Genomic DNA, 72,089 nt, shown 5'->3' on the forward strand with positions numbered 1-72,089 from the left:
ATGATTCAAAAAGTTCAAGTATGAAGGTAGGTTTATTCAGTACATTTCAATCATGATGGTTGGATTGCTCAATTATATTGTCGTCATATCACTGTAGAAGGTACACGATAAAGCATGAAACTCCAATGCATTTCGGGATGCACGCCCTTTGTCAAGGAGAGCTAAGAAAAAAGAAGAAACGAGCCCGGGTCAGGGACAGGGGGATGAGAAAAACAAAAGCGATGTGGGCGTTTAACTGTATTTTTAAAAGTGCCGATCAATGTCGTGAGGTGGTCATGTGCCGGTCTAACGTGGAAAGTGCTAATTTATTAAGAAAAAGGTGCCAATCCGTTAAGGAGAAGGAACAGCGGTTTAAAACGTGCAAGGTGCCAATCCATAGGGGTGACTGCGGGAATAACGTAAACGTGATTCCCGAGCGGGAATCTGTGTGTGATGATGAAACTTACTTCATGATTCAAGCCATGGCGATCAGGGCAGTAACGCGACGGTGAGGATTTGAGACTTCAATGCGTGAGGATGAAAGTTTTAACAGGAAGTGAGGGGTAAAGAAATAAAGAAAGGACTAAATGCAAAAGAACGAGCGCCATGATAAAACGGGTAAACAGAGAAAACGTAAACAGAGGGAGAAGGACTGGACTAGTCCGAGTATAACGTAAATAACAATGCATGAGAATAAATACGTCTGAATAAAGATAAGAGGAGATGAGTGAAGGAGAATAGAGGAGAATAGAGAAGAATAAAGAAGAATAAAGAGCAATGCGGGTTACAAGTAAACATATCACAATTAAAGGTAACAGCTGTATTCAACACGATCGTTTAATCCATGAGGCTTAAGGGTCTGCAAGCGATAAATCCATTCCAGTTCCTTTTTCAGTAAGAGCTTGCGATTATCAATGCCTTCGGTACGGGTGACACTTTCCAGCACTATGAATTGCAATTGTGCAATGGTGTGATGAGACTCATAAAAGTGTATTGCTATGTTAGATTTTTTTTGTTTGGTGCGAATGTTAGATTTGTGTTCGTTGATACGAACTTTGATTTTTCTTTCGGTTTTACGGACGTACAATTTGCCGCAGGGGCATTTCAAAGCATAAATGAGGTTCGTAGAGTCACATGTGGCATTTACTTGTAGTTTGATGGAATTTCCTTTCATAGGATGTTTGATCTGATTGCCTCTGATGATGCAATGGCAGTTGTTGCAGTTTAGGCATGGTTGGGTTCCTTTGTAATTTTGATGAATGGTGGTTTGTGTAGAAAGAATTTCTTTGATGTTCTTGCCACGGGTATGGGCAAACAAGGGCGGACTGTCAAAGATATTCCGAAAGTCTGGTTCCACTTGTAGAATGGGCCAGTGATTGAGAATGATTTTTTTGAACTTGCTGCTGGCTGTAGAAAATTTGGAAACGAGCACCATGCGTTCATTCGGTGGTTTTGTGTATTTAGAAAGACTTTGTTGTCTTGTGATGTTGGCGACACGTGTTTCTGCCTCGTTGAGGATATGCTTTGGGTAACCTCTGTCAAGGAAACGTTGGTGCATCTCCTTGATGCGGTTGTTGTAGATGTGTTCGTCGGATACTATCCGTTTGACGCGTAACATTTGCGAGAAGGGTAAATGCTTTTTGAGGGATCCCTGATGGAAACTGTTGTAATGCAATGTATTATTGCGATCAGTAGGTTTGCGGTGTAAGTCGGTGGTGATTTTCTTTTCATGAATTTTAATAAGGACATCAAGGAATGCGATTTCTGTGTCGCTTGTCTGCCATGTGAGACAGATACGTTCATATTTGGTGTTGAGGTCCGTTAGAGCTCTGTTGAGTGATTCTTGTGAGTCAGACGAAAGGATGAAGAGATCGTCTATGTATCGCACATACATTTTAATTTTGTCATAGAAGGTGGTATTTGCATAAATGTGTGTTTTTTCGAAGTTCTCCATGTAAATATTAGCATAAGTGGGGGCCGCACAGTTTCCCATCGCCATTCCGGATAGCTGAAGGTACCACTTATCGTCCTCTTGGAAATAGCTAAGGTACAACGTATAGATCATGAGTTCCATAATGAATGTTTGCATCAGAGGATCAATGTTGCTCTCAAGTAGGGCTTGTTCAACAGCTTCAATGCCTCCCTGGTGGGGTATGGAGGTATATAGTGAGCTGACGTCTGCTGTACATAAAATCAATGACTCGTTGTTGTTGATCTCAACTAGAGCAAGTTTGTTGAGAAATTCCGTTGTGTCTTTTATATAGTCGATAAAGCACACCAATCGGGAACAATTGAAGATCGCACCAGAAAGTACTTACTCAAAGAACACCCAAGAAGTCCTAAAATTCTTATGAGCCCAAAAATACACAAGAACCTATTCGATCCACCCTTTCGACCGATCGTTTCCACGAAAGGACCAATACACGAACCCACGGGCAAATACATAGACAAGTATCTACAACCCTTGGTCACTAAATCTACCAGCTATATATGTTTTCTTATCATTTTCATTTGTCTTAGATTTGTCTCTGGCCTGAATTTGTGATAAGGTTTAACAATTGAGGAAATATGCTTACAAATCACTTCTTTTAAATAACGCATTTGTTCTTATACCACCATATAGTAATATGTCTTGCTAAACAGTGGTGGATATTTTAGCATTGCCCTTGTAGATGTCCACACCACAGATATGTTCACATCATGTACACAACATAATGTCATAAGTACAGAGGAACATTACATTTGAGGTTGTATATGTACAAAAGAGTATACAATGGAAAGGGTACAATACCAATGTATTAACTATCATGAAGTCACGGGTTGGTCCCATATCTTGATATTTCTTAAAAAAATGCGAATAGGTTTTGTAGTTTTGTACTGTAAGATACCAACATGACTTATATGTTTATATCATGAAAGGGACGTAACACTGTAATAAATCAGAAGAATGTTATATGTAAAGTTCCATATTTGTACAAAGTTTCATACAATGGAAGGGAGAAATTACCATGTATTAATTGGTATAATGTCCCTTAAATCACATCCCCCGGGATACACTGTTTCTTCAATAATCCTTTCTCATTCCCATGCTATACTTCCTCTCTAGTAACAGAACCAGTGCGTTTGTTCTATGTGGTGTGTGGAATCCCCACACTAATACGGGCTTTTACAATTTACAGTTCGGAAATGTTAAAGTTATTTAATCACAGGACATGTTTCACCTTGTTACGCGACACCCTTTACATAACCAAGTTCAAATTTTATAAATTAAAAGCAGACACGCAATTTGTCACGTGGCCGATAACACACGGCAGAGTGACGCTGTCCACAAGGAGCGTACTGTTGCCATGGCTCCCACATTAACGAAACACTACAGTTGTCGATCTACGCTCTAGTTTGTCTTGCATCGAGATAGCGCGAACCAGCATTGGGTACAAAAGCGCTCCCGGGTCTCGGGTCACATGTCCGTTACCAGGAACACAGTGGCCCGTGGGTGAAACACTGATGCTCTCATCCCTTCTGCCACAATTACCCTTCAGTTTATAATGGTATTTTAATGGAATTCTCTCCTGGCGATATTTGACTGTAAACTGACGTTGGTATCTGCTTTTCAGATTACCGACGCATGAGGAGTGATCCGTTCCTCTTGTACTTTTCTCCCCCACGGCATCCGCCTAGACCGAACTGCCATACTCTGGTAAGTTGGGATTGTTTCTTGCATTGTTTGTGGTGGTTATACGCGCTACAGCATAATAGGGGATATTTGGTTGAAGCCAGCTTCCTTTTTAGGTTTTGCCTGGCGAAAGCTGCGCTTTCTGCGCAGCTTTTTCGCGCAGGCGAAAACCTGATGAGAACAGTAGTGTGCTTTCGTTCGGCCCTCGTCATTCATTGGCTGGCTCCGTAAATGGAGCCTTGCCATTGGACGAGGGGCCTGTCCGTCAATGCCGGACCAGACACGGGGGCGTTCCCGACATTCTTTGGCTTTTGCCGACGTCACGCGACGCCGGGAACGCCCCCGAGTCTGGTCCGGCATTGCCGGCACTTCTGCGTCTCTCCTGCCCCGTGACTGGCCGGCCGGCCAATCCTAGCGCGGCCGGCCGGAAGTGCCCGCCCCCCGCAGCCCGGGGGAAGAAGGAGAGGAAGACGGCAAGCAGTATGGCGGCGCCCGCGGGGCTCCCGTGGCCTGGAGGGAACCCCGGGAGATGCGGAGGACGTTGCCGGTCTCCCATGCCGAAGAGGGAGACCGGAGAAGTGCCAGAGAGATTGTCGACGTTGCCGGTCTCCCATGCCGAAGAGGGAGATCGGAGAAGTGCCGCTGTCGCAAGGTGCAGGTGAGTCGATTTATTTGTTTTTTTTTTCCCTCCTCTCTTCCCCTGCCTTCCTGCCCCAACCTCTCTCCCCCTGTCTCCTACCTTCACGCGTCGTCGCTACGGGCCGCCGCTTAAGCGAGGTAAGCATACCTGGCCTGTGCACGGTATTCACGCACGAACGAGGTTCAATATTACTGTATTTAACAGTTCAGACAGCAGCCGGGTGGAATTTCCTTTCTTGCCCCAGGACCCATGAGGCACTAACTACAATAACATAACACACTGGGAACCCCGCTCAGTCAGGGGACTGTGGAAACTGCGCACTCCCTGCCTGCCCCTCCCTTTGAGGAGGAAGACAGACAGTTGTGTAAACAAATCTCAGTACTGGGGGGGGGGGGGGCATTGCGGCGACGAGATTAGTAGCTTGCTTTGCACTGTATGTAACGCATGTGGGAACTCAGAGCCTTAAAAGACAGCTCAAAATTCAAGGTCAACATCACAGAAATGAGGTATTGTCTGAAACATAGACTCAGACGAACGTCGACTGCTCGTTCACACACACACTCACAAACTCGCCACTCGTCCGTCCGCACTTTATACTCTGAGTGATGACAACTCGTACACGTCAGTTTTTAGGTTTAACGCGCTAGACCCTATTCACTGGGGAGATTGTGGAATTTTCCATTTGAATGCGCTATGGAGCATTTATTAGTCATTTTGTTTGGATGTGCGTATTTGTGGTATCTACGTGGGCTGTATACATGCGCCTCGCTGCTCAGGTTTAATGTGATGAAAGTGGTATATTGGGAACTGTACCCACGCGGTGTGACTCCTGATACAAAAGGGCACCGATTTTAAAGACGCCCATGTTCATATTAACGCGCTCGGACTTGCATATCTGTTGTAATGGCAAAATGTGCCCACTCTGTAGTACTTCATTTAGACTGGCACAGGCTTCTTTTACACACCCCGCAGTATTCAGACTAAACTCGGCGAGGACTCAGTAAGACCGGGCCTTTCCATGGAATGCGCGATGATCCCCTACCGGGGTGGGGGGTCTGTGTCGATACCCTCTCTTGAATGTCAAAGCCCTTCCCCAGGGGGTCTGGGCTTTGTTTGCATCCAGATGGCGTCGATTCCTCCCAGCAGGGGCAGTGGGCGGTCATTAGCAGCTCACTGTGGTGGGGGTCGCTGGGGAGACAGGTGGGGGTGCTCCCGTGTGGACGAGGGCGTGGCTAAGGTTGTGGTGGATGTACATGGCATTGTTACGCAAGTGCGTTTACACAGCGCTTCTAATCTGGCGAGGCGCGAACAATAAGGGCGTCGAAGTTGCAGGGTCAGATTAGGGCTGGGACTGAAAATAGGCCAGGGCACCGAAATAAAAGTGGCCCCATTAACCAATCACACAGCTAAAAAAAAGTAACCCATGTTTGTAAAGTAGGGCAGTTTTGAACTTTTAACGACGCGTTATGTTTTGCAAACTATGTAAAAATGCATGGTTTTGAACTTGCCACAGTAAAAACTGTCCCAGCAGGCTATAAATCCTGCCCACTAACAGCCCAAAAAACTGCCCTCAAACTGACCAGCCGGTTAGACACTGCCTGATTGGCCTGTAGGCCAGGCAGACTGTGTAGGGTGGGCATGCAGAATGCGTTCTCCGGATTGTAGGGTTGAAGAGTTGTGATTCCACGCCAGTGTTCCTCGGACTAACAGTTTCCAGTCCGCCTGGCTTTGTATTGGCAGTGAAGCGGGCCTTGAGGAAAGGGTCTCCCCGGGGCCGTGTGGGATTGTTTCTGGGGGGGAGTGTCAGTGTTTGCTTCTGTCCCTCCCTCTCTCTCCCTCGCTGCCTCCCTCTCTCCCCCTCGCTGCCTTCCTCTCTCCCCCGTCCCTCTCTCTCTCCCTCCCTCGTCTCTCTCTCCCTCCCTCCCTCTCTCCATCTCTCCCTCTACCTCCCCCCTTCCGTCCCTCCCTCCCTCTCTCCCTCCCTCTCTCCCTGCCTCTCTCCCTCCCTCTCTCCCTGCCTCTCTCCCCCCTGCCTCCCTTCCTCTCTTCCTCCCTCACACTCTCCGTACCCCCCTCTCTGTACCCCCTCTCTCCCTCTCGCTCTCCCTCTCTCCCTCCCTCTCTCTCTCTCCCCCTCTCCCCCTCTCTCCATCTCTCCCTCTCTCCCTCCGCCCCTCCCTCTCTCCCAGGCCCCCCTCCCTTCCTCTCTTCTTCCCTCACACTCTCCGTACCCCCTCTCTCCCTACCTCTCTTCCTCACTCTTTTGCTCTCATTCGCTTTCACCCTCTGTGTCTCGGAGACTCCCTCATGCTATCGGTCCATAAGCCTGAAGACTACTTAAGGAAGCCTGGGACCCACAATTCCCTGGAGCTCGTGGGGGATCAGTACCACTGAACCCCCTGAGATGTGAAACCGAACCCACTGCACCCTCTTATGTGTGAGCTGCTGCTATGTTACGATATTCTAAATACACCTCACTGTCTCCGAATATTACATATAAACACACATTTTGAATTTGGACGAGTGCCCCTGTGCACTGTCAGTGATCTGGCGAAAGAGGGCACGAACTACCTGAAACTGGATCATAAATCCAAGACGTTCCAAACAGGGTCCCCAAAAATACGTTTGGCCCAGAGCCCCCAAAATCCTTAAAATGTCCCTGATGACAGCGCTGTAGTGATGGACTTCCATTCCTGGAACGTGCCAAACCTGGACCATAGGGCATCCCGACTGACCATACATCCTCCTCCCGGTGACGGGATCAAGTTCCTTCATAGCTCATCCTGCAAAGTGGTTCACTTCAAGGCGTTCAGGTGCGTTCATTGTGTCTGGTGGTTTTGAAAAGCGCCAGATTAGGAATATTGGGGTTTTAAGCGTTGTACAATACAGCGCCCCTACACTCAAATCACACAAGGTCAGGTAGGTGAAAGGAGAGATGAGACTTCATGCCCATTCAATCCACAGGGTTTATTCTAATACTGGCAGCGGGAGGAGCTTGTGTACCAATTACATAGATGCCGCCAAAAGGGAACAAGCATTTACAATGCAATGGTCTCGGCATTCTTAAAGTTAGAGCTATTGGCATTGCTCATGACATTATTTTTATTTATGCTTTTGTTTTTAAAACATAAATAAATGGCATTGTCATTTACAATGCCTATAGCAGGTCATAAGCCTCCTTTTGTTGGAGTCTCCTGGCTGTCAGCAGTCAGGAGCCTCACACCTGATGCAAATGGAGCGGAGGGCTCTGTGCGTGTGTTTGGGGAGCTCTTTGCGTGTGTGTGGGGGGCTCTTGTGTGTGGGGGGCTCTTGTGTGTGGGGGGCTCTTGTGTGTGGGGGGCTCTTGTGTGTGTGGGGGGCTCTTGCGTGTGTGTGGGGGGCTCTTGCGTGTGTGTGGGGGGCTCTTGCGTGTGGGGGAATCTTGCGTGTGCGTGGGGGGCTCTTGTGTCTGTGGGGGGCTCTTGCGTGTGTGGGGGCTCCTTACTTGCCGCACCACCTGGCCTTCTCCAGTCATTCCTGTGTGGGGGGGGCTCGCAGTGTGTGTGGGGGGGGGCTCGCAGTGTGTGGGGGGGGCTCGCAGTGTGGGGGGGCTCGCAGTGTGGGGGGGCTCGCAGTGTGTGGGGGGGGCTCGCAGTGTGTGGGGGGGGCTTGCAGTGTGTGGAGGAGGCTCACAGTGTGTGGGGGAGGCTTACAGTGTGTCTGGGGGGCTCGCAGTGTGTGGGGGGGCTCGCAGTGTGTGGGGGGCTCTGTGTGGGTGTGTGTGGGGGGGCTCTGTGTGGCTGTGTGTGTGGGGGGCTCTGTGTGGGTGTGTGTGTGGAGGGCTCTGTGTGGGTGTTTGTGTGTGGCATTTGCGAGAGATTAAGCTATTGGCATTGTAAATGACAATGCCATTTATTTATGTTAAAAAAAACATAAATAAAAATAATGTCAAGAGCAATGCCAATAGCTCTAACTTTAACAAAGGCAAAACCATTGCATTGTAAATGCTTGTTAGGTCTCCTGGCGTTTAACAGCGCGTCGTTTAACAGCGCGTCAGCGCTGTGTCCGCCAGGAGATCTTTTGTCAGCGACTCTCAGTCCCAGGAGACAGTCCTGGCCACGCGCATCCTTCCAGGCGATTTGTAACTGGCACGCGCGCTGTGGCCAGGCGCTGTCTCCTGGGAAGCGCAAGCACCCCACACGCATGCGCATACACACACACAAGCGCCCATGCACGCACGCACATACATACATACAGAGACACCCCCCCTGACACATACACACACGCGCGCACACACACACACGTGCACCGAGGCGCCCCCCCTCCCTCCCTCCCCCCCCCGCCGTCACCGTCGCACGCATACATACACACACGAGCATACACGCACACACACACACAAGTGCACCAAGCCCCCCCCAGCCTTTTTTTGAACTTACCTGGCCAATGTCGGGGACTCTGCTCAGCACGCGGCGCCCAACCTCCTGCTGGCGCGGCCCCGGGGCTCCACACCGCTCACAGGAGCCCCGGGCCGCGAGACGCAACGACTCCGCCTGCCTCCTCTTCCGCTCTGAACGTGGCTCCGCCCCCGTCACAGGCGACCGTGCCTGACTTCCGGGGCGGCCGCGGCGGCATTCCGGGGGCATACTCGATTCTATATTTAAAGTGCCTCCTACTGTGTAATGTGACAGGCGGCCTGAAATTATGTTTTGCGAGACGTTTTTATTGCAGAGAAACATTTGAAAATGGGAATATAAGCGCCCCTCAGTCCACACACTGATTTTCTAGAGGTTGACAACAGCCTCCTTTTGAGCGCATGGTGAATATCCACAGGAAAACAACATCCCCCCCATACCGCCCACTACAATCATCAATTGGGAATTGGAAGCACCCCCTTTAAGCACCCTATAAGAACTCACTGACTATGATAAAGCCCCAAGAAGCTCACCCTTACGGCCCACACTCAATAGCAACAGAGAAATATTTACGCCCTGATCATTAACCGAGAGACATTTCCCCTTCCTGCACAGACAATGTCAAACTGCACATCTCGTCGTGTTTCCGGTTCCTTTGAAAACATGTTAGGTTGATGAAAGTTTAAGTGAAAGGGGCACTTTAAGTCGTTCTGCAGAAGGATCAGGGGCTGCCTGGCTGTCCTGTCTGGTGCTGCGGAGACAGGGAAGGGGTGTGCTGAAAGCTGAAAGCAATGCAGCCCCAGTGCCAGACTCCCTTGCCTTTTCCCAGTTTGATGCAGAAGTATTTAACAAGGAAATAGAACAGTCTCTCACAAAAGTATGCAGAAAACGGTGAGACCTATTAAATGAGTGCAGAGTGAGTGCAGAGTTGTAATGCAGAGTAGTGAGTAGTGAGTGCAGAGTGGTAATGCAGAGTAGTGAGTGCAGAGTAGTGAGTGCTGAGTGCAGAGTAGTGAGTGCAGAGTAGTGAGTGCAGAGTAGTGAGTGCAGAGCAGTGAGTGCAGAGTGCAGAGTAGTGAGTGCAGAGTGCAGAGTAGTGAGTGCAGAGTAGTGAGTGCAGAGTAGTGAGTGCAGAGTGCTGAGTGCAGTGTAGTAAGTGCAGAGTAGTGAGTGCAGAGTAGTGAGTGCAGAGTAGTGAGTGCAGAGTGCAGAGTAGTGAGTGCAGAGTGCAGTGTAGTGAGTGCAGAGTAGTGAGTGCAGAGCAGTGAGTGCAGAGTGCAGAGTAGTGAGTGCAGAGTAGTGAGTGCAGAGTGCAGAGTAGTGAGTGCAGAGTAGTGAGTGCAGAGTAGTGAGTGCAGAGTGCTGAGTGCAGTGTAGTAAGTGCAGAGTAGTGAGTGCAGAGTAGTGAGTGCAGAGTAGTGAGTGCAGAGTGCAGAGTAGTGAGTGCAGAGTGCAGTGTAGTGAGTGCAGAGTAGTGAGTGCAGAGTAGTGAGTGCAGAGTAGTGAGTGCAGAGTAGTGAGTGCAGAGTAGTGAGTGCAAAGTAGTGAGTGCAAAGTAGTGAGTAGTGAGTGCAGAGTAGTGAGTGCAGAGTAGTGAGTGCAGAGTAGTGAGTGCAGAGTAGTGAGTGCAGAGTAGTGAGTAGTGAGTGCAGAGTAGTGAGTAGTGAGTGCAGAGTAGTGAGTGCAGAGTAGTGAGTAGTGAGTGTGCAGAGTAGTGAGTGCAGAGTAGTGAGTAGTGAGTGCAGAGTAGTGAGTGCAGAGTAGTGAGTGCAGAGTAGTGAGTGCAGAGTAGTGAGTGCAGAGTAGTGAGTGTGCAGAGTAGTGAGTGCAGAGTAGTGAGTGTGCAGAGTAGTGAGTGCAGAGTAGTGAGTGCAGAGTAGTGAGTGCAGAGTAGTGAGTGCCCAACCCACTCGCGGTAGCTTGCCTCGCTTTATGTCTCTCTCCACACGCCTAGCGGCCGCCACTTCTCACCTCCTTTGCAGAGTAGGCCTCAGCTAGCTTCGTGCTCCATCTACCAGTTCGGGCCGAATTTGCAATCGGCACCCTGGGCAGTTCTTTCAGGGCTTGCGGGTAGGTCTCTGTGCCCCACGGGGGGGTGGGGGGGAGAAACACCAACCTCAGCGAGCAGCTCCGACTTCACCCGATGGGCACACCAGGCCGCAGGTTGCCTCGTGGCACGGCCTACACCTCCTCGGGCTCGCGTGATGTTCCCAGGCGGAATGTCAATAACTCAAACTTTAATGCTCCGAGATCTATTGCACTGCAAATGCTTGTTTTTGTACTCGTGCGTGGTGAGGTGCCCTAGGGGGAGGAGGAGGCCGTTGTTTTGGGTTTGCGGACAGTCGCAGAATCGAAAGCAGACTTTCAGTGAGTGTTTTTTTCATTTATTTTTTAAATCGAATGTTATGACTATGCTTTTGTCCCTGCCTGTTCAGCTTCAATACAATAGCGATTGCGAAAGCTATCAATTTCAGTGCTACTTTTTCTTGCAGCATTTACCATCTTTATACAACAATTCAGAGTTTGATAACAAATTAATGTAACACATTGTAATATACAATGCCAATAGCTCAAACTTTAAAGCTGGGAGACCTATTGCATTGTAAATGCTTGTTTTTTTATAGTGTCGGCTTGGCCACAGGCTTTTCCGGTACATCCTACCGATTCCTTTGGTTTTTTTTTTACCAACAACGAAGCACATTTGAAGCGTTTCACTTTACTGGATACTGATCCTCTGGTGAGAGTTCCTTCCTCCCTTTCACGTTTAATGTCTCCATTAGTCAACACACATAGTATCAAGTATTAACAACAATACATGTGCCTTTGGCACATCTAGGAAGAGACTTAAGGAAATCCCCTTTTCCTTTCTCTTCTACTTTTCTCTCAGACTCCCTTGGTTATTTTGAAGCCTACCAGATTGTCTTGGGCCCGGCCGGGTCAGAATTAGCACCGGCTGTACTGTGAGCACCTTTATACAATTTATGTCTAAGCCTTCATGTCTTCTGTCCCACCTTGTATCTTATTCCTCGGTACGTACACTGTCCCTCGCAGCCTGTTGTTTCTCTCTTTCTTTCTTTTTCTGAATATTACTCTCACACCCCTTCTCTCTGAGTTTGACACAGGCCCATTTTCATAAACTCTCAACTTACCTTTCCCATGAACCTCCTCCTTTTTTCCTGTTCCTTTCCCCGCCCCTCTTTTTCACTCCTTTCGCTGTGTCTCTTTTCTCTCCCTTCTCCAGACAATCCATCGATCCATTACTCTTGAATGCAGGTTAGAGAGTTTCCCTTTTCCTCAAAACACAGTTTTCTATACTTTTTTGCACATCAACACGGGCACAAGCATGTTAAGTTAAACAGGCACATTATCACAGGGAGGATATTCTAACAACCTCCAGTCTGGTCTAAGTTGTGTCTCCATGGCATGGTGTGTATTTTTCACCATTTTTTTACCTTCCGTACTCATACAAGACTAGTTTACCTGCACTTGTGTTTCGAGGCATGTTTTGGGTTCCCACTTTCTAGTCACCTCTAATATATGATAAGGGTTACATCATATTGTTGGACAGACATTCTTCTACATCGTGATATATACATGTCTTTTCGTTTCCCTTACATTCTTTCAAGCCCTGAGGAAGTCACGGAAAGATTGTTCCGAATGCGATGAAACACGTCGGCTGGTTTTTCTCAAAAATTAAAAGACTGAACGAAATCAAACCCACCAAGATATCATCTCTATTTTTGTTGGCTTACATAATGTGCTGTATATGTCTACACTAACAGACTGTTATATCCAATTTATGTGTGACTAGGTTTATGTTCTAATACTCATTAATTGGTCTGTACTGATCAAACAGACAACCAACCATGTAATAAGTTGGGTTCCAACTTATTGGCACCTCCTGGATAGGTGCTTTGATTGGCATTCTATGCTCTCATTGAATGATTCTCAGCTGCTTCTGGGCTTTAAAAGAATGGCTGAAATGTGTGCAAATTTCTTCTGCAAGTGGTCAGTAAGTTGCTGACTCTGGCTTCTTTTTTCAGAAAGTCTTGAACAATGATTTTAATGCAGTGCGCCATACACAGAACCCTGAAATAGGCACCATCCTCCATGGCCTTAACTATATTACTGTAAAACAACAGTTGATGGACAGAATGTAGAACAATGTTATACATTCACCCCAGTACAGAGATCTTGGCCTAAATCCATCGTTTTTTTGCACTCCACACCAGCCCAGTTCAGACATGGCCATATGCAAATCAGCCTTGACCCTGTGCCTCATGGGAACAGTACAGCCCGAACTGCCAAGCCATGTCTTTCCTGGACCGGAATCAAGCATCCTAGGACCGGTTTCTGGCTATCAGCCGTCTTCAGCCAGGATAGCTTGACTCCACTGGTGTGGAGAGCATGGGACTCACGTCTGAGCATACCCATCCCACTCGGGGTGACAAAATACAAAACAACAGTTGATGGACAGAATGCAGAACAATGTCATACATTCACCCCAGTACAGCTATCTGGGCCTAAATCCATCGTTTTTTTGCACTCCACACCACTCCAGTTCAGACATGGCCATATGCAAATCAGCCTTGACCCTGTGCCTCATGGGAACAGTCCAGCCCGAACTGCCAAGCCATGTCTTTCCTTGACCGGAATCAAGCATCCTAGGACCGGTTTCTGGCTATCAGCCGTCATCAGCCAGGATAGCTTGACTCCAGTGGTGTGGAGAGCATGGGACTCACGTCTGAGCATACACATCCCACTCGGGGTGACAAAATGCAAAACATCAATTGATGGACAGAATGTAGAACAATGTCATACATTCACCTCAGTACAGAGATCTGGGCCTAAATCCATCGTTTTTTTGCACTCCACACCACCCCAGTTCAGACATGGCCATATGCAAATCAGTCTTGACCCTGTGCCTCATGGGAACAGTCCAGCCAGAACTGCCAAGCCATGTCTTTCCTGGACCGGAATCAAGCATCCTAGGACCAGTTTCTGGCTATCAGCCGTCTTCAGCTAGGATAGCTTGACTCCAGTGGTGTGGAGAGCATCAGACTCACGTCTGAGCATACCCAGCCCACTCGGGGTGACAAAATGCAAAACAACAGTTGATGGACAGAATGTAGAACAATGTCATACATTCACCCCAGTACAGAGATCTACGCCTAAATTCATCATTTTTTTACACTCCACACCACCCCAGTTCAGACATGGCCATATGCAAATCAGCCTTGACTCTGTACCTCATGGGAACAGTACAGCCCGAACTGGAAAGCCATGTCTTTCCTAGACCAGAATTAAGCAACCTAGGACCGGTTTCTGGCTATCAGCCGTCTTCAGCCAGGATAGCTTGACTCCAGTGGTGTGGAGAGCATGGGACTCAAGTCTGAGCATACCCATCCCACTCGGGGTGGCAAAATGCAAAACAACAGTTGATGGACAGAATACAGAACAATGTCATACATTCACCCCAGTACAGAGGTCTGGGCCTAAATCCATCTTTTTTTTGCACTCCACACCACCCCAGTTCAGACATGGCTATATGTAAATCAGCCTTGACCCTGTGCCTCATGGGAACAGTCCAGCCCGAACTGCCAAGCCATGTCTTTCCTGGACCGGAATCAGGCATCCTAGGACCGATTTCTGGCTATCACCCGTCTTCAGCCAGGATAGCTTGACTCCAGTGGTGTGGAGAGCATGGGACTCACGTCTGAGCATACACATCCCACTCAGGGTGACAACATGCAAAACAACAGTTGATGGCAGAATGTAGAACAATGTCATACATTCATCCCAGTACAGAGATCTGGGCCTAAATCCATCGTTGTTTTGCACTCCACACCACCCCAGTTCAGACATGTCCATATGCAAATCAACCTTGACCCTGTGCCTCATGGGAACAGTCCAGGACGAACTGCCAAGCCATGTCTTTCCCGGACCGGAATCAAGCATCCTAGGACCGGTTTCTGGCTATCAGCCGTCTTCAGCCAGGATAGCTTGACTCCAGTGGTGTGGAGAGCATGGGACTCACGTCTGAGCATACCCATCCCACTCGGGGTGACAAAATGCAAAACAACACTTGATGGACAGAATGTAGAACAATGTCATACATTCACCCAGTACAGAGATGAGGTGGTGTGGAGTGCAAAAAAACTATGGATTTAGGCCCAGATCTCTGTACTGGGGTGAATGTATGACATTGTTCTGCATTCTGTCCAGATTGGCTTCAAAGCAGACCAGAATGGTCTGAGGGACTCACCCTTTGGAGGGGAGTCAGGACACGTCTAGAGCAACCATGGAAGCCCAAGAAACAAAAGAGTTTCCTTCATCGGGACCCACCAGTCGAAAGACCAGGGATCGCAAAGGGGCCTCAAGCAGAAATGCTAGAAATGGGCTCACAGAACACTCGTGGAGTGTAGGCCCACAATCTTCGGTGCTGATGGTACTCAGGGCTTGGACTACAAGTAGCCCAATGCATAACTTCAGGAAAGCTTAAGTAGGAGGGGCACCAGGCGTTCCGGTTCCACGTCACTCATGAGGGCTCGGGTCTCAGCTTTGCTGTGATCTCGTATTGGCCACGGAGAAGTCTGGAAGTCTGGGTCCTGTGTCACAAATCCTTCAGGATCCAGCGGAAGCCTTGGAAATGCAGACCAGCAAGATGCCTCTTTGGTGCCTGTTTGAACAAGGGAGTCACTCCTTGATCCCAAGGGAGATTCTTCCATCTTCTAGTCGAAATAGAATTTCGAAGTTCAAGGATATATGTTGCAGAGTTTCCTCCAAAGTAATCTAAAGTCTTAAGGACTGGGTTCCTATACTTATACTAAGTTTAGGGGTTGGACGTACTCTAGGGTTCCACCTTTGAGAGGACCCAGAAGGGGGGTTACACCCCTTTCTCTTTGTTCAGTTTCACACCAGAGCAGGTTTGAACTGGGGTATGCACAGCGACACAAAGTGTGCCCCCAGTACTGTCTGAAAAGCATTCGCTGAATGCACCCACCCAGCCCCAATACACTAAAGCCTGTCTGGGGAGGTGGTTACACCTCCCTGTGACAGGAAACCTATTGTCCACTCCAGGCCTCTCCTGACAGAATTTCGTCCAGCAGCAGGAGGTCAGACTCGTGTCTGCAGCATCCATTTTGTGATGTTTTCCCCCTCTAGAAGGGTGGAATTCTAACCCCGCCGGGACTGGCGGGAGAGTAGGATTCCAAAGTGATGACACCAAACACGACAGGCTTCCATGCAGCCATTCCAAAGTTAGCATTTACCACAAGATTTTAATGCACTTAAGAGTATATGGTCTGACTGCATCACAGAAGAGCCTCAGAGAATAGATTTTGAAAGCTGCAGAGGGGCTCAGCTCATGCTTGGGCACCCTCTCACACAAAACCAAGCACTCTGCCTTCAGGATTGATTAGGCCTGTGATAGAAGTGACTTATAGGTTTATATGTGTCATTGATTAAAGGTAGATATAGGTAACCTATATCTTAGTAAGTGGTGCAAGTTCCACCTTACCGAGGCTGCAGTAGCAGACCTGTGGTGCCATTTTGGAAGGCTTCCCAGGAGTGTCATAATCCATGCTTCAGCCCCTGGTAGGCCTCTGGGATACCTATGCCCTTGGTACCTAAGGTACCATATACTAGGGACTCACAAGGGTAACCCAGTAACCAATCTGTAGTGTACCTAAAGTACATGCAATCAATTTAGAGAGGAAGCAGCTAGGCTGGGGTCCTGAATAGCAGGGCTCCAGCCAGACTAAAGTCTAAAAACAGTAAAACAAGTAGATCCTACTCTCCTACAGTCCACATGTCTGTTGTCAGGTGGATATTGTGAACAGCACTCGGAACGCGGGGTTGGCAAAAATCTGCAAACTCTACGAGCGGAGCGGATTTTTCCGCCCAGGCTTATAAACGCTTTCATTTGGTCGAATTGAGATCTGTGTTTCAATTGTAGTTTGATATTGTTCAATTTCAATAGTTACAAGTTGCATTCCATTACTTCACGGCGTGGAGTCTTCAAAAGTTATTAATCTTTCCATCTGAACTTCCTGTATGGTACCGAGAGGAGATTGGTGGTAACCCAGGAGCCCACTTGACCTACTGTTGAGTAGCTGCCACATAGTGTGGTTTGATCAGATCAATTGAGATGAATCTCTTGTCTTTGCAGCCGGCAAGAGGTGGAAGAAGTACTGTTCTTGTTCCTTCGACAGCCAGGACAGGTACAGGCGCTCTGTAAGATGACCCAAATTCTTTTTTGTCCACAATCTTTTCCCTGACCAGGTCCCCAATCTTCGGGACCCAGGCAGGTTTTGCCGGAACAGCTTTTACTTCTCCAGTTGAGGTGCGTTTAACTTGGACGTTGCTTTGTAATGCCTGGAATCCATTTGAGTTCCTATAAAACAGCCAAACGATCATTGATGTCAAATGTTTTTTCATCCACCACTGTGCTGCCACAATCGAGGTCTGGAACCCACGTTCTTATCCCGAACAGGACTTCATATGGAGTACTGCCCCCAGGGATTTTCTTGCCATGTTGTTAAGTGCCCACTGGACCCCATATAGGTGATTGAACTAACTGCCACCTGAACCTAATACTCTTCCTGTTAAGGATTGCTTTAAATCCCGGTTCTTCCTCTCCACAATTGAATTTCCCTCTGGATGATACGGGGAGGAGTTATAATGCTACACCCAAACTTACCATGGCTTCTTAGTAAGCCCGTGATCTAAACACAGGGATACGGTCAGAATATAATGTGCCGATTGCAAATGGCCTGTGAGGACTCGAACATATTTTATAACAGTTCGGACGTCAGCTGAGCGCTGAGGCGAAACCCACAGGAATCTAGAGCATGAATACACTGCTGCAAAGATGTACTTGTAAACCCAGTCAGAATGTAAGGGGCCGCAGTGGTCTAAATAGACACATGCAAGAGGTCTGTCTGATATCGGTAGTGCTGTTTGAGGTGGGCTTGCTACGGTAGAACCCTTCATCTGCTGACAGATTACACACTTAAGGACAAAGCCCATGGTCTGTTTAGGTAAACCTGGCTACCAGTAATGCTGCTTTAGTAGTGAAACAGTTGCAGCGATACCTGCATGTGCTAAACCCAGACCCTCATGTGCAGGTAGAATTAATCTTAATCTGCAATCCATATTTGGTATTACTTTATCCCCCAGTCCTGGAATTGAGCATTCAGAAAGTTTTGTGCATCTAACTTGTAGGAGTACTTGAGTGGAAAACCTTTTGGCAAGGCTGAGCTGTTGTGCATGGCGTTCACAGCTATCATAATTTGTAGGTCTATCCTCATGCTAGAACAAGTGATTATAGAAATGGCAGCAGTTCGCACTGTCACCTTGGTGGCTTCATCAGCCAACGAATTCCCTTCAACATGTACGCCAACACACTGATGACTCAATGTGTGAATTTCATGAGCCTGTGGCAAGCATTTTGCAGCTTTGCCACCTGTTCCTAAAGCAGCTTGTGCTTTATTGTGCAACCTTTGGAATCTCTAAAGGTATTCTGGCTCCAAAAGTGAAGATCTTCAATGTATGACTGGACACAATAAAATTAATCGTAGACAATGAGTGTGGGGAATTCCTGATCCATATTTTGTAGTGCCAGTATCAGGACTTTTAGTTCTGCCAGCTGTGCTGTGCAATTTCTTACAGACCGCGTCTGTGTATTGCTAGGACGGAACTTGCCATCCCGCATATGTCCCTTCACACCTGTTGCACTGTATTGCTGTTTACTTCGTATGGCAGACTAGTCAGTATAAATGATGTATTCATACTGATCTATAGGCATTATTTCATTCAGGAGAAGAAATTCTTGTTTGTACTGCAGGAATGCTTGTGTTTTACTGTAGAATCAAATTTGTAGTCTACATCTGTTGCACTGAGAGAATTAGCCCCTTGTATCCATCTTGGATGCCGTGCTTTTGCCTTTGGAATGCTTGCTTTGGTTACAGCCTCTAAGATTGGTATTGGGGTTACAACAATTATGCGTTTCTTCTGTGCTAGTTCTCTTTCTCTCACTACAGCAGTTTGTACTGCTGTCCATATTTTTCTGTGGATGCAAAACACATTTCAGCATTTGTGTACAAATGTGATTTGTATGCTATGGGTACCATTTTGCCTTCATTGAAGGTGAGGTAAGTGTACCCTGATTGACCTGCGACTACATGTATCACTAAAGTAGTGGTATTTACATGTGTGTGTTTGGAAGCTATCATGTCAGCTTGTACACAACAGAGAATTTGTGTGTGTTCCTGTGTCCAATGTTGGACTGAAAAATCAGGTCTGATTAGCTTGTAGAAAGGTTTAACCCTTTCTGTGTAATCCAAAATGTATGTTCTGCCAAAATTTAGGAACCCGAAAATGGATTGTAATCTTTTCAGTTTTTGGAGGTTGGAACAGCGCACATTTTTCTAAAAGATTAGCTGCCATGCTTTTCCCGTCATTTGATAGCTCACATCCCAAAAATAGGACATTGAGATGGGCAATTTTTGATTTTTGTAAAGTTAAATTTGTAACCTACATTTGTAAACCCCAGAAAGATGCTGTTCATCCTGTTCAAGTGTTACAATAACTCATCGTCCGTCAGATAAATATCATCTACCTATTACAATGCCTCCTCATCACAATTTTGAAGTAACTCCATTACTCTTGCTGAGAACAACCATGTGTTATTCTTATACCCTTGGGGCAGTCTACACAATTAGAATTAATTTCCTAGAGCTGAGAATGCTGTCAACTACCTGCTTCCAGGCTCTATATTTTGGCAGAAGAATACATTTGAGATATCTAGCCTTGTTTTGTATTTTTTACACACAATGTTATTCATTAATGCAGCACTGTGTGCATTTTGCACTGCAAATGTTCATATTTATGTTTTCAAATACCTGTAGACTTAAACTAGACAGTATGAATCGTTAGGTTTCATTACAAGAAACAAAGGATTATTCATGACTGAGGTGCAGTTTTCAATCACACCTTGGCATTCAAGTTGATCTAAGATCTCCCTGACATGTTCCTTTGCTTCATGTTTTATTGAGTACTGCCTCTGTGGAGTAGGAGTAGATTTTAATGGGCTTTCATGGCGATGTGACTCAACACCCCTCCCCTACATGATTGTGGTAAAGTACAGAAGCTAGCGCTAATGCCCACTCCTGCGCATATGAATATTTAAGTGACTCTGGAATGAGGTTGGTGAAAGCACGTAAAATTACATCTTCCCCCTTAGGGCACTCCATAATGAACTCAGCTGGCCAATCTCTTTCAGCCAAAAGGATGTCATATCCATATGTCAGGTTCTACCAAAAGAGATCTTTCAATGTCCTGGGTATGTCCCCCTCCATTTGGAGCGTTATTTCCTATAAACGATGTGGGACACTTTCCCTTGTATCAGGTGTCTCCACTGTGATATGTTCATTCAACGCTGCTGACACCAGAGATTCCATTAGGTTCTGGCGAGCTATTGTTACTTCTGCTGCGCTGTGTAGAATCGTCAGAGCCCATTCCCAGTTCAGAAGCAGAGTCCTCAGTAGCCTCAGCATCTCTTATTTTAAGGTCAGCTACCTTCCTCTTTTTAAATTGAGGTTAGTTTTGAATTTATCTTTTTGTTTCATAATGTAGTCTGAAGTGCGATGTGTCTCTTTTTCTGCTTGACTCGTTCTTCTGATCTGTGTTCTGACTGTTCTTCCCTCTCTGAGTCTTTTGATGAACTCTGAAAGGAATGAGAGGAACATGTATCAGTATCCTGATACCTGACAGATTTTTTAATATTATCATCAGTAGCGGCCTGCATGGATCGCGGGTGAGGGGGTGGTCGCGAGGGGTCGTGGGGGGATACACAGGGGTGTCGTGAGAGGGGGGTGTTGTGGGGTGATCACGGGTAAAGAAAAAAAAGATTAAAATTAAACATACCTTACAGTCGTCCGGGTTCCGCATCTTCGCTGCTCCTGCTCTCCTGCCTCCAGCAGGAACAAGAAACAGACAGCCAGGCTCCCTCCCCTCAGCCAATCACAAGTCTACAGTGCAGTGTTGTGATTAGTCGGGACACCTCCCAGTCAGGGGCTAATGGGGTGGCCATGTTCTCCATGCAGGTTGCAATGCAGCCTGCATTGAGAAGGCCAACCAAACAGTCTTTGCGCACTCAAGAGTGGGCAAACTACGCCTCCCTGCCCTGCTCAAAGAGCAGTTCAGCCACGCCCACCTGCCCGCTCGCAATGTAAAGCAAACATAAAATGATAACTTAAAGTTATTACCATTTTATGATTTGGCTTTCTCGCACTGCGAGAGAGAAGTGGGCGACGCTCCTCCACCCTGTGATTGTGATGTATTCTGTTTATTATTTTTTGATTGTTTGTTATCCCATTTCTTTTTAGAAGAATCGGGTGTTTGCTTTGAGTTATCCTTTTCAGAATTATCATTTTTTGGGGGTTTTCCTGGTTTAGCTCCCAAGTTATCTCTAACCAGCAAAGCATAGGTTTCTTCGATTAATCTTAGGTAGTTCTCGCTCCTGTTTTGGAGGAGTGACTTCCCTCAGGCGTTGGCGTATAGCCACCACTTCTGCCTCCCCATTATTGTTATCTAACATCATTGCTGATACCGGGGCAACATTGCCTATCAGTTTCATCCCCAAGTCCATGGCAGGTTCCACCCGTACTCATTCTGTATTTGTTTCAATACATCTGGTTTAAGTGCTATTGAGGAGGTACCATGACCTCTGGCATAAACCGCAGAGAAAACTGTACACCAAGTGGTACAATCCTCTGTAGGGGAGCTATTCCCATTGGCAAGCAAATTGTTGGTATTCTGTGTTTTTCCTGTGAGCCCGTACGGGGAAATACTGATTCAAGCTGTGCTATTTTCTGTGCTGTCCAGAACGACATTTGCTATAGTTTGTGAATATTCTTCCCATAATCTCGTTCAGCGTTTGCGGGCTGATATTTGTCATAGTTAATTGAGGTTGACCAGCTTGAGTAACCCTTGCAGGTTGAATTGTAAGTGTTCGCATTGCGAACTGTATAAGATTTCTGTAAAGTTTTACTATGTCTCTGTAAAGTGTACATAATTCTGCTGCTTGTAAACACAAAGGTGTCCCCCAATTACTTTGAGGCCTAAGAGGAGGGGAAAAGGTAATAAATACAATGAAAGCAACCTCTTAACTGGCCTATCTAGTTTCTAAAGTGGTAATAACTCTGACTGAACATTTCCCCATAGCACAAAATCTCAACACAAAAATAACTTTCTTTCTAGTTTTGTTTATTTATCAAAAATTTTTTTTTTATATATATATATAAGTGTGTTTCTTTATTTTCATATATTTTTTTATCTTTTATATTCACAAAAATATCTACAGATGAGACAAAATCACATTGTCATTACAATTAGAAAGAAGACATGCTCTAGCTTCTCTCAGTATTGATTCAAATTATATTATCCCCCAAATTTGCACCATCATCCTTCCATTCTCACCTTTCATTCTACTCATATATACCAACAATCATACCACACAAAGAAATCACAATAAAAACACATCTGTAGGGAAGTCCTACTCGCTACTCCTATTTGTTACAGTTGTCAACAATCACAGTTTTGACAGTCAATAGTCCATCAAATGTGTTTATAGTTGATTCTTCTTTTGACTTGATTCTTGGGTAGGGCTCCCAGAAGTGTGATCATTGGTCTACGCACGTTTCGGTGAGAACAACAAGTTTGTATCACCTTCTTCAGTACCAAGAGAGAAATATACTTTTCATCTGTGTAGTGATCTGCGGGTCTATCTGTAATTATACAATATTTTACATGGATAAGGGGAATGTGCTATACTACAACGTTTATATAAACACAATCATTTTACTTACAGAGCATTTTTATAATATGCAACAAACTATGTGTTATAATATTAGCAACAACTCATCGCTCCTGAAACATGTAATTTTGCTGCTTCCAATGTATCAATCTCTGGCTGTGGTGTGTAAGCAGCTAAGACTGGCCAGGTAGCTCCTTCTCTGCTGAGCAGACCGAGTCTCACATTTTCTGTGGTGTGGGGGAGGACGACTTTAAACAAATTAATTTGTTCTTGGTAAGTTAACATGACTTCTACGTCTACGTATGGAAAGTATTCTTCAGGTGTTTCATCTTCAATGTAAGTATGAAACAAATGTGTCCATGTATCTGCAGAATTTGGTCCAAGAATGCTTCTGTTCTGAATGCCTCGAGTGTAAGGAAAAGAGTTAAGGTTTTGCACAGTATTTGGAACTATAATCCTTCAAGCTTGAAAAACCTACAGCCAATATATAGGGTTTACCTACTCAGCTGCAGCGGATTTTCCTTCCAACATCATACGACTCTGGTTAAATGTAAGTAGGGGTCTCTGAGAAAGCAGGACTGAACTACTCGGATTTGACTGTTAAATAAGAACCAAACCAACGTTGGTGGCGCCATGTCATGTAGTTCCAAAAAATACATAGGATCTGCGCATTTGTAGGTAACATAAACTAAGGGATTGGCGTCTATACTAATTGACACCCCTGAAGGATATGTCAGCTTATCGACGAGCTAGCTTACAGTGCCACTATAAGCCCCCAAACCTTACTAAGGAACGAATAGTTTCTGGCAAACTTTGAACATGAAAACCCTTGACCCTTCAGGTATCATGGAAACAGTAAATTGCTTTTCACTCAGTCAATCGTGCTCACTTAGTCTCAGAAAGATAAACAGAATAAACAATAGGGACGTTTTCAATAAGTATTTATTTAACCAGCATCATTCTAGTATAAAACATGTTTGCTGCGACAATCATTAAACAGAAGAGAATATACAATATTACAAGCACCAACAGAGTAAATAGAAGGTAGACTTCTACCATGGTGCTAAAACAGTGAATGTATGCAGGCATATGAACATGACAGTAATCAAATGTACTCCTATGATGTGGACCCTACCTAAGTATACCTAGCATGTGTGTGGGTGTAAAGCTAAGAATCCCCTAGGAAAGAGTCAAGCCCATTACTTGATGGGAGAGAATAAAGGACCACGTCTTGGTCACAAGTTGGACAACCCGCAAGGGATGTCATACCGCTGCGTGTTGAAGCTTCAACGTGCAGGGACCTCAGTGACTTGTGTCAGCATGGAAGCATCTAAAACAACAAATTTCCTTTTCCAAACTTTTTAGGCCGGAATCCTTAGGAGTCACTATATAATGTAGGGAAAGTTGGACTAGTGTGAAATGAGTATTTGCGCAGGTTACCAAATTTACAAAACTACTTAGATGAATTCTTATGTACAAAGGTTAAGTTACACACAACCCAATGTCAAAAGTCAAAATATATTATTTATTATTCACTGTTGAATTACTGATACATTTCTAGAGTCAATTAATGTGGTTAAAAACACATGGTCACATTATTTATAAAAACATTTTTGCTAAAAATTCAAGAATCACAAAGCTTATGTACACAAATTATTACACTTAAAACACAGAGGGGCACCACTACTCTTAATTGTTTTGTGTATTTGAGGTGGCATCAAATCATTGTATTGATCTGCTGCCCTGTAAACAAACATTAGCCTCTTTGTGTAATTCTCATTAAAGTTGTGGCCTAGCGTGTTCTTTGGATCCTTGTGTCGAAGTAGCATTGTGTCTATACCACCTTGTGAGACAACTATCATTCAGGCACATAAGTGTCCTTTGCACAATTTATCATATTAACACATTAAAAACATGAACAACTTTTAACAAGTCTTGTGAGTGCCAAGGTACAATCCGTTATGTGACACTACTTGAAATATGACAGTCCTCACATGGGCATCCATTCCCTGATGACACAGTTGCTTGCACATAAGACCTACTGGCTGTCATGTGAAGTGGCACACATGTCCCAACATCTGGCAACATCACAGGGGCAGTGCATGGTAAAACATTGATCAGCCAATTCACACCCACAGGTCAGACCTGGCAAGGCTAAATCAGGCAGGCCCATGTAGACCTCTCCTGCACAACACCCCCACACCTCAGTCAATGTCACTGATACAGCTCAAGAAGTGAGACTTCAGAATCAGGGTAACAAAAACTGTTCAGCAACAATTCCAAACGTAACCCAAGCTCACCTCGCAGGGCTGGGAATACATATTAGTCAAAAAGAACCAACAGCAGATTGATGTGAATAGGCACACAGGCACTTCCCAGTGTGAGTATGCATAAACCAAATCTTCTATCCATGTCCAGTGGACACATGTAGCAGATACAGGAAAAATACAAACTATGCCAGGGAACAATACCACAGAGGCAGACCCATGCTGAACCCACATACAATGGGCACAGTGTTGGATGACACACATGATTAGGAGGCCAGGGTGTCTCAGGGGACTGTAGTGGGCACACTGATCTGTGGGTCTGGAATGAGCTGACTGTACCATGAGTAACCGTCATGGCACTATGCATATCTCACTCTGATGTACATCATGTCTGAGAACACAACATGGGTCATGCATGCTGAAAAGGTGTGCAGTTGTAACCTCACACTCCTATGTTGAGACTCATCATCAGTGCAAACGAATATGAAGCCCAAACACAGTGCACAGGTCATGGCACAGGCAAGGCCCCAACACATGTCACAGACCACCCTCCCACATGATGCGGTCATCAATGTGCAGTCTTATTTTCTTGCACCCTAGATGAGCATGTGCAAATGTGATTACACACAGCCCAGGGGACACATGTTAAGGAGGGGAAGGGATAATAATGAGCACCAGGTGACTATGGGGAATCTAAAAGACACATATAACCTGTCTGACCAGACACCCCAACTGTGGGAGTGTAGCCAGGCTTCAGAGCACTTCAAAAAGCAGGTTACACACAACAAACAGCCATGTACCTACCCCCTCCTTGCTGCTGTCTCTAGTGCAACTGCCTATCGAGGTCTGCAAACACGACTGCCAGGACCCGGAGCATGTGGGGGGTGAGGTGACGGCTTCCACCATGCCGGCGTGGGGGCTCCATCTTCAACTGGACCCGGGCGATACGCCGGGTCCGGCACCGGATGTCTTGCCACCTCTTCTGGATGTTGCGCAGCCGCCGGCGATGGCCCCCCACAGACCTGACGGCCCTGACAATCTCCAACCATATTTCCCCCTTCTCGTAGGCAGTTACCTGTCAGGAAGACAAAGTAAAACAACATCACTACACCTGCTCCATGTTCCAGGCACACACACTTGCACACCATTGATAATGTGAGCAGGGCATAGGATGGTGATAGGGCTTGCATCATTGTCCATGTGAATTAGGCCTGCGGCAAGCCCCAATGCACTTCATGGCATTGAAAGGCAACAGATGGCATAATTGGTGCAACAGACTCACATATCATGGCACACACTGGGCAACACATGCAACTGCAGGGTTTGGGACAGCACGTGCCAAGAAGTCACATATCCCACTCCACTTAAGAACCCTCAGCAGACCAGACAGACACACCCTGGCACAGATCACTCGCCTGTCACTGACAACAGCGAATACGACCCTCACTTTGCACATGTGCCACTTGACAATGGGGTGTCACAGGTGTCATGCTAGCTTTGCAAGTCAGGCACACAGCACTGCTTACTTGTCACATCAGATGGCAGAGCTGCTGCATACGCCATGCAGCAGTGGTGCAAAACATCACATACACACTCACCCAGATGACAAGGAACATTCACACACTTCAATGTCCATGAGGTCATAAACATAATTTGGACTATCTCACCACAGGTCCCATCAAGTCATAAACATTTGTGAGTATAGTCACCTGTCACTCCTGGGGGAACACTGTTCCACCTCAAGACATTTGAGAATAAAGCCACCAAGGGCTGGCATGGCTGAAAGTGTCATTCACTATGCAGTGAAGGTCACAGTAAGCACAATTCAAGTGAGGAGTGAAAACACATGAACTACATCATGCTCTGCATGAGGGACACCACCATGTACACCCCCGGGACTCACTCACAACCACATTGCATGTCTGTCCCACCAATACACAATGCCTGTTGTGACACTCACACAACAGGTGCACACTCAAAGATAGTGCAATCAGCACTCACCTGCACCTCTGGTCTCCCATACAGCTTGCTGTACTGTGGTAGAAGGGCATCCAGCAGGGCCTGGTTTTCCTCCTAACTGAAGGCTGGGGTCCTTTCCATAGTACGAGCCTTGAAATGCCAGAGGATGCAGAGACAGCAGCAGTGTGGTCCACTCCAATGTTGTGCAGGCAAGTGCTCTCTCAGGGCTTCATGCAGACTTAAATCAGTGCTGCTGAGGTGCTTTCAGTTTGAGGAGTACAGAGTGATAGGTCAAGATTCCTTTGCATCCTACGTTTCCTCCAATCCCTTTAAACATAAGGCTCTGACACACATTTGTATGGTTTAAATTTTGAGCTTCTGCTCCACAATCATTTTGCAACATTGTATATTTTTGCCTAACTGACTTTTGCAGGGCACCTGTAGCACACACTCAAATCTCAGTATCCATGACAACCAGGATGCATTCAGGGCCTACCACTCGTCTCCTAGGTGTCCCCTAACTTTTTTTGAGATCCACACACGTGTACGGTGCATTTCACCCGCTCACGTATGGCACGATTACCATACTGAGACGATGCGCACACACTCACGGAATGTAGGGGTACGGTGCGCTCACGTATGGCACGATTACAATAGTGAGACGATGCGCACACACGCACGGAATGTAGGGGTACGGTGCGCTCACGTTGGGCACGATTACAATAGTGAGATGATGCACACACACGCACGGAATGTAGGGGTACGGTGCGCTCGCGTATGGCACGGTTGCAAAAGTGAGACGATGCGCACACACGCACGGAATGTAGGGGTACGGTGCGCTCACGTATGGCACGATTGCAATAGTGAGACGATGCACACACGCGCACAGAAAGTAGGGGTACGGTGTGCTCACATATGGCACGATTGCAATAGTGAGATGATGTGCACACACGGACGGAATGTAGGGGTACGTTGCGCTCGCGTATTGCACAATTGCAATAGTGAGACGATGCGCACATGCCCGGAACGTTGGGGTAGGGTGCGCTCAAGTATGGCTTGATTGTAATAGTGAGACAATGCGCACACACGCACGGAATGTATGGGTACGGTGCGCTCACGTATGGCACGATTACAATAGTGAGACGATGTACACACACGGACGGAATGTAGGGGTATGTTGCGCTCGCGTATTGCACAATTGCAATAGTGAGACGATGCGCACACGCCCAGAACGTTGGGGTAGGGTGCGCTCAAGTATGGCTTGATTGTAATAGTGAGATGATGCGCACACACGCACGGAATATAGAGGTACGGTGCGTTTCACATGCTATAGTGAATGCAGGGGTACGGTGCGTTTCACACTCTGTAGTGAATGCAGGGGTACGGTGCGTTTCACACGGTGCGTTTCACACGCTGGAGTGAATGCAGGGGTATGGTGCATTTCACACGGTGCGTTTCACACGCTGTAGTGAATGCAGGGGTATGGTGCATTTCACACGGTGCGTTTCACAAGCTGTTGTGAATGCAAGGGTACGGTGTATTTCACACGCTCACGTATGGCACCATTACAATAGTGATACGTGGCGCACACGCAACAGGGATGTAGGGGTATGGTTCAAACAAGGATGTCTATCAAGTTCTTGTCATTGCATACTTTCATGTGCAGGCCCTAGGTGTGGCAGGCAGTGATATAGCACAGGGCATCTGATCTTGTTGCACAATCGATGCGTGATGACCTGTTGACACATGTCATGTGTGATGGGGCACTATGTGGTACACCTCACCTTTACACCTTTACACCTTTACACTTGTCCCATATGTATCATTATGCACCTGTTGTCATGCACATCAACAGCATGACCCTATGTGACAATGTCACATGTGTGTCATGTTAAACATTGAGCTTGCTGTTTGTGTTCCGTAAACTGCATCTGCTGTTGGTGCATCTAACATGGGTCTGTGTTGAGATGGGAATGGTTTCACCTCTACGCACACCGTGCCACATGTGCATTCCCACGGCTTTTGGGTCAGATGGCATCATACATCATTTATCCCCAGGCATACATGTCTGCATCATGACAATGGCTGTGTTGTTTTGTTGTCTCATGCACACCTTAATCGCAAAGTGTTCGATATGTAAATTTGACATTCCTTTTTTTTCAAACATTTTTTATTTTATTTGTGGGTATCACAGGCAGATTTAAACAGAATAATCAGAATTTTGTTGTACATAACTTCCAGTGTCTACAAAAATATTACAAAAAGCAGTTTACCAAAACTTGTACATAATAAACAATACTCAGACGGGCAAATAAATACAATACAGGAAGGATTTACACAAATAAATACAATCTTATCTAAATTAGAGTTAGACACAGATTCAAATCAAGTTAGTTAGTTTCGGATGTATAAAACATGCCTCCCCATATTCTCTTTACTTTAATCATTGCTTTCACTCCTCTTTTTCTGGCTAGAGATAGCTCCATATGATGTATCTCTTTAACCAAACACCACCATTCATTCGTATTAGGTGCTTGATCAGCTATCCAAGCTCTAGCCAGGACTAGCCTTGCACATGCCAGCACAATAAAAATTAGATCTTGAAAAGGTGTAGGATTGGGCTGTATACCTAACAGAATCATTTCAGATGTTAAAGGTGCATCAATTAACAATTTCAATCTCAGTATCTTTCCTATACTGTCCCAGAACGAAACTAGCGCAGGACAAAGGACCAACATGTGTTCTAGATCAGCAGCCTGTAGGTGGCATTTTGGGCATTTGGTTGGATCATTAAAGGCATTATTCGGGGACCATTTGCTTATTTGTAGAGGAGTGTGATAAAGTTGACATATTGTTTTGTATGCTTGCAGTTTTAAACTTGAAGAGTGGACTAGCGTATCAATTTTCTTTAAAGAGCATGATATTTCATTCGAGGTGATACCTATGGAAAGCATAAGGCCCATTTCTCTGCTATTTTTGGACACTCATCTTGTTTATTTTCAGTAACGCACTTATATCGCTCGCTAATAGTTACTTTTTGGTTTTCCTCTCCCTTGTACAAGCATTGCCAGAAATCCGAATCCAGAATCTCTTTCAGTTTTAATTTTCTTACAAGAAAATCACGAATTTGTACATATTTAAAATAAGTGTGTTCTGGTAGTTTATATAATAACCTTAATGTTTCGAACTCCAAAAAACCTGAAGAGCCGTAAAGATCCCCAAGTTTCAATATACCTTGACTCGCCCATATTTTACACCCAGAGTCGAAAAAAATGCTAGGTAAACCTGGGTTGTTCCATAGGCTTATAAGAGGATGATAAAATGATAGCTTATTCTGATTCATAAATATCCTCCAAATGTTAATCATGTCCTTTGCGGTCTTGAACCTCACTCTTTTGAAGTAGCTTGGGTCATTACTTCTGGCCAAAAACTGCAAGCAATCTGGCTCCAACATAAATTGATGGAAAAAGTATGAGTTGCTGGAATTAAACAAGCTCTGTAGCCGCCCCAAAAATGATGCAAAATAATATCATCGGAAATCTGGGAAATTAAGCCCTCCTTTTATAAATGGGAGTTTCAGAGAGGAGAGTGCTCTTCGGTTCTTTTTATAACCCCAAATGAAGCTGCCCAGTATGCCATCTAGTTTTCTGAAAAAGACTGTGTTTATTTTCAACGGTATACATCTAAATAAGTATAGAAATTTTGGCAAAATGTTCATTTTATTAAGGTTGATTCTCCCGATAAGATTTAAAGGTACCTTATGCCATTTTTTAAGGAGGGCCTCAGTTTCTTTTAATAAAGCATCATAGTTCAGTAAAATAATTTCCCTTATATTAGATGTTAGCTTAATGCCTAGGTAGGTAGCAGCATAGCATACTCCCATTACAGGTATTGGCGGTTTATAGTTGGCTATAATTTGGGTTTTGTCTAGGTTTAGCTTATACCCCGAAACTTTTCCAAAGATTTCTGCCTCTTTAACTATACCTAACATGGATTCAGTCACATCGCTTGTATAGACTGCCAGATCATCGGCGTATGCTGTTATTTTAAGAGAGTTTGCCCCAAATGTAAATGGTTTTATCATAACTTGAAGCTGTATGAAGTTAATAAAAGGTTCTATAGAGAGGGCAAATAAAAGGGGTGATAAAGGGCAACCCTGCCGAGTTCCTCTTCTTATGGGAAATTTGGTAGAGAGTAGGCAGTCGTAACCAATTAATGCATTAGGTAAATAGTAAAGTGCTTTTATCTTTGTAATGAACTTGCTTTTAAGCCCCATTGCTTTCAAAACTGACCACAGGTAATCCCACCCCACTCGGTCAAAAGCTTTTTCAGCGTCAAGTAGTATAATACCGAGTGGGGTGGAGTTAACCGTGGCCATGTCAAGCATTGTGATGGCCGTATTTGGATTGGTGTCAGTACAACGCGGATTTTTACAACGCATTCCGTTACAACGGAATTTTTACAACGCAGGATCCATTACATCGGATGCCATTACAACGCATGGCATTACATAGCAGATGCTATTACAACGCATGGCATTACATCGTAAGTATAGGTAAGTATACCTTTTTTTTAAAAATGTTAAGTTAATTTAATTAATGTAATTTAATTAATTTAATTAAAATACATTTTAAAATAGCCATTAATTTAATTTAATAAAATAATATCTATTTAATAAATGTAATTTTAATAAAAATGGAAATAATTTAATGTAATTAAAATAATGAAATTAATTTAATGTACCTATTTTTATAATTGAAATTAAATTGAATTAATTGAAATAATTTATTTAATTTAATTAATTTAATTTAAAAATGTAATTAATGTAATAAAATTAATTTAATTTATTAAATATATTTTAATTAATTTAAAAATGGTAAATATAATTTAATTATCCCAAAACACAAACCTACCCCTGAACCCTACAATACCCCTGTACCCCAAAACCCAAACCCTGCCCTAAAACCTAAAAACACCCCTGTACCCCAAAACCCAAACCCTGCCCTAAAACCTAAAAACACCCCTGTACCCCAAAACCCAAACCCTGCCCTAAAACCTAAAAACACCCCTGTACCCCAAAACCCAAACCCTACCCTAAAACCTAAAAACACCCCTGTACCCCAAAACCCAAACCCTACCCTAAAACCTAAACACACCCCTGTACCCCAAAACCCAAACCCTGCCCTAAAACCTAAAAACACCCCTGTACCCCAAAACCCAAACCCTGCCCTAAAACCTAAAAACACCCCTGTACCCCAAAACCCAAACCCTGCCCTAAAACCTAAAAACACCCCTGTACCCCAAAACCCAAACCCTACCCTAAAACCTAAAAACACCCCTGTACCCCAAAACCCAAACCCTGCCCTAAAACCTAAAACACCCCTGTACCCCAAAACCCAAACCCTGCCCTAAAACCTAAAAACACCCATGTACCCCAAAACCCAAACCCTGCCCTAAAACCTAAAAACACCCCTGTACCCCAAAACCCAAACCCTGCCCTAAAACCTAAAAACACCCCTGTACCCCAAAACCCAAACCCTGCCCTAAAACCTAAAAACACCCCTGTACCCCAAAACCCAAACCCTGCCCTAAAACCTAAAAACACCCCTGTACCCCAAAACCCAAACCCTGCCCTAAATCCTAAAAACACCCCTGTACCCCAAAACCCAAACCCTGCCCTAAAACCTAAAAACACCCCTGTACCCCAAAACCCAAACCCTGCCCTAAAACCTAAAAACACCCATGTACCCCAAAACCCAAACCCTGCCCTAAAACCTAAAAATACCCAAACACCCCAAAACATTTACCTCAGTACCCCAAAACATATACTCCTATACTCATACTTATTAAAAAAATTACTTAAATTAATATATATAATTTATAATATTTAAAAACATAAATAAATATTTTTAATTATAATTAATAATAATTAAATCAATTAAATAATATTAAATAAAATAAAAAATAAATTATATACTTACCAATACTTACGATGTAATGGTATGCGTTGTAATAGCATCTGCTATGTAATGCCATGCGTTGTAATGGCATCCGATGTAATGGATCCTGCGTTGTAATAGCTGCGTTGTAACAGCATTACGACGTAAAAGTTGCGTTGTAAGGGTAACATACCCCGTATTTACATGCTGCGTCGTATCTCTACCTGTTACAAAACCATGCTGATGTTTGCTAACCAATCTCGGCATAATAGGGGACAGTCTCAAGGCTAGTAATTTGGCAAACACCTTGGCATCAGCATTAATCAAAGAGATTGGGCGGTAAGATCCGCATTCCGTAGGAGTTTTATTCTTTTTTAAGAAAAATATAATTTTAGTGGTGTTCCAAGATGACGGGGCCCCATCATCTGTAACAATCTGATTAATAACCAAACAAAGTACAGGCACGAGTTCTTCCCAGCATAATTTATAAATTTCAATAGGGAGGGTGTCATCTCCGGCAGCCTTTCCATATGGGAGGGAGAAGATGGCTAATTTTAATTCTTCCTCAGTATAGTCTTTTTCTAACTCTTTCATACCTATCGAATCATTCTCCGATTGCCAATTGTTTCTGATATAATTCTCCACCAGATCAGTTGAGGGCACACTCTCAGGGGTATACAGCTTAGTGTAGTAATCAGCGAATTGCTGCAGTATCTTATCAGGTCGAGTATAAATAGTACCTTCTGTTCCTTTTATGCTCTTAATTTGAGAGGTGGCTCGTTCGTCGGCTATTTTATAGGCAAGTATCTTTCCTATTCTGTCACCGCTCTCATACTGTGTAATTTTATATTTGTGTAGTTTAGCAGTAACTTTATCTCTTAAGAATTTTTTAGTCTCGCAGCGCAGCCTAGTTATTTTAAGTTCAAGTCTGTCCTTGTTTAAATTATGAGGGGCTCCTGCACTTTCTTTTCTAGCAATCTCGGCCAGGTGTTCTTCTAGCCCTCTAATTCCTGAAATTAAGCATTGAGTCTCTGTTTTCTGATTGAAATTCTGCTGAATAATATATTGCTGTGCAAATCCTCTAATGCTGGCCTTGCAACAGTCCCAAACTAAAGTGATTTTAGTCAAATCAATATTAAACTCTAAAAATTCCTTTATGTGAGCTTTCAGTAAAGGAATGAACGTGTTATCAGATAAGAGGTATCTGGGAAAAGAAAATAGCCTGGGTTCTTTCTTTGAAGAAAGTACCTTAAAAATTACCATTATGGGGTTATGATCCGACGTTACCTTTGGGCAGATCTCCATTTTACAGCCATTGATGATTTGGCTCGTTGCCCAGGCCATATCTATACGGGAATACATTTTATGAGGTATAGAATGGTAGGTGTATCCCGCCAATGTAGGGTGTAGCTGTCTCCAGACATCTTTTAATTTATGTATACGGGCCAGCTCTAAAATGGATGCCCTAGTCTTACACATTCGCTTTGAGGGGGTACTCTTGGTCGTGTCTATTGCGTAGTTTATAACACAGTTGAAATCCCCCATGATTAATATCTCTCCCTCCCACCCTAGTAGTTCTATATTTAAACGATCAAAGACTGCAGCATCATCATGATTGGACCCATATACAGCACATATGGTGTATTTAAGAGCTGATAACGTGATTTGAGCGATGAACCATCTACCCACTCTGTCAGATGCTACCCTATTAACCTCAACCTTGAATGTTTTTTTCTTTAGTATAGCTTCCCCACGTATCGAGGCATTTAGAGATGTGCTAGTTATCAGCTCATACCCCCCTTGCACCAGCATTTTCCTATCTCGATATCTTATATGTGTTTCATTTAGCAGTGCCAAGTGAGGGTTATACATCATTAACTCTTCAAATACAAGCTGCCTTTTACTCCTATTATTAAGCCCTGATACGTTCCATGCAAGACAGTTAACTTGGCACATTTCTTAATTCAGAAATGTTCTGAATAACAGCTTCTAATGACATATATACCCATTCTGAAATTATAAATTTGTAGCAAGAGTCGTCCCTGCCTGTGATACCCTTTTTAGTTAACCCCACTCCCTTCCCACAACCACCCTCAGGTCTAGACCTAAGTCCGTCCCCCCACCCTGTACCTACCCGGAAGCCTAACCCTATCTTCTGCTGCCGCTGGTTGGGCAGCGAGACAGTGTGGACCCTCCAAGGATCCTCCCTCTCCGCATTCAGTCATACATACTTAAGTATCGTATTATCGGAGTAGAGAGCAAAAAAAAGTCATATAATAGTATCAACTTGCAAAAAGAGAGAAAAAAGAAGAGAAGCAAAATAACCAATCAAGTCTCTTTAAATAATAAAGTGCAGTACTTCTGGTATTTTTAGCGATCGGCTGCTAATGATGCGAGAAATTGTTCGGCCTCCTTGAAATCATTAAATATGCGGGTGTAGCCTGACTTTATAATTTTGAGCCTAGCAGGTTCTTGTAAATAGACCACCGCCCCCATCGACTTCAAAGGGTCTATCAATTTTCTCAGTTCCCACCGCTTGTCCGTTGTGGCCTTGCTCAAGTCGGACTTCGTGAAAAACGTAACATTGTCTACCGTCACTGGAGTGTTAGGTCTAGCCTTGATGGAAATTGCTTGTCTCAGTAGAAAATTCCCCAGATAGATCAGGATGGGCCTTGGAAATCTGCTATCCTTGTTTTTAGCGAACATGGGCAATCTGTGAGCTCTCTGTACTTGGGAGTCCCAATCCCAATCAGAGAGATCTGGGAAAGCTTTGTGCAGTAGCTTGACCATGTACGCCCGAGCGTCGGACCCTTCTGATCCCTCGGGAACTCCAAAAAAGCGCAGATTCTGGCGCCTTTGGCGATTTTCTAAGTCTTCGACTTTATTTTTAAGCATTACAATGTCTTTGTCCTGGCACTCTGAAGAAACAACCGTGGTAGCCAAAGTTTCTTCAACCGTAACAATCCTCTGTTGGATTTCGACTATCTCCTCTGTAACATTATGTAGTCTACCTGTGACCTCCTGCAGACAATTCTGCATTTTGCAATTATCTTCCCTTAGCTGAGAGAAGTTGTGCAGTACCTCTTGACGATGCTCCAAAAGAGTCTGCAGAATCAGATCCAAAGAAGTACCCGCGGCAGCAGGAGCTGTTACAGATACTGGGCATGGTTTTTGGGGCAGAGTTAGTATCGCAGATGGACATGGTGTCGAAAAGGTAGCTTGGGTTGAATCAGCACAGACAGAGGGTAGAGGAGATGGTGAGTCTGCTGTCTCACCTTCTATTGCAACTAAGACAGAACCATTGTCTACCATTCTTGGCACACCTGTTGTTAAAGAGTCTGAAGGAATCTTAGTATTGCTCATACCCTCCGTGGGGCTATTACCAGAGAGACGCATAGCTAAGGTTTTAACACCACCTTTAGCTTGTATCCACTTACGTAATGGGCTCTGATCTTTCAAGAGTTTCTCCCTAGCCATTGCAGATGCTAGTGTCGATGACATAGAGTTAAAGTTCAAGCTTCTGCCCTTTTTAGTCTTAACTTTTGCCTTCCCTCTCCTTTTAAGTAGACCGGTAGTCTTGCCATTCATGATTGTAACAGAATCATCCTCATTTTCATCACCCTCAACCCCTTCCTCGGTAACCAGATCCTCATATTCATCCTCATTAGACTCCACACCAGAAGCTCCTGAGACATCAATTTTAGCGGAGTCCTCCCCTTTTCTAGATAACGATCCAAATAGGGTATTTCCTGCATTTACAATAGTCTCACTTATTATATCTATGTTTGTGGAGCCTAAGTTTTGGTTGCTTGGTTGACCTGTTAGGTTAGAAACTGCGTCTTCAGCGTCTTCAACAGTCACATTAGTTTTCCTCATATTAATATCCATATCCTGGGTCTGTGCCGCCTTACTTGACCCCTCATTAGCTTGATATCTCTCTGCGGGCTTTTGAATAAGACCCCCAGGATCAACACCTGTCTGGGCTAAATTAGCTTCGGCTGTGATGGCTGTAGTAGTCATGGCTATGGGAGCTGTGGGGGGTGCAATAGTGTCTTTATTAGTGTTAGAGCTGTTTGTATTTATGTTCTTATGTCCCCCAGAGCTGGAAAGAGCCGGAGAGTTAACTGGCGCTTTGTTATTGGCACTTTCACTTCTCCCTGTCTCTGTCACATTTTTAGTTGCATTTACTACTGGTTCATCCCCTACTGGTAGACAAATGGACACTTGCTTACCGCCTTGCTTGCCTTGTGCGTTGATGGGAGATCCGGTAATTAATTTGGCAGCTGCTATTGGAGTTTTTGCAATTACCGCTACCGCTGCTTGCAATGTTGCTACTGCCTCTTTTGTTATTGCAGCCGGCTCCCCAGTCTCTTTACCTTCAGTACTCTCCTTGTGTAGTTTATTCTGCCGAGGAGGGCTCTTGGGTGCGTTTTTAGGGGCCATTGTAGCGCTGCCTTCCAGCTTTTTTTTACTCCTTGTTCTCGCCACTTTCGTCTGTTCAACTGGCGTATTTCACGTCTGCTTCGTCTCTCAGTTTGAAAAGAGTACAAGATCCTTTCAATAACTTCTGCAGGTGAATACCTCCTCTGCACCTCACTCCGTACAGCTCTATCTCAGATATCCGCTGTTTGCCTGCCAATCCTCTGCCTTTCCTCTGGCAGTTGCTTCACCTCTTCACCTTTCCTTCTCCTCAACCACCAGAGAGAAGAGTGGTGCTCCTCGAGGCTTACTCCGCCTCCACCTCCGCTTTCACCAGTTTCAACCACTGCTGATGAAGTAGGCAGCCCCCAGGCAGCCCAGCTGCCAATAGTCAATGTGTTTCTTTTTTCCACCCCCCTATTCGGATTATTCGGCTTTACTCAGCCTCCGTCTTCGCCTTTCAGCAATACCGCCTGCCGCCGCCGCCGATGAGAGCAGCGCTGGTTTCGGTGGTCAACTCCGCCCCGCCCGCTCTGCCGATTCTTCCAAATCCGTCCGTTATGCAGCAAGTGAACGTAGGCTGAGGTACAGCAACACCCGGCGGTTATCGGCTGTGGAAAGATCCTTTTCCTTTTTTTGGGTCAGATGGCATCATACATCATTTATCCCCAGGCATACATGTCTGCATCATGACAATGGCTGTGTTGTTTTGTTGTCTCATGCACACCTTAATCGCAATGTGTTCGATATGTACATTTGACATTCCATGTGACCTGTGCATGTGTCTTGCAGTCAGCTGTCTGGATGGGATGACAATCTTCCACTGCAGGTTTGGTGACATGTGTGATATCTCAGGCTGTTCATTCAGTCCAGCCCAGCAGCTCATTTGAGGGCATGTCATGTTTATTTGTCAATCAACAGGTGTATCTGGGTTTTCGTAGGAGGGCCAGCAAGCTGGCATATGTGTCCTGGATATATTGCACACGCCAGACTCTATAGTGACTGATGTGTAGTAGCAGTTTTGCATGTGCTACGTACACTGATATTGATGTTGGCTGACAGTTATTCTCCATTCTTCCAAATTATGTCCTGCAGGGCACCGCCTCTACGAAGGTCATTTCCAGACTTGGCTACCATGAGGGAAGTGCCTGCATCCGACGTTACAGATTCACTCGACAGTTGATTCAGGACTTGACAAACAGGCTGGAACCACATCTCCAACCGCAACACAGGTATCCTACTGCGCTGACCCCCAAGCTAAAGGTGATGGCAGCCCTCCATTTTTTTGCTACAGGTACGTTTCAATTAACCATAGCTGATGTCCCAAACAATGTTCAACCGTGTCCTGCGTGATGCTTTAACAGCCATGTTGGAACACATTGATGAATTCATCAAATTTCCTACTCCTGAAGAGTTGACGGATGTCAAGGGTGAATTCTATGCCCTTGGAGGGATGCCACATGTCATTGGGTCAATTGATGGGACACATTTGGCTTTGGGACCACCACAGGCTCAGGAGCAGGATTACCGCAACAGGAAACATTACCATTCAAGAAATGCCCTGGTGGTGTGTCTTACTAACATGCTGATTTCCCATGTTTGCGCACATTTTCCAGGATCGGCACACAATGCATTCATCATGAGGCGTAGCAGGGTATCACGAATGATGCTGCAGCTGCGCAACGATCGGGCATGTCTTGTTGGTGGGTAAACTCTGTTTGTCCTGTGTATTTCAGTATGTTTTGCTCTGACGGCATCTCCTGAACCACTTACTTACATGATGTATCTTTGTAGGTGACTCAGGATATCCCAACATGCCATGGCTAATGACACCTCTATGCAACCCAAGGACAGCAGCAGATCAGCGGTACAATAATGCACACGGACAGACCAGGCGAGTGATTAAGCAGACGTTTGGCCTCCTGAAGAGCCGATTCCGGTTCCTCAATAAGACCGGCAGATCGCTCCCATATTTCCCGGCCAATGTCTGTAATATCTCCATCGTGTGCTGCATGCTGCACAACATGGCAGTTGAGAAGGCAGTGCCACTCATCCTGGATCCTGAGGAGCAGGAACATCCACCCGTTGAGGATGAAGAGCTTGGTCACGATGCAAGTGATGAGTAGGAGGAGGAGGATGATATCCGGAGTCAGCTCATACGCAACTTCTTCTCATAATTGTGAGTCCTAGGGAATGAGTGTGCAAGCTTGTTGAATTGAGTGGTATGTGTTGCAATGTGTGTGTCCAGCTGACTGTATGTAAATTAACTTTGATGTGTGTTCTGATGTGTCATGCAAGTGCTGATGTCATGCCACACAGAAATGCGCAATGACTTAGCTTGAAATTTACGGTACACAGTCAAAATATCGAGTATTAAATATCGACCTACCAAAATATCGTGTTTGAAATTTCGAAGGTGCAGAATATCGATGTCAAGAATATCGTTGGACAGAATATCGACCCTAAGGTAAGTAATATTGAAATTCTTTCTATTGATGTAAGTAATATCGAAGTTAGTAATATCGATAGCATATATATCGATGTCACTAATTTCGATGACACTAATATCGATATTTGTATTATTTTATTGTTTTTTATTATGTATGTGTTATATGTTTAACTTAAGTATTTAAAATAATATTATATGTGTATTAATTTTATATATTAATACATTTATTTATAAGCAAATTATATGTTTTAGTACCGGAGCGGGTTGTGGGTTTATAGGGGAATAGGGTGGGAAGTAATTTAATTATGTTAAATTGATGATTAATTAGTAGGATTTATTAATAAATTGTAATTAATTGGTAATTATTTTTTAAATAATTGGAAATTCATTTTAATTCATTGATTAATTGATAAATATGTTCTGTAGCGGGTTGTGGGTTTATAGGGGAATAGGGTGTGAAGTAATTTAGTTATGTTAAATTAATTATTAATTAGTAGTTATTGTTAAATAATTTTTAATAATTGGTAAATAAATTTAATTAATTGGTATTTCATTTTAAATAATTGATTAATTGATATATATGTTCTGTAGCGGGTTGTGGGTTTATAGGGGAATAGGGTGGGAAGTAATTTAATTATGTTTAATTAATTATTAATTAGTAGGAATTATAAATTAATTTTAATTAATTGGTAATTAATTTTAATTAATTGGTAAATAATTTTAATTAATTCATACATAGATAAATGTGTTCTGTCGTGGGTAGTGGGTTTATAGGGGAATATGGTGGGAAGTAATTTAAATTTAATTAAGTAATAATGTTTTTAAAATAATTGTTTTGTTAATAATATAATTGTTCATTAATTATTAATTGGTAATTAAATATTATAAAATGGTATTTTTTAATATTTATTTTTGGTTAAATATATTTAGCTAATCATGTTTTTTATAATTATGTATATGTATTGTATATGGTTTATATTTATTTAATACTTTATATTTTTATTATTTAAAAAAAGCTTTTATTTATAAGTATGTTATTTTAACCCCTACGCTATCCAACACTTTCCCTACTGTTGCACTCTCTGGAGTGGGAATAGTAATTGTTATCCCTACGCTATCCAACGCTTTCCCTACTGTTGCACTCTCTAGCGTGGGAATAGTAATTTTTACTCCTAAGCTATCCAACGCTTTCCCTACTGTTGCACTCTCTGGAGTGGGAATAGTATTTTTTACTCCTACGCTATCCAACACTTTCCCTACTGTTGCACTCTCTGGAGTGGGAATAGTAATTGTTATCCCTACGCTATCCAACGCTTTCCCTACTGTTGCACTCTCTGGAGTGGGAATAGTAATTTTTACTCCTAAGCTATCCAATGCTTTCCCTACTGTTGCACTCTCTGGAGTGGGAATAGTATTTTTTACTCCTACGCTATCCAACGCTTTCCCTACTGTTGCACTCTCTGGAGTGGGAATAGTAATTTTTACCCCTACGCTATCCAACGCTTTCCCTTCTGTTGCACTCTCTGGAGTGGGAATAGTAATTGTTATCCCTACACTATCCAACGCTTTCCCTACTGTTGCACTCTCTGGAGTGGGAATAGTAATTGTTACCCCTACGCTATCCAACGCTTTCCCTACTGTTGCACTCTCTGGAGTGGGAATAGTAATTTTTACTCCTACGCTATCCAACGCTTTCCCTACTGTTGCACTCTCTGGAGTGGGAATAGTAATTTTTAACCCTACGCTATCCAAAGCTTTCCCTACTGTTGCACTCTCTGGAGTGGGAAGAGTAACTTTTACCCCTACGCTATCCAACGCTTTCCCTACTGTTGCACTCTCTGGAGTGGGAATAGTAATTTTTACTCCGACGCTATACAACGCTTTCCCTACTGTTGCACTCTCTGGAGTGGGAATATTAATTTTTACTCCTACGCTATCCAACGCTTTCCCTACTGTTGCACTCTCTGGAGTGGGAATAGTCATTTTTACCCCTACGCTATCCAACGCTTTCCCTACTGTTGCACTATCTGGAGTGGGAATAGTAATTTTAACCCCTATGCTATCCAACGATTTCCCTACTATTGCACTCTCTGGAGTGGGAATAGTAATTTTTGCTCCTACGCTATCCAACGCTTCCCCTACTGTTGCCCTCTCTGGAGTGGGAATAGTAATTTTTACTCCTACTCTATCCAACGCTTTCCTTACTGTTGCGCTCTCTGGAGTGGGAATAGTAATTTTTACTCCTACGCTATCCAACGCTTTCCCTACTGTTGCACTCTCTGGAGTGGGAATAGTAATTTTTACTCCTACGCTATCCAACGCTTTCCCTACTGTTGCACTCTCTGGAGTGGGAATAGTAATTTTTACTCCTATGCTATCCAACGCTTTCCCTACTGTTGCACTCTGTGGATTGGAAATAATCATTTTTACTCCTACGCTATCCAACGCTTTCCCTACTGTTGCACTCTCTGGAGTGGGAATAGTAATTTATACTCCTATGCTATCCAACGCTTTCCCTACCGTTGCACTCTCTGGAGTGGGAATAGTAATTTTTACCCCTACGCTATCCAAAGCTTTCCCTACTGTTGCACTCTCTGGAGTGGGAATAGTTATTTTTACCCCTACACTATCCAACGATTTCCCTACTGTTGTACTCTCTCTGGAGTGGGAATAGTAATTTTTACTCCTACACTATCCAACGCTTTCCCTACTGTTGCACTCTCTGGAGTGGGAATAGTAATTTTTACTCCTACGCTATCCAACGCTTTCCCTACTGTTGCACTCTCTGGAGTGGGAATAGTAATTTTTACTCCTACGCTATCCAACGCTTTCCCTACTGTTGCTCTATCTGGAGTGGGAATAGTAATTTTTACTCCTACGCTATCCAACGCTTTCCCTACTGTTGCACTCTGTGGAGTGGGAATAGTAATTTTTACTCTTACGCTATCCAATGCTTTCCCTACTGTTGCACTCTCTGGAGTGGGAATAGTAATTTTTACTCCTACGCTATCCAACGCTTTACCTACTGTTGCTCTCTCTGGAGTGGGAATAGTAATTTTTACTCCTATGCTATCCAACGCTTTCCCTACTGTTGCACTCTCTGGAGTGGGAATAGTAATTTTTACCCCTACGCTATCCAACGCTTTCCCTACTGTTGCTCTCTCTGGAGTGGGAATAGTAATTTTTACTCCTACACTATCCAACGCTTCCCCTACTGTTGCACTCTGAGGAGTGGGAATAGTAATTTTTACTCTTACGCTATCCAATGCTTTCCCTTCTGTTTCACTCTCTGGAGTGGGAATAGTAATTTTTACTCCTACGCTATCCAACGCTTTCCCTACTGTTGCTCTCTCTGGAGTGGGAATAGTAATTTTTACTCCTACGCTATCCAACGCTTTCCCTACTGTTGCACTCTCTGGAGTGGGAATAGTAATTTTTACCCCTACGCTATCCAACGCTTTCCCTACTGTTGCACTCTCTGGAATGGGAATAGTAATTTTTACTCCTACGCTATCCAACGCTTTCCCTACTGTTGCACTCTGTGGTGTGGGAATAGTAATTTTTACTCTTACGCTATCCAACCCTTTCCCTACTGTTGCACTCTCTGGAGTGGGAATAGTAATTTTTACTCCGACGCTATACAACGCTTTCCCTACTGTTGCACTCTCTGGAGTGGGAATAGTAATTTTTACTCCTATGCTATCCAACGCTTTCCCTACTGTTGCACTCTCTGGAGTGGGAATAGTCATTTTTACCCCTACTCTATCCAACGCTTTCCCTACAGTTGCACTCTCTGGAGTGGGAATAGTAATTTTTACCCCTACGCTATCCAACACTTTCCCTACTGTTGCACTATCTGGAGTGGGAATAGTAATTTTAACCCCTATGCTATCCAACGATTTCCCTACTATTGCACTCTCTGGAGTGGGAATAGTAATTTTTGCTCCTACGCTATCCAACGCTTCCCCTACTGTTGCCCTCTCTGGAGTGGGAATGGTAATTTTTACTCCTACGCTATCAAACGCTTTCCTTACTGTTGCGCTCTCTGGAGTGGGAATAGTAATTTTTACTCCTACGCTATCCAACGCTTTCCCTACTGTTGCACTCTCTGGAGTGGGAATAGGAATTTATACTCCTATGCTATCCAACGCTTTCCCTACTGTTGCACTCTCTGGAGTGGGAATAGTAATTTTTACCCCTACGCTATCCAAAGCTTTTCCTACTGTTGCACTCTCTGGAGTGGAAATAGTTATTTTTACCCCTACACTATCCAACGATTTCCCTACTGTTGTACTCTCTCTGGAGTGGGAATAGTAATTTTTACTCCTACACTATCCAACACTTTCCCTACTGTTGCACTCTCTGGAGTGGGAATAGTAATTTTTACTCCTACGGTATCCAACGCTTTCCCTACTGTTGCACTCTCTGGAGTGGGAATAGTAATTTTTACTCCTACGCTATCCAACGCTTTCCCTACTGTTGCTCTCTCTGGAGTGGGAATAGTAATTTTTACTCCTACGCTATCCAACGCTTTCCCTACTGTTGCACTCTGTGGAGTGGGAATAGTAATTTTTACTCTTACGCTATCCAATGCTTTCCCTACTGTTGCACTCTCTGGAGTGGGAATAGTAATTTTTACTCCTACGCTATCCAACGCTTTCCCTACTGTTGCTCTCTCTGGAGTGGGAATAGTAATTTTTACTCCTACGCTATCTAACGCTTTCCCTACTGTTGCACTCTCTGGAGTGGGAATAGTAATTTTTACCCCTACGCTATCCAACGCTTTCCCTACTGTTGCTCTCTCTGGAGTGGGAATAGTAATTTTTACTCCTAAGCTATCCAACGCTTCCCCTACTGTTGCACTCTGAGGAGTGGGAATAGTAATTTTTACTCCTACGCTATCCAACGCTTTCCCTACTGTTGCACTCCGTGGTGTGGGAATAGTAATTTTTACTCTTACGCTATCCAACCCTTTCCCTACTGTTGTACTCTCTGGAGTGCGAATAGTAATATATACTCCTACGCAATCCAACGCTTTCCCTACTGTTGCACTCTCTGGAGTGGGAATGGTCATTTTTACCCTTACGCTATCCAACGTTTTATATAATTAATTTTAAAAATAATAAAATTATATTTAATTTTTTATATTTTTTACATTTTATTAATGTTATTGTTTTATGTTTGTAAATGTATTTGTAATTTAGAATATATTTTAATTATTTAGAAATTAGTAAAATAATTATTACAACTTATTTTTCAGTAAATATATATATTATATTTACTGTATATATTTAATTAATGTATTATTATTATATATGTATTATTTATTAATTTTAAACATTATTAGATACTTTTAACTATGTAGATTTTATTTATTAGTGTTATTTACTTTATTTTACATTTATATTTTAGAAGAAAAAAAACGATATTTTTAACATCAATATTTTTAACATCTATATTATTTTTTCGATATTTTTGTACTTACCATGTTGTAGATAGGATGTCGATATTCTTGTCCTCGATATTTTTTACTCGATATTCCTGTAGGTCGATATTTTGTAGGTCGATATTTTGTCAGTGATCCGAAATTTACATGTGTACTACATTGTTCCTGTTTTGTACATGCCCATGTCTTTAGCAAAGATTTTTAATGGTGAGTCCTTGTGTGTCTGTCATTCCCAGGTTGCTGTGCCTGTTGTCTGTTCGTGTCATCTTAGTCCTCCTGCCATTCCTCATGAGGATTGCAACGTGGGCCGAATCAGCGTTCCATGCACGGACGTGTGTAAATGTCAGTTCGGGTAAGAGATCCAAACAGGCTGTTTGGGGTTGGTATGGTTTGGGAATGTGTGGGAACTGTTTCTGTGCATGTTGTAGAACCATCCATACATGTCTCATCACCATGAATCAAATTACATGTTGCACCACTCCCATGACAGGACAGTCACCCTTCTTGACAGTCATCTGGTGTGGAGTTTTGACTCTGGGGAAGGCATCAATGTGTGTAAACCTTGAACCTGACACATTGCGGATACCACGGGTTGACATTGTGTGGGACATCACAACCACAGGCTCTATGGGGAATTGCAGCCTCACTGTGTGCAGCAGGATGTGTTTGGCTCATCCACTTAATCTTGTGTGCCAGTACAGTTTGATTTACAATCAACCATGTTGTGAAGGTGTGGGCCAGCGTATGTCCCAAATGTTCTGTCAAATTTCCGGTGAGTCTGTTCATATGGATGCATTGCCCCTTGTGCCAGTATGTCATGTCACTGTCACGTCGCTTTCTCAGGGCCGGTGGAGAACACTGCTTTGCAAGCCTTCTTGGTAAGTTAATGTTAACTTTCTATTCCCATGATGCCAGGAATGTTGCACTGATGAAGTCACAACATTGTGCTGTAGTAAATTTAAACGCTTCTGTGGCACCAGTCGGGTGACGTTAATCCCAGGATTCTCTTGTGGCGTGCTGCATATTCTGGTCACGGTAGGGGTGGTTTTGTTCCATTGCTCCTCATTGCTCTCTGTTGAGTTCCAGCCCAGCAGCTTGTTATGTTAGGCATTTCAAAGCCCAGTTGGACGAGCCAATGACTGGCTCTTGCGAGGCTTCCTTGTGTTTACCTAATTCCCTCTCTCGTTGGGTGAGCTTCTTAATGCTCTTACGGGTGATGTGTAATTTGCCTTCTTGACCCTCACTGATTCCCAGGGGTAACTGCGGATTGTTGACTTTGTGTGAGTAGCACTGCAGCGCATTGGAATTTCTGTTTATTGGAGCCTGATTCATACACTGTGTTTTCCTTGATAACCGCATGGCTCTAATTGCATTGAAGCAGCCTGCACAGCGTTATACCTCCTTCATTTAGCTGAAAAACTCTGCTACCTTTTATGTGTCCGTGTTCAATCCTCAGATCTGGTATCATTACTGTGATCCCAACTACGATACAGTGGCTGTTGTTTTCCTTTACAGGTCTAACTGTTACAGTATAGGTCCTGAGGTATTCTATGATTCAGTGACAAGAAGTGTTGAATCCTTATGCTTGTTTACCTTTGTTTCAGATCTCCCTCCCTGCTGTTCCCTTACTTTCATTCCCTCGCCTGATCACCCTTTTGAGTCAGTCATTTCTACTCAGACCAAGGGGCTATCGGGAGGTGGACCACTTAGAGCATCGCACGTTTCTGAGGATTCAAGGAACCGACAGTCCCAGGCGGTTGTGTGCAGATTGCCCAGCATTACAGGTAAACTAATTGCATGACTGTTATTTTCTTCAGAGCAATGGCACTGGCCATGGACATTGGCTAAAGCAGCATGGCTTCAACACAAACTTGATCCATTTGTGTAGAAAATGTGTTCCCACAGTACAATGTGCCTCACGGGGGCCGCTACGGTGGAGTTCCACGCCTCCACCTAGCACCTGTGTGTCCCACCCTTGATCCACGTCCCTCCTATCACGAACGCGATAGTCATGGCGGATGCAGGACGGTGTTCTTGATGCTCTCGGCGGGTTTCCCAGAGGCTTTCTCTAGCAGTTATTAGTCGTACGGACCAAACCGGCTGCTGGGGCTAATGCGGTGCTGAAGCGATGTGGCGCTTGGAGGCTCTGAAAAGCGTTTTGAAGCTGGGAACGGGAGACGGCTCCAAAAACCCTCCGTGGCAGCAGAGAACACTGACTTCTTTTTTCCCACGCTGAGGCGGGGCTGATTCCTCAGTGGAGGACTTGGCTCAGCCAGCGCTATATTCTGCTGTCGGAGCCGCCTCTTTTTCCAACGCCAGAGTGGTTATCGTTACTCCTGTCACTTTCACTGGCAATTGGAGATTGGAGACTGGAGAGTTTTTCATGTTCAATGTATCTGAACTGTTCAATGTATCTGCCCTGAGTGAAGAGGAGCTCGAAGAGCCTTTGCTTTTGCACAACGGTCGGGGGTAAGACTACATTTCCCATCTCTCATCTCTTCCTGTGGGATTCCACATTGTTTTCCGCAAGAATAAATAACGGAGCAGAACCGGTAGTTTGCCATTTTAATGGGCAAACTTACAGGAGTACGAGCCAGAGCAAGAGCCCATCGCCTCCAAGCGAAAGAAGAAGAGGCAGCAGCCAAATTGGCCGCGCAGGAAGGTAAGGAGGAGGATTCCTCTGTGACTTCTGGGGAAGAGACACTTGGCAATATCAGCATTTTAGAGGTTCATCAAGAGACTTTAGACTGTAATACTCCAGTTGAGACAATGCTGGTGGGCGCTTCTAGCCATAATTTGGAGCAAACTACGACACAGTCAAAAACTATTGGGGCTACTAATAAACCATTGAAACAGTTTCCGCTATTTGAAACCAAGGCTAATTCATTAGCTGTTAACAGCTCTACCATAACTATTTCAGATTTAGACCCTGCCCTAGCCTCAACAATTGCTGTCGCTGATATTACACCTCCACAGACTAATGCGTCAGTGCCTAATACTGATTTACCATTAACCTATCCTTTCATCCTAATGGCAGCACCTTCTCTGGGAGAGACGGTAGCAACTTCAAAGCACAATATAGATAATCTGATAAATTCAGCCCTTACTTGCACGAAACCTAGTGTAAGAGAAGGAGCAGGCGCACTAAGCCCTATTCTAACTATGGACTCTGAAACCACTCAGACTGTTGGAGCATTGCAGTTGTCAGTCAAAGACATGCTAAACTTGATATTAGATGAGATACGAGAAGTTAAACAGTTTCAAAGGGCTGAGCTGGTCGAGATTCAGAATCGTTTGGACAAAATTGAGGACCTTGTATTCACTCTTCCCCCCCGCCTTCAGGAAGCCGAAGCTAGGATTTCAGGACTAGATGATGAGATGACTAAGGTTAAAAAGGACGTTAAAAGTGTTTCTAAAACATCTACGGCCTTGGAAGTTAAGCTTGATGAACTTGAAAATTTCAATCGTAGATCAAACCTTAGAATAGTAGGGGTTCCTGAGAAAATCGAGGGGTCCGATATGATCAAATGGGTTTCCTCTTTTTTGCTACATGAAGTTATACCAGAGTTTAAAGGCGCTCTGACGATCACCCGATCCCATCGGGTACCCGCTCAGCCATTTCCTAATTCTGCCCTCCCTCGCACTATTTTGTTAAATTTTGCTGACATTCGTATAAAAGAGACAATTCTTTCTAGGGCCGTTAAAGAAGGCCAATTCACAGCGAATGCAACTATCAAATGTCGGATATTTTCGGACATGTCTGCGGCCGCAGCCCACCATAGAAAGGAGTTCGTTAAAATATTACATTTGTTTAAAGCTAAGGGAGCTCAGGCCTCAATCGCACAACAGTCCAAACTCAAGGTGTTGATAAAAGGCAAATTTTATTTGCTGACTGATGTTGAGGCAGCACAGGATCTGCTTACCAAAATGTCGCCTGGCTAAAAAAAAAAAGAGTCAATTAATGTCAGGAGGGGTGGTAGGTGGTCAGGGGAGGGATGACGGGAGGCTATGGGGTGTTACATCAAGACACCTCTAGGATAGGGGAAGAGACTCAGTGGCCAGCGTGGGAAGGGCAGCAAGAAGAAGGCCACAGGTGAAGGTGGGGGTGGGGATAATAGGGGTAAAAATTGAAAAGACTGAAGTCACTTGCAGTAGGGTTGTTTTTTGCAAAACAGTGTTTTTCAGGTACGCGAATGGTATTATGTGATTAAGATTATTGTATTGTTTTCTGCATTAAATCATGTATTATGTCAGTTAATAGGGGGTTGAAATTAATATCGTTTAATGTGAATGGTTTGAATAATGCTAAAAAAATGCGAGCCATCGAGTCTTGGATTAAGACTGAGAATCCTGCAGTTGTAATGTTACAGGAGACTCATATTATTGCTTCTAAAAAGGAGGATTTCACGATGTTTAAAACCTGGGCTTCCTTCCGGGGTTTTTCGTGCGCCATGAGTTCACAACGGGGAGTTCTTTTTGAATAAAAATTTGGAGGCTGAAATTATTCAGACGGAAAGAGATGCTCTGGGTCGTTGGTGTTGGGTATCGTGTAATTTTAAAATTTGTCAACGCCCAATTACTTTTGTTTGTTTTTACCTCCTATAGAAGATAATTCTCACATTTACTTTGGTCTGTTTCAATCCCTGTTATTGGTAGGTGGGGACATCGTTATAGGTGGGGACTTTAATATACTTATAAACCCCAACTTAGATTCTACTACATCCTCCAAAAAGCAGTCCAAACCTAAATCGTTTAGGACTATGCTAAACTACATATCAACATTTGGATTGTGCGACCCATGGCGTCTGAAAAATCCACGGAAAAAGGATTTTACCTGTTGGTCAGGCAGGTTCAAATCTTCGTCCCGTATAGATTTTTTTCTTGCCTCCAGACAGCTTAAATTCAGCTCTCAAAAATTCTACCATTATGGCTTTTCAGATCATGCTATGGTGGTGATTAATTTTGACCTTGAAGACAATATTAAAGTTTCAAAAAGATGGGTGTTTAATAAAACATATTTACAGGATATAAATTGGGTCTCTGCATTAAAATTAGAGATTGTGGAATATATTGCTCGAAATACAGGTACGGCCCCCCTTCATACTATTTGGGACTCCTTAAAGGCCTTTATACGGGGCATAATTATTAGTAAAGACACTGCTGAGTGGTCTGCTGTGAAAAATACTAGGAATTCTCTCCTTCAAAAAATTCAGGACCTAACAACACGACGACATTGTAATCCAACTTGCAATGTTCAAAAACAATTGAGTGAGGCCAAACGTGAGCTCAGTACCCATTATTTCTTACAAAGCGAAGGGGTCTTTTGTAAACAATCTCAAAAAGTTTACAAAGAAAGTAATTTTACTGGGAAATTTTTAGCCTGGCAAGTGAAAGAACAGGCAGCTTCCAATATGATTAATTCTCTAAAAGACCCCGTCACTCATATTGACACTTCAGTTCAGGCTGAAATAAATTCTACTATGCTCCATCAATATGACCGAATTTATAGTACCCAACACTTCATCGATCATCAAAAGTTTTCTGATTTTCTGGGGCGACATGCAATTTCTAGTCTATCCCTAGATGATCAATTGATTATGCAAAGACCATTCTCTAAGGCAGAACTGGAATTAGTGGTAGAGGATCTTCCTTTGGGTTAGGTCTGTGGCCCTGATGGCCTTCCTTCAGAATTTTTTTAAGTTTTCTTTAGCTCCTTTTGTGATTTGTTTCTGTCACTATTAAATTCAATGCTTGATGGAGGGCCAGTTCCTGAATCATTTCATGAAGGTACAGTTGTTAGTTTCCTGAAAAAGGGGAAAGAACCCAAGGACCCTAATTCATATAGGCCAATTACTCTACTAAATTCAGATTATAAAACCACCACTAAACTTCTTTCACTTCGTTTCAATAACTTTACGGCGGAGCTGATCCATCCCGATCAAAACGGCTTTATTATAGGTAGACAATTATTTACAAATACACATTTTCTAACTGAGGCATTAGATTATTTTGAGTGATGCGGGTTACAGGCTTTAGTATTATTATTAGACGCAGAAAAAGTTTTTGATTTAGTGGTATGGGACACACTTTTTTTATTTTAAGAAAGTTTGCTATTCCACAACATATTATTAATTTGATACAGAATTTATACACGGGTGCCACAGCCAATATAATCATCAATAAATTCCCAGTTGGCTCGATTTTAGTTCAATGGGGCACCAGGCAAGGTTGCCCCTTGTCTCCTATTCTTTTTGCTATTTTTATAGAACCACTTGCTGTAGCATTTCGGAATTGTGTTCAGATCGCTCCACCGGTTACTTCCATGGCCAAGATAAAACTTTATGCAGACGATATTATGTTATTAATTAAACCAGACCTTATATCACAGACACATGTTCTTAACATTTTTGAAGAGTTCGAAGCCTTAGGAGGCTATCGAATTAACAAAAAAAAGGAAAGAAATTTTGGTCTGCGGGGGTGCAGATCCAGTTCTACATACAGATCTGCAAGGTTGTATAAATTCAAAACCTAAAAGATACTTGGGGATCTTTTCCTCTCCTAACGTTCAGGATTTATATACACTTCATTTTGTCCCTTTGATTCGGAAAGTTCATTTAATGTTTGCCCATTGGGATCCTCTGCCTCTATCTATTCTTGGTCGAATTGCTTTGATTAAAATGTCAATACTCCCCCGCTTTAATTTTTTATTTTCTACTATTCCAGTTTTTTTTCCTGGTTCTTTTTTTCCAGAATGGAATCTATGTTTTCAACATTTATTTGGGCAAAAAAACGCCTAGAATCGATCTACGGACTTTGTATGCAGAAATTGAATATGGAGGTCTCTCTTTACCAAATTTAAAAGATTACTATTTTGCATACTTTGCGCATTATCTAGAGAGATTTAAAAATACAAACCCAGGCACCGGGTTATTTATAAACTTTTTCTTTGATTTAACATGCTTAGAAATTCAGATTCCAGCCCCGCTGCTTGTGCCGAAATTACCCAAATTAGTCCGGTATAAGACCCTAAATTGTTTTTTTAACCCCTCCCCTGCTGATGACGGAACCGCTCCGTCATCAGCTGCGGTGGCGCTGTGCTGATGACGGAGCGGTTCCGTCATGGCCCGGCTGCCGCGCCTGCGCGGCGCTTTCTATAGAGTGGGGCGGGCCATGACGGAACTGCTCCGTCACGAGCACAGCTCAACCGCGGCTGGTGACGGAGCGGTTCTGTCACCAGCATGCGGCCGCCGCGTGGCCGCCCGCCCTCTTAGCTCTGCGGCGGAATAGCCGCTGCAGCGAAAGGGTTAAACGCCGAGATGCCATGCATAAGAGATATTCCCTCCCTCTCTTTCACTTAACAACTCCTTTAATTGGGGTCTTTGCCTTTTTAAGGATTAAGATTGATCCTATAGTTATTGAAAATTGGGGCCACGCAGGGTTTAAAATGTTAACTGATTTTTTGGTGAATGGGACCTGGCTCGTTGTCAATGATATGATATGTTTGATCCCTGGCAATTTTCTACTAATCGGGTCCTATACTAATTTGATTCATAAAACTCTGATGCAATTAGACCCCAGTATTATTATTAGCAATTCTTCTTCTTTAGCAGCACATCTTTTTGTTAATGATCTTAGGAAAAAACCCGGGGCATGGAAACAGTGCTTGACACAGAGTCGGGAGGATGAGCTGACTTCTAAAGCTATACGCAAATGGCATACACAGGAAAACCTAGTACTATCAACTGAAATATGGAAAACTATTAATCAGTTTAATTTTGGTTCATTACGTGGCGCCAACTGGCGTAGAATGCTATATTTTAGCAAATGGCTGTTATACCGCACACCTGTAATCATTGCCAAAATGTATGAAAATACGTCCACTATCTGTTTTAGAGGCTGTAACTGTGATCAAGCCAATTGGTCTCACATTATGGTGTATTGTCCTAAAATTAAGTCTTTTTGGGAGGAAATCTTCGCTTTTCTTAAAACTTATTATACAATATCACTTCCCTGTAATGTAAAAATGCTACTATTTGGTTATGATCCAGAATGTAAATTTTCAAGTTATTTGGCAAAATTGATACACATTGTAATGGCTGTTGCTAGATCTCTATTATTACAGAATTAGCGCACACCACAAGTTCCGATGTTCCAGGAATGGTTTCAGAAAATGAAAAGGATTAGGAAATGTGAACAACAGTATGCAAAAAGAGTTGGGGGTTTAAAAAGTTCGATCAGGATCTGGGGATGTTATTTTGAGTAATCTGCCATTTGTTATACACTGTGTTAAACTCACAAAAAGGATGTAAGTGTATTTTGGATGAAATTCTTATTTTGGTATATTTGTTTTAAGATACTGCAAACGACTTCAATAAAAAATATTTTAAAAAAAAAGGAACCTACAGTCACAGGCAGTTGTGTGCAGATTGTCCAGCTGTCCAGCATTACAGGTAAACTAATTGCATGACTGTTATTTTCTTCAGAGGAGTGGCACTGGCCATGGACATTGGCTAAAGCAGCATGGCTTCAACACAAACTTGATCCATTTGTGTAGAAAATGTGTTCCCCACAGTACAATGTGCCTCATTACTTTCACCGCAGATCTCTTGCCAGTTTGCATGCGTCATCTATGGAATTATTTATAAAGTTTGTGCATTTGGGAGAATGTGTTCTGTGGCAACATGCATGCGGTTTATCAGGGATAATGATCCATATTGTGCATAAAGTACATGGTTGTGTATGTATTGTTGCAGCTTGCTACCCACAACGGACAGGCAACACCTGTTGATGCTGTGTGTCCTGTGCGCAGCTTGGCCTTTTGGTGCCTGATCCTGTGCCCGTCATATTTGGTGATTGTTCTTCCATTTTCTTTTAGTGAGCCATGAGTAACCAGACACTCCTTCCTTTCCATACACCAGTTACATTGTCCCTTTCGAACCGCCTTGTCTTTGTGTGCTAGTTTTTGCATGGTGTCTTACCCCTTCCGCCGTCATGTGTTCACTCATTCCTGCTGCTGCCTCCCCTGCGGCATGGCAACACTGAGTGCCCTGATTCTGCAACACACACGCCTCGCAGATGCTCCTCCCTCCCTCCACCCATTCTTAATGCAGGCAGCAGCTTGTCAGTGCCACTGTTGCGCCACCTCCGTGCCAAAGGCAGGACCTTCAGCGCCTGCAACGTGCACAGTGCAAGACCCCCTGGTCCTTCCATGACGTAGGTAACACAACAGACTCATGCTCTAGCCACCCTCCAAACAGTAAACACCAGATAATCATCCACCTGCTATCAGGCAACACCTAAGCGCACCCATGACAGCTTCGCAAGCTGTGTGTGCAACTCCTACTGCCAACACCGCGCTGCCCCCATAACAGACCATGTCCGTGCAACCAGGTCATGTGCCTCCTACTGCACACCAGCTACATCCACCAGCACGCCATTGGACTCTGTTACCTCATCAACACAACAGCCCCACACATCGCCTCCATTACAGTAACCTGGTTGAACGCATCCTAAGCACACTACTTCAACATTGCCATCACAGACAGATACGAGATCACCCGCAGGGATCGCACCAACAATCCAGGAGGATGAATTGCAATTCTTTCTGAAGTACACCCTCAGAGTCACATACAACACCAAGGACACACTCAGCATTGCCTAACATCTGCACTTCAGGTTTCACACCAACCCCCTGACCACCCTCAGTCTAACTTCATTCTACAGATCTCCAGACCTACACCCACAATTCTGCTAAGCCATCGACAATTATATTAGTCATTTATTGAGCGCACATCTAACCCAACGGGGTGTCACAGCACTGTAGTGGGCAGAAAATGAGGCAGCAAACGGATGAGCAACTAATCAAGCAGGCTAAATAGCCAGGTGTTATGGCTTTGCAAGACTCACATTCAGACAAAATCATACGCAGCTGAGGAGGTATCTTAGTCCAACATTGTGTGGGTCCTACCCGAAAGGTTTCACCTCCTGATCTAGGTTTTGCAAACCAAGGACCAATGAGCAAGTGCTTGTAATTGGAACGTAGAGATCGTGATTGACAATAGGGACGGAGGCTCCTCCTAAGGTAGACCGGACCACAGCCTTGTCCTACCCTGAAGACGAGTGTCAGTGCATTGAAATCTATTTGTGTAGCCATGAGCAGCCAATGGAGAAGTCTAAGATACGGGGAGATATGTTGTCAAAGTAGGACTCCACATACCAGGCGGGCATCAGTATGAGCCTTTCGCGTAGTCTAAATGGGAGGTGATCAGTGCGTGAACCACCATTTTCCAGGTTACATTGTGCAGATAGTTAATAAATCTCTTGATGATTTAGATCTTGCCAAAACAAGGGGCACATGGTTGTGTAAGAGCAGAGAGGCGCACACAGTGAAGTCAATAGTATACGGAAGTCCAAAAAGAATTGTAGGTCTTCGGTTCTTATTTGTAAAGGTTTTCTTTATTTTCATGTACAGCGGCACAGCCAACGCGTTTCATTCCCATTCGTGCCTTGGGAATTTCATCAGGGCTGCAAAAATACATTGACATATATAAGTATTTATCAAATATTAAAAAGACGTTTGCCCAGAGGGGGCACCAGTCCAAGTCAAATTGCATCAACGTGCGCACCCATAGATCCAGATACATTAGCCGAGTTATACAATTACTAGGTGTCAATCTCAAATTTTAAAAAATTACCTCATGACAGCATATACCCCCTCACCGGTACTATGCAGTCACAACGCAAGTCCAAGCAAAAAATGCTTGGTCCTGATTAAAAACACCATGCCATGCCTATTGGAGAATTAGGCACCCGAGATGTGCAAGTGTTCGGGTCGTACAGACCCTTGGAGAAGAGAGAAAGAAAGACGGGTTGTGATTCAGATGTCCTTGTTCCCAGTGTGAAGAAGTAAATAAAGAACATAGTGAGAGAAAGTGATCCGACATAGTGAGAGAAAGTGATCCGACTACCCTGTGCTCATGCTTGAAATCCAACAGTTTGTAAGATTGAAAACCAAGGAAAAGGAGGAAGTTCCCTAGTGAAAAGGTCCAAAGTCAACAGGTCAAAAAGACCCTGAGATGCATGAGGAGATGGTTGAGAGAATATTACCGCTCACCATGTTTTAGACAGTCTAGTCTGTGCGGTTACTCTCGATATCGTGCTTCTTCAAGAACAGTTTGAAGGGCAGTCACAGTGGGTCACAATGTGTACCTATAATAAAAATATAATACGAGGGTTCGTAAGCACAATATTGTTTGCAGATTTGATGTTTCTTATGGGAACAACGAGTTCCTGTTTATAATGATGGAAGAATGGGGAACATCAAGGAAGGAGAGCTAAGTTAAATATGATCTAAGGTAGTTACAACGCAGAATAATATAAGGGGTTGTAGGGGTCTAAGGTGTTGAACTACCTTGTATGCCATAAGATGACTTTTATTAATGTAGGTAGTGAAAGATAACCAGCAAGACGATTGAAGTGACCCCCTTTTTGAGAGAATATATCTAAGTTGAAGGTATATAGTACCTGCAGAATGCTTAATGTTGAAATCCAAGTGGAATGAAGGTCCAAGTTTCCACGAAATATCAGGTCGCTGTCACTATGATAGGTCAATAAAAGTAACAAATCCGGACCCCTGTATGTAGGAGGTTGGGTGGATAGGTGAGAATTGGTCCTATATATATATATATGTTAAAAAACATATTCTTATAATCATAGTCCTACATAAAAAGAGAGAAAATCTTCACATTTAGATTGGTGTCATAGACCAGTACAAATCTTTTGGTCCCATTTGATGTCCCCATTTATAATAACCAGTTGTGAGCCCCCTTCTGTTGATTGTGTCAAGTGGCAGAATCACGGGGTAGTTTGTAGATAGGCATAATAGTGACTGTGCTCCTTTGTTGGGCAGCATGTAGATCACTAAAGCCAACATACAAAAAATGACAATTTCCTGTTATTATACATCAAACAGCGCTGTTTCAGGAGCATAAGGCAATTTAAAACGACATATTTTTAGAGATTGAAAACAACGATATACTACTAATGACTGCCATATGCTAGTTGTATGTATGTTGGTAGGTTAACCCTCGATCCCGCCCTAATATGCTATTTCCCCTAGTGACTACACATGCACCTAGTGTAAAAAGGTGTACCTCGGGGGGACTCCAGAGGGGAAAGGGAGTCTAAGTGCCCAACGAAGTCTCCGGCTTCAAAAGGGGTCCGCAGAAGCGTAGTAACGCCACGGTGCCTGCAAGTAATCAGAATTGTCAAGATCTGCAGCCGATTCTGAGCCAGCCCTCAGACGCCCATTAAGTTAAATTCAGCGATGCTCGGTAGTCTCGCTTACCTTCGGTATGGCCCCCGTTCTCCGCAGCTCCTCCTCCTGGAATTTTGGACGCACCAAAACTTCGTAGCGCGCCGTGTTTTAAAGCAGAGAGAGTCGTCACTAGACGAAAGTCACGTGACGCCGGGATCAGCCCCTATCATGGAGGGTGGAATGTCCATTCTAATGTAGCGGCCATCTTAGAGTGAGGCCGGTGAAACGATTTAAGTTATAGTATAAAGCCGGCAAGGCGATTTCAATTATGATACCGTATAATGGTCCAGTAAATATGAAAATCCTGGCTATTTTCCACTAGTGTTAATTAATAGAGAACAGGGTTAGTGTCCGAAATATACGGTGTTACAATAACGAATGACAACCCAGGTGATACCCGACTGAAGGTCAATTATTTAAGAGAATCAGTCATATAACGCGATGCATATTATTTTCGGTTGCCATGTTACGAAGCGAGGTGCATCGTCACAGTGTAATGGTCATATGTTGACGAGATAAGCCCCTGTCATAGATGCCAAAATATCTGTTCTGATTCGGCAGCCATATTAGAGTGGTGCCGGCGAGGCGATTTTTTGATTGTGGTATAGTGCCGACGGGGCGAATTTAGTTGTATTGTAGAGTAATGCTCCAGCACACTGGTCAAATAGGTCGCAATAATCCGTGATTCAAAATGATCGCTTTAGTAGATTGGGCAGATGTGGGAGTCTAGGCTCTTTATCGCCAGTACAACAATTGGGTCAATGTTGAAAGTATATGGTGTCACTATAATAATTGACAACCAAGGTAATATCTGACTAATAGCTAGTTATTTAAGAAGATCAGTCAAGTATAGTGGTATATATTATTTTCGGTTGTGGTAAATATGTTAAAATGATGGAAAGTAAGGAAGGCGCATCCAGCCCTACTATCACCAGACTGAAGCGTAAACAGAGGATTGTGGTTCCCAGATAAGATAGATATAATGAAATATCGTGACATACAAGGTTTCAAAGTGTTGAGGTAACCCCAATAGAGAGTGCAGTGGAGAGTAGGCGGTCAAGTATATCTTAGAACCAGTTACCAAGTTTTATAAAAGATGTTACACAGGCACTGCAATGTTGCAGGAGAAATGGGTAATGCACCATAAGGCAATATTATACAAAATTATAAAAGTGCTCTACACAAAGATTTACAACATGTATAAGTAATCACATATTGTTAAGCAAGAGATTGTAGCTTCAAAGGAGAGAATAGGTGATATACCTGTGGAGAAATAGAAAAGTGTTACAGCAATTTGTTTCTTACAGAGTAACATAACATCCTTCCATTTGTTCAGCCTGGTTGAATTAGCGTCTCCTTTGTTTTGAAGGAAGCAAGGTTCCTGATTGCAGATACAGGTTAGGAATAGGGGAGATTTATTATACTGAGGGAGAGGTTACATCAAAAAATAGTGAAGTTCTTTATCCGTATTATGTCCCCTTTGTGTCGCTCGCAAACGGCAAATCCATTTGGCTTCCCTCTGTCTAACGGTTAGCTCCCGGTCACCCCCTCTTTTATCCAATGGTATGTGATCAATTCCATGGAACCAAAATGAGGTATCATTTGGATGTTTCTCATCATAGTGTGAGCTTACAGGGTAGCGTTTATCTTTGTTGATGATAGCCCTTCTGTGCTCTTGGATTCTAGATTTCAGAGGGCGGATGGTGCTCCCCACATAAATGATGTTACAACTACATCCTAAGACGTAGATTACGTGAGTCGTGTTACAATTGATGAAGCTATTGATCTTATAGTTTTTCGAGGTGTTGTAACTAAAATTCGTCTTTTTGTTTAGGCCTGAGTCGCAAACAATACATGACCCACATGTATAAAAACCCGAGGGTTTAGATGGAAACCATGACTCGCGTGGGGTGGTTACGTAACTCTGGCATAGATCATCCCTGAGAGACCTTCCTTTCCTGTACGAAATGAGTGGTCTATTAGGTATTTGGTCCCGTAGCCCGGAGGCACTTTGCAGTATGTCCCAATGTTTCCTCAATACATTGTGGATTTGGTTGCTGTTGGAATTGTATTGAGTTGTAAAGGTAATACTGCGATCAGTTTCTCTGTGTTGTCTTGCATTAGGTGTAGAGTTTAAAGTATCTTCCCTACGAAGGTTCCTCGCCTTTTGTATTGCTGTATCCACAATCCTCTGTTTGTAGCCTCTTTTAAGGAACCTGTTTTTTGCACTGGCCAGATTTTGGGTATAGGTATGTTCCTCGCTACAATTTCTACGTAGTCTTACCATCTCGCCGTATGGTATGTTTTCCACTACAGCGCGAGGGTGAGCACTATCTGCATGCAGTACCGAGTTGCATGAGGTCTCTTTCCTGTATAATTTACTGTGTACCACCCCCTCCGTTACGTAAAAACAGATGTCTAGAAAATTGATAGTTTCCTTGCTGTGTGTCATGGTCAATTTTACGTTATGTTTATTGCTGTTAAGGTATGCATGGAACTGTAGTAGAGATTCGACCGAGCCAGACCACAATACGATGATATCGTCGATGTACCTCCCCCAGAACACAATGTGTTCGGTCCAGGGGGAGGCACATTTGTTCCAGGCATGCACCTTCTCAAAATGACCCATGAATAGACAAGCGTACGATGGTGCTGCCTTTGAACCCATGGCGGTGCCACGGGTCTGGTGATACCAGGCGGAATCGTGTAGGAAGTAATTGTTGCTGAGAATGATATTTGTCATATCCAATAACATGTTATTGAAATCATGCTTATCAGCTGGTTCCCTGTCCAAAAAAGATTGCAGTGCCTCCATGCCCATGTCTCTGTGGATACAAGTGTATAAACTTTCAACGTCAAATGTGACGAAGGAAAGTTCATCTGACCACTGAAAATTGTTTAGTTTTGCTAAGATGTCCTTACTGTCTTTGACATAGGATGGAAGATTTGTTACATATTTCTGTAAGTGGAGATCCACGAACTCTGAAATTTTCTCCGTGGGGGACCCAATTCCAGAGATGATTGGACGTCCTGGTGGAAAAGCCCCCCCCTTGTGGACTTTGGGCAGGATATATATACATGGAAATCGTGGTTTGTTTACCCTAAGGTATTTTAGTTCATCTTCTGATAGAAGGCCCGTTTCTTTCCATTCTAGCAATTTAGCTGTTATCATGCCAGTTACTTCATTGATAGGATTGTGAGGGATGCGTTTGTAGCAACTCGTGTCACTGAGTTGGCGATCAATTTCAGACATGTAGTCACAAAGATTCATAACCACAACATTCCCGCCCTTATCTGCCTCTTTAATGACAATTGTTTTGTCTGCCTTGAGTCTTTCCAAGGCCTGTCGTTGTTTGGCGGAAATATTGTGATTAGGAATGGTAGAGAGTACTCCGGTGTCTTCAAGTTTGTACAAGTCTGTAGACACCTTTTCATAAAAAGTATCAATGCTGGGATGATAATTAAAAGTAGGAGTGAACGTGGATCTGCATTTGAGGTGACTTTCCATACTGTAATCTTGCTCTATTGCCAGATTCCTTAACATGGTGGACATGTCTTGTTCCTGATCTTCATCTAGGTTGTATAGCAGTAGGGTTGTGCGAATGTCTGCCACTGTGTGTGGTACTGGAGGGGTAACCTCTCTCTGCGTTGGGACCCTAGGTGTTTGACGTGAAAAGAAATCTTTTAGTTTTAACAATCTGACAAATTTAAAAAGATCAATATGTACATCGGTCATATCTCCATGTTGTGCTGGGCAGAAACTGAGACCCTTACTCAGGACAGCCAGTTCGTATTCATCAAGTGTTTTATTAGACAGGTTAACAATCTTTAAGTCATCAGTACATTCTGGTACACATATTTCATGGATGGGAATAGGCAGAGCTGTTATTTCTGTTTGGCTCCCATCCCTGTCTTGGGTATTGCTCCTGTTTCGGTACCTGGCCTTTGCCCGCCTTCCGCCCCTCCTTGTCTTTGTATAGCCCTTTGGGGTTTGGGTTGGTCCTTTTTTTGTTGTAGGCGGCTGCTTGTCCGTATTTTGGCTAGCTCCTTCTGAAAAGAAGAAGCACCTTCTTCTAAAGGGAGATCTATTGTTGAGTTAGACCTGGTACTATTCACTGAGGTGGTAGATGCCCCACTCTCGGAACGCGCTTCCTCGCTTATTTCCCTTTCTTCGCGCACCCTCTTTCTTTCTTCTGCCCCTTGGACTTGATCAAATTTCTTGGCGAACGTATAAATTCGCCCGTCTCTATAGTCCCTGTCATCTCGCCTGATTTTTTTCATTTTCTTTTCTTTTAGATACATTTGGTGTTCCTCCATCACCTTTTTAAGTATGGCAAAGTTTTTTTCTATAAGATCCTTTGGTTCTAGACTGTTGATTTCAATTATCAGTGCATCAATTTCAGCCATTAATTTCTCACCCTTCTCCTGAGCATGACGGATTAATATCCTCATCATGACTTCAGAGGCCTGTTCTAAGTTACTCTCCCATTCTTTGAGTAGACCCTCTCCTAGGTCTTCAAATGTTGGGAATAGGAGGATTCTCAGGCCCCGTGGGACCTTTTTATTAGTTAAATATTGCGTGAGGGTAGCCCCATCCCACCAGCGCGAGAGTTCTAATTTTTTTAGGCGCTCTAGTTTAAGGAATAGGGTTTTTAAGCTGGGTTTACTAGTTTCAGCAGGAGTAGAAGTCTCATTGGATCTATTGGGACCAAAGAGGTTGAGAGCCATTTCCTCTCTCCCATCTGCGAAGTTAGGCATTGTGATGAAAAAACAGTTTTTCCGAATAAAGTGAAGTGCAAAACAGTCAATTTTAGAATACTAAACAATAAACAGAAGCAACCAGCAGCTGACTAAGGTTTCGTACATCCACTTCACACGCCTCTTGTACCTGTGTGGCAAGGGATAGCTGATTGTCCCATCTAACTCCCAGATTCCTCACCAAGTCCTTGTGTGCCGGAGCAATGGCCAGTTCCTCAGGCCACCACAGATTGGAAGAGAGGGAAGAAGGTTGGTTAATAAAATAGGACCTAGGTGTTATCTGGATTAAGTTTCAAGAAATTGTGGTCCATCCAGGCCGCAAAAATGTAGAGACAATTTTTGAGTGGGTCAAAATTTGCCGCACACACAGCATTTAAGGTGAATAGAAGCAGAAGATCATCAGCATATAATATGATTTTTGATTTCAGACATGGAAATCGATTCAGCCAGCGGGGTTAAGTAAATATTAAAAGTCAGAGGGCTCAGAGCAGAGCCCTGCGGCACGCCCCACTTTAGTGGTTTGACTGGGGATATGAATGGATAGATCCGGACCTGCTGTGTGCGGTCAGATAGTAAGGTCGATATCCAGTTCAGCACTGAGCCCCCCACGCCTATAGTCTTAAGGCGGTTCTGAAGAATGGGATAGTCGACGGTGTTAAATGCTGTACACAAGTCTAACATCACCAACACCGCCTTGGAACCTCCGTCGACCGCCCAGCGTATTGAGTCTGCCATTTCTGAGGGCCAACTCGGTACTATAGCCGGGATGGAAGCTGGATTGTGAGCCGTGAAGGAGGCTATTATCTTTAACAAAGGCCATCAGTTGCTGCCAGAATACATTCACTGAAATCTTGGCCGGAGCTGGTAAAAGAGAGTTAGGTCTATGATTTCAAGGAGATTCAGGATCTGCGTTGGCTTACCTTAAGATGGGCAGGAGGAATGTGTGTTTCCACGCATCCGGATTAGAGCCCAATCTGAGGGAAATGTTCCAGATGGCGTTTAAATGTTGTTTGTGAATCTTAGAAAGGATGTTGTATTGCTTGGCGGGCAAGGGGTCAGTAGGGGAACCGGGTTTACACATCTGCAATTCGAGCAGAGAGGCTTCCTATGAAATTGTGGCAAAATCTGAGACTACAGAGCTTGGAAACAGCTTTACTGATTGGTCCTCAGACATTGGACAACTATATCAGCATGCAGGCCCTCACCTACACAGACTACATGGGTCAGGGGGACAGCAACTCATGGATGGAGGACAACCATACCACCATCCTGCATTGGTACATCAACATTTGCATCCAGTTGTCCAAAAAACAACACACTGCACCACGCTCCGCTGCAGATCCACCAAAACAGCTTGACCTGAGGTAACACAAACGAGCCATGTGGCACCCTCACACAGGACACTCCAACCAACGACACCGCCACACCCTGCAACAGCACACACTGGATCAGCGACTGATCCAACACTCTTGCCACATTGGCGGACTTTCCTGTGAAGCACAACAACAGTTAAGCCACCAGGGAGAAGGCAGACCTACTGGACTCATACAGGTCTAGCCGGACTCATGTGCAAACCTTGTAAAACAAACAACCATCAGTTACCATTCAGCCCTGAAATCCTCCACACACAGACATCGCCATATCATCAGCACGGACAAGAGGACAACCTTCAGGTATGGCCTAGGCACCAACAAACACAACATGAATTACCTCATCGGCATTGTGAGTGAACTATCTAACCCCAGCTCTCCATCAAAAGACATCCCACCCTTGCAAGGCGAAAGGGATCCATTGCCACTTACTACCACTCCAAGCTCGTGGACGTGCACGAAAGCCTCGCCTCACAGAGGCAGACAGCGCTATTTTCCACAGGACATACCCCCCTCAGGTCCTGGACTCCCGTCAGCAGCAAAGATATCACCCGGCTCATGTACTTGATCCACTCCAGATCTCCATCAGGAGCCTTTCCACGCCACATCTCAATCACAGCATACACCATCCTTGAAGCCCACATCCGGCACATCATGAATGTCTCCTTTCAGTATGCCACTTTCCATGGGAGCTGGAGGCATGCAGAAACCCAGGCCCTTCTTTGACAACGGACGTCCTGGAACATCACCATGCTTGCCTACCCGGCAAATGTCATCAAAAAGACAGTCAAGGAGCAACTGACCATCTCCCTCAAAGCAAACATCTCCAGGCAACCCACCCCAGACCATCTTCCACAGTAATCACCCCACTGCAACAACCCTCATTACCAACGCCAACGACATCTTGGACCCTGCTCAACAATGGTGAGACCACCACCCTCACCCCATCGACTGCTCAAAGGCATCTAACACCATGTGCTACCACACTGTCAGATCACACATCTCCAACACTGGGATCCACAGGAAGACCCAGGATGAAATCGCCAAGAACTTCCCCAGCAAGGCCCAGGGAGTCAGCATCCTCACTTCGTCCCATGCCCCAGGCCTCATCTCTCAGCGTGATAATCTACAATGTCTCCATGACCCCCCTGTCCAACATCACATGCGCACACAACCTCGTCATCATGTCCTATGCCATTGACACCCAGCGGCTCCTCACCCTCGCCAAAGACCCAGCCACTCCCAGATCCAACATTCAAGAAGGCATGAGGTGCGTTGACAAATGGATGAACATCAGCCACATGAGGCTGAACTTGGACAAGACTGAGCTCATCATCTGAGGAATGTCCCCTTACGGCTGGGACAACTCCTTGTGTCACACTGGCCTCGGCAGCGCACAAGCAGACAGTGGCAACGCACACAAGCAGGTGCTCATCGTACACTCCTCGCTCACAATGACCATGCAAGTCAACACCATCACTACCTCATGCTGCAAGTCCCTCTGCATGCTGCAAATGATCTTCAGATAGATCCACTCCTAGTCAAGACAGACAGTCACCCAGGTCCACTACACTAGCCGGCTAAACTACGGCAACACCCTCTACGCAGGAACAAGAGCCAGACTCCAGGAGGACTTGTGCACTTCAAGGGTGCATGCGCACACCTCATCCTCAACATCCCCTGCCACAGCCACATTAATGTTCACCTGAGATACCTACAATAGTCTCACTGTCAACTGCAGGATCACCTTCATACTCCTCAGCCACACTCTGTAGGCACAACATAACCCCAGCCCCAGAGTCGAACATGGACATCTCTCATCTAACACCCCGTTGCCCCAACTCCGTCCAGCCACCCTTGTCCTGGGCATCATTCATCACATCCACAGTACAACTCCATGCGGGAGCAAGTTCTCCCGCATCACCAAACCCATGACCTCTACACCTTCATGAAACTCTTCCTAAACTGTCTGTCAGAGCAGTATGGCAAGCCCCACCCCCCCTCAGCAGATTGAAATCCTCACGGGTGACTATTGAGCTCATGTTGTCAGTGATCCGACGGAGTGAATGGCTTATGTCCCTCTGCACCGCCAGGAGCTCAGCCAGTCCTGCCTCCATCCGTCCTTGGTGTTGTTGTTGACTGGTGTGTTGCTCGGCCTGCAGGTTTTTGATTTCTGTGAGGGCCCCCACTACCTGGCTGAACTCCCTAGTGTCCCGCCGGTATGCCTCCATGATGTTTCGTAGTTCAGACATACCGGGCCCTGCAGCTGGCTGGTCAGGTTCTCGCCTCCGCCTGGTGCCATTCCCACCACCCCTGCCCACACAAGCCTGGCCTGCCGTTGTGGGCACATCGGGTCGAAGGGACCCCTGAGGGATGGCAGTGGTGGCACCTCCTGGGTGCCCGGCGAACCTTGTCCCTCATTGTCAGACTTGCTCAGTTGTGGAGTGTGGGCAGGGCTCCGAGATGTCTGCTGGAATGTGGCAGGAATGGGTGTGGTGGTTGGCAGAGATGTCCCTGATCCAGCTGCTGCACGGGTTTGGGCTCCAGAATTGCCAGGTTGGTCGGGTCATCCATGGAGTGGTGAGAGGCGTCGCTGTTGGTGGGATCAGGGTCCTTCGGAGCATGGGACTGTGATTCATCTCCCCCTTGTTGGGGGTAGATTCAGCATGTTGCCCTGTGGGTGTGAGAGACAGACAATGTTAATACCATTTAATGCAACATCCAATTTTCATATACATTGTCATTGGCACTGTTCCACCTTGTAGTTGTCTATGCTTTGGATTGTTCTAAATGTTCACTTGTGGATGGGTATGTTGTGTGGTCAGATTGATCTGTGCTCAGTAGTGCAATGACAGTGGTTGTGAGTTCCTGTCCAAGACATCTGAACTTGTTGTCCTGGTGTTAGTGTTTGCACTGGTCACAGGAGGGCCTTGTGCTGCCTACACCAGGGCCCAATGTCAGCTATCTTGTCAGTACTTTCCCACTCCCTGTGCATTGAGCATGGTACATGGGTGTGTACCTGGGCCATATGGGATGAGTGCAATTGGCCATGGGCGTACACAGAAATGTTGATAGGGGTGGCCAAATTTTTAGCTTCATCACCATCCCCCTTGCACCCTCCTCCCCTTGTACCCTTCTCACCCTCTGCCTTGCACCCTTCTCACCCTCTCCCCTGCACCTTCCTCCCCTCTGCCTTGCACCCTTCTGGTCCTCCCCCTTGCACCCTTCTGGCCCTCCCCTTTGCACCCTTCTCGCCCTCCCCCTTGCAGCCTTCTGGCCCTCCCCCTTGCACCCTCATCCCCTCTGCCTCTCACAATTCTCGGCAACCCTCTTGCAACCTTCCCACACAATGGAGGGTGCTGCCACCTGGAACAATATCACCATTTGAAAAGCATGATGGACTAGGGCCAGCCCTGACTGGGCCCACACCAGATACACTGGCAATCCAGGGGGGGCCAAGAGCCAGCCATTTGGAGTCCCACGATGCATTTTGTGACACCCACCCTCCAAGCATACCGGACGTCCATTCTTGGGTCTGTGTTTCCTGTAGCATGGGACATAGCATGGCCTTGGTTTGTCAATGGGGTATACACATGTTAGTGGCATTAGCGTTGTTTTTGCCTGTAGTTGTGGGCGACGGGCGCTTGGGAGTTGTTGTGGTCATTTTTTAGGTCTCGCCTGAGCCAATGCGCTTGCACATTGCTCCGGCGAGATTATAGTAAGGGAAAAAGAACAGTCTACCAAAACGGCGGATTAGACACAGTTCATGTGATCTAGGCACGTGCACAAACCAGCCACGTCACACACCACCATTTGTCTGTGCCTCGCATCAGACTTCAAAGGCTGCCGCTCAACCCCCCAATCAGACTTCAAAGGCTGGTGCTCCCCCGCCCCCCACATCAGACTTCAAAGGAATGCGCTCCCGCACACCCGCCACAGCAATGCCAAGAGCTTGTTTTCCATCTTCCTTCCTTGGCCCTGGGTGTTTTCCGTGTTCTCCCATTCAGTGCCTTCTCAACCCCGTACTTGATTGCTGTCCAAGACCGAGCCCTCGCTGTCTCTATCATTATACACTCTCCCTGTATTTTCCTGTTTCCCCTTGTTTTTTCCCGGCTCCATCATTCTGTGCTTTGAAACTGAACGCGCTTTGTAGCACTCAACCCTGCGTGTTCGTAGCTTCAGTCTCTGTGCTGCTGCACCACATCACTCAGGGACAACACCACATTACTCAGGGGCACCACCACATCACTCAGGGACACCACCACATCACTCAGGGGCACCACCACATCACTCAGGGGCACCACTCACGGGCACCACCACATGACTAAGGGACTCCACCACATCACTCAGGGACACCACCACATCACTCAGGTACACCACCACATCACTCAGGGGCACCACCACATGACTCAGGGACACCACCACATCACTCACAGACACTACTACATCACTCAGGGGCACCACCACATCACTCAGGGACACCACCACATCACTCACAGACACCACCACATCACTCAAGGACACCACCACATTCCTCAGGGACACCACCACATCACTCAGGAACACCACCACATCACTCAAAAACACCACCACATCACTCAGCCCAACCACATCATCACTCAGCACCACAACAGCACTCTCCTTGCTTGCTACCAATAAGCATTGCCATAGCCAATAGGACTCGCATTAGGAAAGTGTATGCTATTGGCTTTGTGAATAACATTGCTATTAATGTGTATATTTTAAAAGTCAACACATATTTAAAAAATGTGTCATTTACAATAGCAATAGCTCCCACTTTCCTAATGCGAGTCTTATTGCATTGCAAATGCTTGTTGTACTTGGGGTTCGCGTGCGCTTCGTTCAGGGGGGGTTTGTTTCGTATTTGATTTAGTGGCTCGCTCATACGCGACAGTTTTCTGGGGTTCGCGTGCGATTAGTTCAGGGGGTTCGTTTCGTATTTGATTTAGTGGCTCCCTCATACTCGGCGTTTTTATGGGTTTGCGTGCGCTTCGTTCAGGGGGGGTTCGTTTCGTATTTGATTGTGTAGCTCGCTCATACGTGATGTTTTTACGGTGTTCGCGTGCGTTTGTTCAGGAGGGCTCGTTTCGTATTTGATTCAGTGGCTCACTCATACGCGACGTATTTACGGGGTTCGCGTGCACTTCATTCAGGGGGGGTTCGTTTCGTATTTGATTGTGTAGCTCGCTCATACCTGATGTTTTTATGGGGTTCGCGTGCGCTTTGTTCAGGGGGCTCGTTTCGTATTTGATTTAGTGGCTCACTCATACGCAACGTATTTACGGGGTTCACGTGCGCTTCATTCAGGGGGGGTTTGTTTCGTATTTGATTGTGTGGCTCGCTGATACACGATGTTTTCCGTACAAATCGCAGTTCATACGTGACGATGTTTTCCCGTATGAATTGTGTTCTCGGTCCCCGGTCTGGATCGTACTTGTCGGGTTGTACAGCATGTTTACAAATTGAACGGTTCACTTTCCGAGTCCGTATCGTACGGATTATCGCTTGATTTTCGGACGGTTTGCAAGGATTCAGACGTATTTTTTAACTACGGATCTACTACGCGATTCAGACGGATTTGTACGATTCGTACGGAAACGGCTACGAATACGAATCATTGTACGGATTCCTTTCCCGAATCGGAATCGACCCCTTAATATATAGAATGTTTAAAATATCGAATAAAAAAATATAAAATGTTTAACATTTCCAAAATAAATATATATAGGGGCCAATTCCGATCTGGTAAAATTCCCCACGAATCACAGTACGGTCCGTTTTTCCCATACGATTCGTACACCTACACAATCCCCGTACGTACGATGAAGTACGATCATAACCCAAAGCATTTCAACATACGATTCGTACCAAACACCATACGAACAAAAAATGCATACGATAAATATCCGGGTCACACTGTACGCACCGTCCGTCCGTAAACAGGCATCAGTTTCCAGCTCAGCAAGTACGATTCGTCTCGGCGACACTCCGTACGACCCTATTGCTACGGGAGCTTAAAACTACCGTAAAAGCAGAGTCCGGTCCGAACTGGACCCCGGTACTCAACAGACACGCCATGAACCCCATCGACCGTGTCATCCCAGTCCTGTACGCCTACGACCTGGTGCACAGAAACCGACGACGGTGCAGATGGTGAGAACAACGTACCCCAACAACGGAAGTGTACATGTACGGTACGTCACATGCTCGCGTATATCACCATTAAAATAGTGATACGACCTGCACACACGCCATTAATGTTGGGGTACGGTGCGTCACACGCTCGCATATATCACCATTGCAATAGTGATACGAGCCGTACACACGTTATTTATGTTAGGGTACGGTGCTCACATCTGAGGGGTTTGTGGATATGACTCCCAGCAGTACCCAGACATAGGAGAGGGGTGTAGATATGACACCCAGTAGTGCCCAGACATAGGAGTGGGGTGTGCACAGGACTCCCAGCAGTGCCCAGACATAGGAGGGGTGGATGGATATGACTCCCAGCAGTGCCCAGATATAGGAGGGGGTGTGCACAGGACTCCCAGCAGTGCCCAGACATAAGAGGGGTGGTTGGATATGATTCCCAGCAGTGCTCAGACATAGGAGAGGGGTGTGCATAGGACTCCTAGCAGTGCCCAGACATAGGAGGGGTAGCTGGATATGACTACTAGCAGTGCTCAGACATAGGAGGGGGTGTAGATATGACTCCCAGCAGTACCCAGGCATAGGAGGGGGGTGTGCACAGGACTCCCAGCAGTGACCAGACATAGGAGGGGGCTGTGCATAGGACTTCCAGCAGTGCCCAGACATAGGAGGGGTGTGTAGATATGACTCCCAGCAGTGCCCAGACATAGGAGGGGTGTAGATATGACTCCCAGCAGTGCCCAGCCAATAGGAGGGGGTGTAGATATGACTCCCAGCAGTGCCCAGACATACGAGTGGGGTGTGCACAGGACTCCCAGCAGTGCCCAGACATAGGAGGGGGTCTAGATATGACTCCCAGCAGTGCCCAGACATAGGAGGGGGCGTGCACAGGACTCCCAGCGGTGCCCAGACAGAGGAAGGGGTGTAGATATGCCTCCCAGTAGTGCCCAGACATAGGAGGGTGGTGTGCACAGGACTCCCAGCAGTGCCCAGACATAGGAGGGGGTGTAGATTTGACCCCAGCAGTGCCCAGACATAGGAGGGGTGGCTGGATATAACTCCCAGCAGTGCCCAGACATAGGAGGGGGTGTAGATATGACTCCCAGCAATGCCCAGACATAGGAGGGGGTGTCCACAGGACTCCCAGCAGCGCCCAGTAATAGGAGGGGGTGTAGATATGATTCCCAGCAGTGCCAAGACATAGTAGGGGGGTTTAGATATGACTCCCAGCAGTGCCCAGACATAGGAGGGGGTATGCACAGGACTCCCAGCAGTGCCCAGAAATAGGAGGGGGTGTAGATATGACTCCCAGCAGTGCCCAGACATAAGAGATGTGTGTGCAGAGGCTTCCCAGCATTGCTCAGTGAAAGGGGGGGCATTATTATTATCATACAACATCTACTTGTGTGTATGTTTACAGCCCTAACCTGTGACAGTCCTGATAGTGCCATAGCAACACATCACTTATAGCAGTGTCACACTCCATGAAGGTTTAATACCTGTCACACACTGCGTAACACACCACCTGTGGGTGTGATGTCAGGTCACACATGCTGATCCACCCATGGAGGTTGCAGGCAACCTACACACCCTACCATCATGACTCAATAGTGTATAGTCATGTAACAGCCCACCAAACAAATACAGCAAAAAGGATAAACACACTGTTATGTATATCCCGGCCCTGATATGAATGTACAGGTGGTGAAACATGTACTGTTTCATGGAAGGGACATGGTTGAAACACCTTAGATACAAATCAATAAATTGGGAGTTGTGTGCACAAATTCCCTGCATTACAAATCAAAACATATGGGTAAGGCTGTGATCATACATATCTGCATAGTGTAAACAAGGCAGATGGTGTCCATGATGGCATTTATACATACTACAAACACAACTACAGTGAGTAGTATGGATGGCACAGATCAATGAGCACAAGTCATCTATGAGCAGGCATGGCCATTGCCAAAGGGAAGGTTAAAAAAAAGGAACTCTGCACAAAAGTAACCACAATAATTGTGCAACTGTCTGTAGTGAAGATCTCATGTGTCACTGAGGAAGGGACACTCTTTTGGACAATGCCTGTATGCAAACTGCACACACACTAATCAAGATAATTTGCTGCAACATTGGGATGGCACATAGATACCATAGGCCACCTCATTACCATCAGAAAATAGACATCTTTCACAATACCAAAACATTAACATGACACCAACTTCTAGGCACACAGCACCGAAAGCAAGTACCTGAAATGCAATAGTTCGGAATGAAAAATAAAATGCTTTATTCAGCTCCAAAATTAAAATGAGTAAATAAATGAGTCCATGCTCAAAGAAGGCCAATGGCCAGTCCAAAAATACTGTTCATGACAGTTGTGACGTTGTGGAGGTATTCACCCCCAAACTTGCCTGCACATGGTGGATTTAGAGGTCTGTGGACCCATGGGGGGCATCATCTCGGTCAGTGACCGGCACCGCAGGGACAGGA

The sequence above is a fragment of the Lissotriton vulgaris genome, chromosome 6 (genome assembly GCF_964263255.1).
Source record: "Lissotriton vulgaris chromosome 6, aLisVul1.2, whole genome shotgun sequence".
Taxonomy (NCBI): domain Eukaryota; kingdom Metazoa; phylum Chordata; class Amphibia; order Caudata; family Salamandridae; genus Lissotriton; species Lissotriton vulgaris.